We start from the raw sequence: 72089 nt of genomic DNA, 5'->3' as shown, positions 1-72089 counted from the left end.
AAAAAGGATTACCATTGGCAGTAACAGCACAGAGATGACCATGAATCTTCTCTCTCTCCACAAATACAGCTGACATGAGGGAGTACTATGACAAAGAAAGCAAAAGAGTCGCATTAAAGATGTGTATTAGCTACTTCATGCTTTTTTGATTTGTGTGACAGCCATGCTTGCAGTGTTATTTGATGATTTGTCTAATTTTACTTTTTTTTTAGAAGCATCTATTGATGGCTGCAGCATTTATAGAAACAGGAGAAGCATCCTTATTGTTTGAGCACTACATGTTTTGTCTTTATCCGTCTTTATTCTATTTGTTCTGACATGAAAACATGTTTTGCAACCGCCACCATAAGTTTTTCATCAGATCTAGAAGACTCATAAATCTTGTTTTTCTCATTGTAAGATTGTGTCATGTTTTTTTTCTGAGAAAAAAGGTCTGATATTAAGAAATTATATCAAGGAACATTGTGGAAAAGGATAATAAAACAGCATGTCTGGGGGTGCACACTGGAACAATGTTCCTCCACTTTTTTTCTCCAAGTAATGAAATAAAATATCCAAAGTTCACATAATCCTGTTGAAATTCATTTACATTTTTAAACATTTGAAGATCTGATCATTACTAAAGCGTATGTCATTCAAGAGAGCCAATAAAAACAAACTGAGTGGTTAGAGTTGTCTGAAATTGTTGTCTAATGTCACCTCATGCATTGAGTTACACGCAAGAAAACATTCCACCTTAAAAGTTGCCGGTAGTCTTTGAGCTGCACAGTGAATTAAATCATTAAACAAGATGAAAAGGCAGAAAATCATCCTTTCATTCATCATTCACTCTTTTCTTTCGTTGTGATGCATTTGCGAAGAAACATGACAAAGTTAGCCTGTTCAACTTGGGCAGCTAGGGCTGCTTCCACAGTGCTGCTGGAAATGAAAGATAGCTTAGCTGCATTTTCATAGCCTAGCCTATTAGCTTCACTTCACCTCTGTGGTCACTGCAGCTTTTCCTGTGAACGGATGTTTTGCTCAGTACAAGTAGGTCAATGAAATCATTCAAAACACAGAATACTTGTGTTCATTTGCCTCTGTTGCTTAATGCCACACTAATAAAACCTACTACATCCATGGTATCCTCTAACATTACTTAGCAAGATATTTGAGTGATTGCTGCATAATATTCTCAACATGATGAAACTGTTCATAAAGTCAGTCTTTATGCATATATAACATTTGACCATGTGATCATAGTTGTTTCATGCATGTAAACTTGTAGACACAGAGGTTACATAACCTTCAAAATGAGCCACAACTTAACCATCATGTGAACACACACACACATGTCCTTGGTGCACTACTTAAACAAATAGCTGAACCTCTGGTCGTCACAAAGTCATGATGATGTAGATGCATGATTTAATGCCCTTACATTTTCAGACGATTCATGATAAAGTCAGATGAATTGAATTCAGTGCAGCTCACCTCTAATACAAAGTGAGAAAGGATTGGAGACCACCGACCTGGAGTGTACTTGATGCTTTAAGTAGAAACACCTGATGTTATTTGCTCAGATAAAAACAACTTGCATTTTAAAGCTTTACAGGCTGTAGCCGTACCGATTGGGGTGATGTGCTGAAAGAGGAAGAGGAGGAAGAGCTGTAAACAAACAGACACAATGAAAGTCTTAGGTCACCACATGGTTGTTCAGTGAGACCAAATGATACAATGTGGTCACACTTACTAACACATTCATCTTTGATTGTAAATACACCATGACACAAACATCCATTGTTACCTATTTAAAGACCTTAATACAATGTCAGTGCCTTTCACTTACTCTAATGTGATTATTTGTACTACTGTACATCTATATCCTTAACATTTAATTAACAGATACAGAGATATTAAGGCCTGTGTGATTTATGACCTCCAAAGAAGGTTTGACATAAATCGATGTGGTGTCCGTCGTGTTGAGAGGAGAGTTGCTTTAATTAGAACCAAAAGGCTTGAAAGCTGCCAGTGTTATAAAGCTCTGCCTCGCCAAAGCTTGGCGCCTGTGAGCTCAGCACAGCCTGCAATTTGTGTTTCATCTGCACCATCAGAGCAAAATGAGAAACATCGGTCCGGGCATGTCGCATGAATAAAATATATTTTAAAAAAAAACCTTGACTTGAAAAGACATCCAAAAGATGGGATGATGATTCAATCGAGTTACACAGCAGATACCCTGGATACAGTATGATCTTTTTAATGGAGACATAATGGACAAGAAGTATGCCTATTTTCCCAGCTATATTATTACTTTAATGGTGATTTAAACTTGAGATTATGGGGGTCATAATCACAACACAATGCACATGTCATGTGACTTTTATGAGAATTCCTGGGTGGGATTCAACACACAGCTTCTAATAATACAAATGGTAGGGTCCTGTTCTTTCTCTCTGATCGTACTAGTTTTTCACAGGTGCAAGTGTGGAACGTTCCTCCCACCTACAACCTGAAATAAACCCCCCACTGTGTCATCCAGAGATGTTTCTCCTAGAATTGTATACAGGAGCCTCATGTTCAGCTTTTATATACCAAAAATGCATCCTAAAATAATTTCTAGTCACTGATCTGTAAGGATACATATTTATGCATGGAAGAGTTTGGATGTATTTGCAGTATATTCATATAATAGTGACGTTATAGGATTTGGGATAATGATGTTATTAAATCAAAGAAACTGTCACATCTCCTTTATACTGTATGAGTCACTGGCTACGACACACCAAAACGTGGCCATGTACAGCACGCTGAATCTTAGACCTGGACACAACACAAAACAGAAAGAACACAAGCATTAGCATGTCTGTTTGTACTGGCACATGAGCACGTTTCCATGGGGGCTTCTTTGTTGGATGGATTGTGAAACTTACAGGTCACTTAAGGACTATGACGTGAAACAAGAGATGATGCTGGTTTAAATTTAAGCTGCATTTACTGCTCCTAACCATGCAAGAGGCTGCGCATGTTTTCATCGCAAGCATCAAAAAATAGCTTTGTCTGCAAGCATTCATTCTACATGAAGTAGAATTATAACCACTTGTCAATTTGATCAATCAGTAGCAGTATTACTGCTATAATAAATGCAAGGGATTTCCCTTTTGAGCTATTGACCCTTGTCTGATTAACAAAACATATTCTGGAGGTACTGACCTTTCGGCCTGCGCACAGCTTCCAGCTCAATAAAGGGCAACCCCACACATGTCCGAGTCAGTTTTACTACTTATGACAGGAAGCCCCTCAGGTGATGCTCTGTAGGTGACCCGATGAAGGCAGTGGAATTTTACTGTGCTGATATACTCCCTCATGTCTCTGCTGACTCACTGCTGACTATTGACATGGTTAATCCTGCCATTCAATTATTAATAAAAAAGAAAACGTTTGTAAAACCTTTTCCAGACAGTGATGGACATGTTGAGTAGGCTACTGCAATTTGAGGCAAACAATTTGAATCATGATTACTTGCTGAAACACATGTAAGAGGGTGGAGGCTTATTACAACTGTTCTTGGACTTTCTTGAAGAAAAAAAATGCAGCTTGTAGAGAAATTTTAACTTATCCCTGTCTTTATCAGTCAGCGACACAAATCGTCTTACATGTAAGTGGATCTGAAGTAGAAATGTCTTTGGATAATCATTTGATTTCATATCAAATTAAAAAAGGTTTGTTTCAATACAACTTCCCAGCTAGCAACAGACGTCAATGCAATGCCAGAAAGACGTTACATTCTAGATGGAAATGAAAATTGTTGAAACGTTGGTTTATTGACATTGTGATGTTTAGCAGACGTTGGGTTTTGGTCACTATACCTCAAAACTATGTTGGTATTTATGTTTGCACAAATGGCGTTCCATCTGTATTCTATGTCAAGATGGCGTAGACATGAGACACTGGAACTTAAAGCCAACAAAATAGCAACATCAGCTGTCGTCAAAAATGAATGTTGACAGCTTTGAATTTTGGTCACCTGACATCACAGCCTACACTGAACCAAATATCAACATCCACCCATGAGTCAGCTGTGTGCCTGTCGGGTTTGGTCTTGTTTTTGTAATTTTGGCCATTTTTTCTATTAGTTTAATTTTAATGTCTATTAATTGATATTGTATTCAAGTTTTTGCCGCAATCTGGGAATACTGGAATATTATTACAAGAGTTCAACATTGTAAGAAAATAATGGTCAGATGATCAGTTATTTTGATAAAACCTAATACGAGTGCATTTGAAAACTTGATAATAATCCCTCATTTCACAAACTGTTTAAATGTAGTAAAGGTCACTATTTGGCTTTTAACAGGCTTTGAATAAACTTGGGGGTTGTTTGAAACATTTATTATGGTATGATGGTCTGGAAAATTTTTTTTCTGGAAATTACTTTTGAAAAAGTAGGTTGTGTTATATTGGCGGTTACAAGATGATTATGAGATAATGTATGTTGTGATTAAGCGCTACACAAATAAAATCGAATTGAACTGAATTGAATTCTGCATTCACAATGCAATTTATTATTTTGGAATAGTGAGATTACCAGTGTAACTCCATCTCATACAGAAAGTTTTGCATTATGCTTGTTTCTTGCCTTAATGTTGTTAGCCTTAGTTTCTTCAAGTCTGTTTATAGTGTGTCTTTAAGACAGCTCTAAAAGTGTTTATGTAAAGGAGTGTCCAACAGCTAGTGTAATGTGTTTTGCTGCCACAGTCTATAGTCAGCTCAGTTCAGTGTAGTCTATATTTTCCACTGTGGTGTCATACAACAGACAGCACTATGTGTCTTGTGTAGGCAGTCAGATGAGGTGGCAGCTGACGTAGCTTGTTTCTGGTGCCTCCACTGCCACTGTGCTTGGATAGCAAACAGAGTATAGTAAAAAGTGACAGCTCATGTGAGTGTTATTATTATTAACAAGGGGAGCGATAGCCAAGACTACAAAATAAAACCCATGTTTGTATGAAACTGGACATTTATAATGAGTTGAATCAGCTGACAAAAAGTGTTTGCAAACACAGTTTTAATACAGTAGCCTATAAGTCGCTGTGTGTGGAGCCTACCATACAGTGAAAAATATAAAGTCTTTAAAAGCTTGGATTCCAAACACATGTACTCTCATATTCAACAGTAACACGTGACTACTGAAGCAGGAAGGAGCTCAAACCCAACTGACTAGTATGGATGCCAGTTTTTATCCCAAACACAGCCACCACCCTGCATGCCATTTCCTGAATTACCTTGGTAACCGAGTCATGTGTGTAAAATCTGTTGCCAAACTCTGGCACTAATTGATCACTTACAGCCAGGAAGGAGTGAAAGCCAACAAGTCGACTGTGAGGCCCTACACACTTGGAAACCTGCACTCGCATTACTCCACAGCAACATGTAGGCCAGTTCATGACACTGTTTCAAATTCCTTGAACAGCCATTGTGTGGTAAATGAATACACTTCATGCCTGTTTGGCCACAGTTGATCCACTGACAGATATAACTTAAGCAATGGAAAATACACATGCCTGCAGTGGTGCGCCCTGACCCACATCCTTTTCCTCCTGCACGTCCTGTGAGAAAAAAAGCGTGAGGAGCCATACTCAGCTGGAGGGAAGTGAACACTCTCACAGGTGTTGACAGAGCTTTATGTGGGGATTACATGAGACAGAAAAAACACAGGACTCCTCACTTTACTTCAAAACCTCACCATCACTAAATTACCTGCTTATATGCTCATGAAATGGAGATTAAACACCATGTGAGCCCTCAAACCTACATTAAAACAAGGCTCACATGATCCAGTTTTTGATGTGAGATATTTGAGATGAGGTAGAATAAGAAGAGGAAGAGAGAAGAAGAAGGACGAAGAATCCCTGCCATATGTTTCTGTCAGGAAATACCTGTAGGAGTCCATCAAATGAAACTCAGTGAACTCCTCATTAGTCGAACTGAACTCCAAGTCTTGGTTATAAAAGGAAAGACTCACCGCTGATAGTTTTAGTACCAAAGTAAAGTGGACTAAATAATTAAGTCTTGCATCGTTTGGATCAAAATGGGAACCAGAGACGTGTTTGTCAGATGTTTTCTAATAAAAAAAAAAAAATCTGGAAACTGTAGAAAAATAGAAGTTTAATGACAAAATCAAGACTGATGAGCACACAAATATCTATTATACTAATCCTTAGTAATCCCTATAGAAATCCCTGTGGTTGATGCAGCTGTGATGACAGGGACATTTCTGTGAGCTGTTTTCCTGTTGAACATCAGTGAGAGATGAGTTCATGTTCTTTAAGATTTTTCAAGATCAGTGCCAGTATAAGATGAGGTTCATCTGTGGAACTGCTGGAGAGCATGGAGCATATGAGGACTCATGCAAGAACCACTTGTATGAACAGGTTCATTCTTAAGTTGAATATAGGAGAATTTGTGGCACTCACAAGTTTTCCCGTATTCAGAACTTTCTCTCAGCAACGAACAAATTTAAGAATTACAATGCAATCTAAATGAACTTGGAGTCAAAATATGATTAAATGATTAAAATATGAAATTAATTAAACTAGAATGTACAGTAGAGGTTAAACAGACAAAAAAAATTAATATTCTGTTCCCCATTTGATGGCTTTCTAATTTATTTTAAATGTTATGTTTTTATTGGCATAATTTGAAAGCAACTTATACGTTACAGTAGTTGTAAGGAAAATTCTCTCAGTCTGCACACTGCATGTATCTGTTCCACATGACAATGTAACATGACTTACTGTAGGCTAGAATATCACCACGTCTAATACCACAATGACTGTTATATCCCCTTGACTGCCTCCATATTAGTCATGGAGTACTTTAGAAGGATGTCATTTAGCCTCTAACCTCATGTTAATCCATTCCCTCTTTGTCATTGGCAGATGTACTATTCATATTTTTGAAGTGTTTCACCACTACTGATATTGTTAACATTTCCAGAAGTAGGACTGAAGGACTTCTCGGTGTCATTTAATAACATTTTTGTGAATGAAACTTTCCCACAAACAGAGTGAAGTAAGTAACATGGAAATTTTAGGGGTATGCTAATGATCAAATCTCCCTTAAGTGCACAGGTGGCACTGATCAGGCTGAAATGAGTGATTTGCAAGTTTGTGCATTTTTGAGTTTGGCGACTCTCATACAAGCAAACCTCAGAGAAAAACCATGAAGGCAATTTTAGGATACGAATAGGAAGACACTCCTGCATGAGGCCCACTGCCTTGGAAACATGTGTTTGCATCCGTGCTGTTTGCTGATGATGTCGTTGTTTTGGCCACATCTGTAATCTCTGCTGCGCACTTGAGGTTCAGTGCAGAGTGCGATGACGTCAGGATTACAATCATCAAATCAGCTGTTCTCTGTGATTATTGTTGAGGGGCGGGGAAAGCAAAAGCAGCAGCAGTGATCCTGTCCAATCAGTTTGCTTTGGTGAAACGCGAATTAATCATCTTTGCTATCAGATGTGTGTTTCCCTGCGGGGCATCTTATTTAATAACACGTTTTGTTTATATTTTACGTAATGTAAAAATCACAGTTTTGTTACTCATCACTTAAGCCACACTAACAGCACATGACTGGTGACTGAACTTGGACTATAAAGTGAAGGGTGACTGCTTAAACTAGAGTTCATATGGTGTGCTACTGACCTTGTTAGGGATGCAGTTAAACTATAACTTTTATAACTGGGTTAGCCAGCATCACTGAAATGAAGAAATCTGCACAAACATTTCAAGATGGATTTGATGGCCACTTAATCTGAACATTTTTGTGTATTTATTGTTGAATCATTGTTTGTGCATTAATCACTAATTTACCTTTATTACAGGCGTACTTCAGTTATTATAATGTTTATGTGTACTGTACTTTGCCAATCAGAAACCTGTTAGACTGATGAGTACTTAAGGAGCTGGAACCTGTAAATCTTCATCATCTAAAATGTAAGAGCTTTGTGTTAGGAGACATGTTTTCATTTGTGTAAGGGAAAAGTAAACCACACGTCTGATGCCAACCTTTTAAAGTCACCACTTGCGTAGAGTTTTATTATCTTTCCCCCTTTCAGCCCAGAGTGCAGGGCATTGAGAAAATTATGCTGTAATCTAACATGTTATGGTCTTATCGGCCCATTAAACAAGTGAGCCAGGTCCCCATAAAGTCAGAAGAGGGGTGAAGAAAAGTGTTTTAGTACGCTATTCTGGAAGAAAAGAAATAGTACAATAGTAATTTGTGGACTCAGCAAAGCACCATGTAAGGACATTTCAGTCTGAGGGAAACTGATTGAAAGCACCTGGTAGTAAGTGCAAGAGACAGACAGGTTGTCAGACTGTTCTGAGTGACCTCTTTAAATGTAGGCAAGCCTTGTATTTTATTCAGCTATAAATGCTACATTGTCAGAGTTGGACAGAAAAACTACTTGTGTCTCATCTCTAATGTCTCTCGTTAATGACTCTCATCTGTCTTTTCAGAAACATGCCATTATTTCATGTAAAGATTCACTGATCCACTGATTTTATCTTGATATAGTATATTATTATTTTTCCCAAAGCAAGGCAAACACATTAAAGCCAGTATGTAATGAGCAAGTAAGATCTAACTTTTAAAATTGCAGTTTAGTATATAAAGCACCAAATGACTGAAAATGGGAACATTCATGTTTACATGTTTTGCATTATAGCCAGAGCATGATTCTTGCTGCTTTCATTGAAACAGACATTTATTTGTTACTGTGAAAAATTACCTACAATGGCAATGTTAACCATGTTAAGCATCTTAGTTTAGTATGTTTGCAATATGAAAATTAACTGAGGCTGAAGAGCTTGTAAGGGTATCAACAAAAGTTTGAACAATTCATCCTGTGAGGAACATGAATGACGGTAATAGAAATCCATCCAGCAACTGTTAAAACGTACCACTGAAAGCCGCAACTGTCAACCTCATGGTGGCACTAGAGAAAAAGTCAGAAGGTCACTCATTAAGTCATTAAGATTCATTGTTTGGGGGCCATGGATGTCAACAGCAACCCAGTTCTGTAGATGTAGATATATTTCACAAGATAAGTAAAAATTTGACCCTCTGCTGGCACTAGAGGAAAACCCAGAGGATCACCAAAGTCAGTAACATCCGTGATCCTTCCTCTGTGGACCATGAATATCTGTATCAAATTTGGTATCATTGCCATACCTAGAGCCACACAGCCAATGTGACAACAACAAAAAAAAAAAAAAGGGGGGGGGGGGGGGGGGGTAGGATATCGGATTCTATGTTGTCCCACCATGTTGTAAAACTGCAGCTGTAGCTTTTAAATTTTTAGTTTTCGTCATTCTTAAAGGACACACTGTGTGCTTGTGCATGTGTGTGTGTTTACATGCAGCAGATTCCTGGAAGACAGCACAGACAGGATGACCAAATTGCCCCCCTGCAGTTCAAAGCACTGGGTGTCTCAATATTAAGTGTTTTGTCTATGAACGAAGGGAGGACTCATAAAACCACAGCACCCTGCAGTGTGTTAGTCAAGCTGCTTTGCTGGCAGCGTTGTCTGGCTGCAAACGCTTATTCAGTGTGGCACAACAATTCTGGAAGCATCTTATAAGGTATAGCTTTGTTTCCAATGTTTTATCTACACCCATTGTGAAAGTGTGAGTGTAATCGTTCAAGCAAATATATTATATATCCCCTGTCAAACAAGGAACGATTGCTAGTAGTTTATCATAAAGGTGATTTCTGACGTCTGTGTCTTCACTCAGAAGGATCAAATCAAGGAGACACACCAGTCCTTTAGTGGACTGTGTACCATGTAGCAATACTACAATCAGAGTGTATGAGGTACTGTAAACTAAAAGGTACTGTATTATATAACTATTATCAACCATGTTCAAGGGGACAGCTGCTCATTAGGCCACATAAAATGCCCCCTACTTGTTCAGGTAGTTCACCATGCATGTTTGAGCTGCATGACCTGCTAGTGGGATATAAATACCTAAAGCATTACTTTTAATTCACTTACATGGAGAAGCTAGTGATTACGGTCTCCATGTTGTGGTATAATTAGTATTACAGCAAACCTTCACAAGGCTACATGAACAGTTTCCTCGTGACATAAAAATCGTTAATCCTGATTCACTTAACACCATCATTTAGCCACTAAAGACCATTACGTAAAAAAAGAAAAAAAAGTGCTGACGTGTAGAATCCAAAAAACCCAATGATGACATCCATGTTCCATATTGCTGTTCACTTGTTCCAGTATCCATAGACTGTGATCTCCTCAAGGTTTCCACTGCTATCTCTCAGGGAACAGTAGAAGCGAGCTAATCTCTTGAATCATACGTTGTGTTTCTCAGCCATCAGCATGTTGTTGTTAGAGATTGATGGAGCCTAGCGCGTCAACCCCCGGGTTCCTGGAGGTTGACTCACAGCCACGTTGTAATGGAGTCAGCATCACATAACAGCAACCCCACCACTGCAGCACATTTCCATGGCTTGGCAGAAAAACAGCCATCAAAGCAGGAAAACCACATTTGCTCTCTTGAGTCTTCCAGTATCTCTGAAAAAACCCAACTGGAGGTTCCCATCCAAAGAACACCCTTCAAAAGCAAGGGAAAGACCGTCCAGAAAAAAAGAAAAGGATTAGACTTTAGTGGGGATAGAAAATACAGAAAATAACAGAGGTTAAACATTATTGCTGAGCACCCTTGAGAAATGATCAGTATGTGTTATTTCCCATATGATAATGTAATTACTTTTTTCAGCAACAAGTAGTATAAGGTAACCTTGCAAGGCAGCTGGATTTCTCACTAGCAAGAAACCACCTTGCCAGATTTCAAGCTATTCACTTGTGGCAGAACAACAGTGGTTCAGACCAATCAGCATTCAATGATTGAGGAACTACTGCCAGCTACAGAGAAGCAACTGTTTTCATCCCCTTTCATGTGCAAATTTTCCTTACAAATACAGCAGGAACTGTCTACAAACATGCTAACTAGCATGGCTTCTTGATTATCACAGCTCTTAAAATTCATATCTATAAGAGGTTGGAGGAACTTTTAAAAGTTTTATTTAGACAATGTCTCTTATATATTTATATATTTTGATAGTGGCCAACACTTACTGTAGTCTCTCAGCATAGTGGATTAATTTCTTCTTAATCATTCCAAATCGTGTGAATCTAGTTTCTTATTAAGTGATTACAACTTTAAGGCCTAGTTTGGTAAGTGTATAATTTAAGTTGCGTTTACAACTCATGAAACACTCACAGCTAGGGACTAAGTCAAATCTGGTTTATTTCAGTGATGATTTTTTTTTTTTTCTGATAAGTTTTTCAAACGCAGCCACTGTAACTGTTCTTACGTCAGCATTCACTTACACTCCTTTGAAAAAGCAAAATGATTTATTTGCATGTCCTCACTTCAAAGAACACATTTCCACGTATGCAAAGTTATGTTTTCCAGATTTTTGGTGAGAAAAACATTGAAACACCTCATGGTTACTTGGAAGTAATGAGTGCACTCTGTTGTAGAGCATGTTCAATTTAAATTTAGAGGCACCAAAGATCCTTTTATTGGTCCCAACTGCACTCTTCAGTCACTCGGAGGACAACTTTGTTCATTGGCATTATTCTGACAAAGAGTTTGAAGTTTCACATGATCTTTGTAACCTCTACACTATAATCACAAACAGACACTTCGCCTGAGGCCCTTTACTGAGTACAGACGTAATTCTACATGGCACACTGAGCTATTTAGAGCAGTAATCAGTTTCTTCAAAAACAAAATGACCTACACTCCTTTGGATATATACATATACTGTTGCTGTGACTCACTGCACAAAGCACTTAAAGAAAATGAACAGATAGCATAGTAAGTCAGCTGAGCTTGAGTGTTGCCAAGTTAAAAAAAAGTTAAATGTAAAAGTAAAATGACATGTGATTTCCATAAACATTGTGAGGTGTAGCTGAGGTATTTTAACCTCATTAAATTATGCATTCAGAGCCTTTTATGGATGCAGGTGAGAAAAAATCGCAACATGCGTTCATAGAGAAGACAAAGTTATGCTTATAATCTTGAAAAAATCAAAAAAATTCTATAGAAATTTATTCCAACAGCTCCTCAAAATGAAAACTTTCACTTTTTATCTAAATTGTCGCTGTGAAGCAACTTTTGATATCTTGTGCGACGTTTTATATGAAAATAAAACCTGTTTTTCTTCAGGAACAAACATCAACAAACACAATGCTATGGTTCCAATGGGATGTTTTTTAATTGTGTTCAAGTTCAAGTTCAAGTTTTCTTTTAGTTAATTAATTAATACAGTAGTTGCTGTTAAGTTAATATGAATAATTCTGAGCAAGTCAAACCAGTACATGAGGAGCTATGTTCCTCATGATATATTCTGAGGAAATTTTGATTCATTTTTGCACACTAAAAGACTCCCAGCGTTCCAGAGAAATGAGAACAAATAAAAAAAGCCAACCTCTTTTAGGATCAGCAGACATTCAGTCATCAAGGGAATTTGCTGTCTTGCCAAATACAGACTTGGACTAGAATGAAATCCATTGACCTCTGTCAAGTAAAAGGGAATAGCGTCTTTTGACCCTGATCAAAAAAATAAAAAGTAAAGCTCCAGAATTGGCATGAAATCTGTGACAAAGTGAAAAATTACGCAAGACAAAGGTGGTTCCTCTAAAAGAAAGTTACAAGATACATTAGCATCAGCACACTCTGTCTGTGCAGATTTTTTTCCTTCCACACCAGCCAGGGAGCTCTGCTCTTTCCACAGCTAATATCTGTCTGAAACCACTCTTCTTAACCCTGGTATCGCCTCCCACAAATCCCTTTCAGTCTAAAACCACAGCTTTTCCAATTTTTTTGTCAACATTTACCATACCAAAACAAAGACTTCACCAGGACTACAACATATTGGTCTAACTGCCCAACATTTTGTACCCTGTCCTCATGTGCAAATTGAGAAAAAATTATGCTACACTACCCATAACGCCTTACAGTTAATTATCTGTGACAATAAACTGAGTGCAGTCCGGAGCTGATTATTATAGGTTATAGGTCTCCAAATCCTTCATTAGGATTTGGAGACCTGTAACAGTGGTTGAGAATTCCAGCAACATTCCTCGTCTCCACTTTGCTTCCATTTCTGGGTATTTTTCATATTGTTGGGAATAGTGATCTGAGTAAATCTAAGTATGTCAAATTATCCCTGACATGTGTGGCTTTGCACCAAAATATCCAAGCTTCAAAGCTTCAAAGCAAAATTGCAAACAACATACGGTAATATTAGTAGCTGAGGGTCAGGATTATCACAGGGACTGATCTGCTCGAGGATAAATTTTCACTTCGACCTATGTCAGGACCTGATCCTCCTTCAGTTGGCAGGTCTGCTCTAGACTGATCAAATGCCTTTACATCTCTCACTGAGAGGGCAGAGTGCTTTGTCACCATTAGAAAAAGCCTGGAAAGAGACAAGATCCCTTCAGAGTTCCCACCATTTCAACTTGACTCTCATGACCAATCTGCAGGTTTATGTCTCCCAGCCCCGGCTCTGTGACTAAAGAAACAAGATCATATATCTTCATAACCACAAACTTTCAGCTGACTGTTAAATAATTTTAAGATCTTAATAAGCACATGCACAGATTTATACCACAGAGCTCCAGACAAGAGTTGAGGAGAAAGGACATTCGTGAGTTGTGAGTTAACTCACTTAATAAACTCACATTCAGGTGATTCAAATGTTCAGCTGTCTTATAGAAGGACTAAACATGTTCGCTTAACTTGTGTCAGTAGCAACAGTCTTCCCTTTCTTACAGCTGTATGTCATTATATTCATGTGCTGTAACTCTTCATGGCATTGATATTATTGCTTTGATGATTAAATTACTGATTTCCAGTCAAAATATCATTCAATTTAACATAGTCTGAAGGACTACCTTTGCTTAAACACATGGATATTCAAAAATGAATTTAAACTATTCAGCCCAAATCCACTGTAGGAGCCACCATGATGAGTATTTAGAACAGCAAAGGCTTTTTGTATTTAAAAATTACCCAAATGTATTATTTAAATCAAAGAATTATGATATATATGAAATTCTAAAATCCTGAAGACTTTCATCCTATCAAAACCAATTTTTGATAATGTTTATGACTGGCATATATTCTGCTATAACCATTTAAATACGTTTATATTTACACCTTGAGTTACCTCTTTTTGGCAGTGGTGGAGTCAGCACTGGATTCAAATGGCATGCAGGTGTACAAGGGATTCACAGGAATCATCGCATACACTTTCTGGACAAAATTAGGAAGACATGAACCAACAAAGAGCAGTTGCATGATTCATCTTTACTAGAAAAGTAGCCATACTGAGGGTATTTTCTGCATCCAGTGAACAATAAATGTCTAATTTCAAACTCAACTCTGGCACTTGTATTTTGAAGATTTCCATCAGTAACCACAGGTGAACAATAACTTGTTAAACTGTAATTTGAATGTTCCTGCTGTGCAAGACATGGAACTTCAGTAAGTCTGAACAGAGCTAACAATCTTCTAAAATGGAAGCAGTGATTCAAACTGAATTCTCTGTAGATCATAAAGACAAAATATTGAAATTGACTTGAAACCACTGCTTCTGAGATTTGTGATTTTTGAAATTTGACCAAAGCAGAGAAGCCTTGGGCCTCCCTTGTCTTTCATTAAATGTACAAACACACAAATACACACATACACCTTCAAATCAACACAACACCTGGCACTGGAACATAGAGTACAAGGAGAAAACCAGGGAGAACTCATGTCCTCGCTGTAATCGTCAATAAATGTGTATGTGTGTGTGTGTGTGTGTGGGTGTGTGTGTGTGTATGAAGTCTGAGTGCAAAACCTCCCATCTGCATGAGAATGAAGGGTAACGTGCGTTTCCACCTGTCCACATGTGCGTCTTGACCCTGCTCGTCAGTGAAACATGCCCCTAGCATTGTTTTATGACTGGAGCTCCACCAGCTCTGAGCCTCCCAACACCTGTACAATAAATCAGCAGCCCACTTCTATAGGTGTTACATAACCCAGCATGGGTTTACAGACGCCCAACACAAAACTGCCTGCAGTGGAGGCCTGAGAGGGGGGCGGCAGGGGTCAACTCATCTTCTAAGTGGTAAGGTAAATGGTAAATGGACTTGCACTTATATAGCGCTTTTGTAGTCTTACTGACCGCTCAAAGCACTTTACAATACTTGCCACATTCACCCATTCACTCACACATTCATACATCACATTGCTCTATCTCCTGAGCCACAGTTGTCCACAGGTGGTCCTGTGAGACACAGGTGACATTACAGGTGCTTAACAGAGAAGAAAAACAGCCATAAAACATGTTGTTTGGGACCACAAAAGTTGTCCAAAGTAGGAGATTAATGTTCTTGGGGTTTCTCTCCACATGTGCAAAGGTAAACACATAATAAGAGAAACTCCATGAGAGCTGGAACAGTTGTTAACCTGCCAGTGCGGGACCCTTTGAAAGGTAGCCAACAAGTCACTAATAGGCCTGCAGAACATATGAATTATTGTAAACACATTTATACTCACAATGAGCATGAACAATTATTGTAATAATCAATTTTTGACTGACTGATTAAGTTACACCATTGGTCGGTTGACCAAGTGTTGGAATTCCCCAGTTGGCCGTTTCGCTTTCAAAATTAATTGGCACAAACTGTTTCTAGTTCATCATCAGGGAGCGTTTACAGTCAGTGTTGCTAGCTCAGCATCTTTGTCACTAGATTTACCAACATTTCAGACGACTTCAATTACTTGTTTTCAAAAAAAGCACCTTGCAACAACTCTAGCGACTTTTGGACAAACCTTTGCAACTTTCCATAAAAGACAGAATATGTAAGAGCTTAAAAAATTCATGAGTGGGGTATATGCTGCCATATTTTATGATGCAGAATAAAACAGGAAAATATCTTGAGCTTGTTTAAACCACAGACCTTACTTTAGGCATCCAAACAAAAACCCATTCAAAAAACCATTAACTTCGGGACGATGGAACCGGAACTTATTTCCAGGTTTTAGGAGTCATTCTTGCAGAACTGTATGTGCTGCAACTGAAATAACTGTGACGTCTACTCTAAGTTGGTCTATGCAAATATGATGCAATGATGTAATCAATATGCTAATTAGCATACAGATTGATTGATTGATGATTGATGCATACAGATTGATTAATTGATGACACGTAATCAATATGCTAATTGCTCATTTTCAGCAACCCATCAGATGGGGCAGGACACATCACCCTGGTAACCAAAAAAATGGAGGAGAAGCTTGTTCTGTCTATCCTGAGTTGTATGATATGTCGTACAGAAACTATCACCACAGACATAAAATAACATTTGTGGGAGTACATCAACCTTTTTTACAACATATACATTGTAAGCTTGTGAGTAGTCAAACAAATAGTAATAAAAAAGTGGCTGATGCTAGTCTATCATACAATGATGGTGGTGATATATTTATTAATGAAGTGCTGAGATGAAGCGCTCCCCAATGCCCTATTAGCACTTTTCTGCCAGAGAAAAACACAGTATGGAAACAGTCTTGGGCATAAAATATGTAAAGAACATTGACCACTGTTGCAGTTATCATGAGAATAGTTTCTGGTGTTGGGCCATTATATGGATTTCATATGTTGGATTTTCAAAAACGTATATGGAAATCTTCTGGTTCAAACTGTGATTATAGTTCCACAGCTGGGATGTGAACAAGCTGCAGTTTCCATATGAACAAAATAAATATGTGACACGTGGAAGGGAAAAAATGATGTGAACACAAACTTAAATAGTCCAAATGTGAGGGTGTACAATGGTGATATGTGTTCATGAAATCCATTTTCAGCAATAACAGTCCAATCACAGTGAGATGCCAAAGTGTCAGAGGCACTTAAAGAATGAGGAGCAGCTAACGTCCGTTCGATAATACGAGGGGGTACACTGCTCCACACTGCGTTCGTCTCCCTGAGTGTTTGTGCCTTGTTTGTGCAGGTCTCACCGCTTTCTGCTGAGGCTGTTCTGACTTGTGGTAGAGAGCGAACTTCCAAGAACAAGAAAATGCTTCAGAAAGTCCCTCTCTGTGCAGCCAAGTGTTAATGCAAACCCTTTGCCTCTACAGGAGGGAGAGTGGAGAAAGTGAAACCAACTCTGGCTCAAGAGCAGCACAGAGGAGTGATACTTCTCTCTTCATCATCCCTGCATGAGATGCCTGTGATCATGATGTTAATCAAAAATATAATTGAATCATCTTCTCTCTGGAGGTCCAGCTAAGTTGGGTATTTCATTTCTGTGAATTTGGCTCTCAATTTGCATAAAGTCTCCACATATTGCTTTGTAATAACTGCAGATGGATGAGAACATTATTGGGGACCATTTGGCTCAGTTCTGAAATAATTTTATACTCAATTAGTAAACATTGTAAATCATCTAAAACATTTTATTAATTTTAAGTAGGTGATTCCATTCACTAGATGATCTCAGATTCATGTGAATGTCCATTTTAGTAATTCTGCAGGTTTTATTTTGGTAAATACACAGTGCCTGATAAAATATTGTTTCTCTTACATATCACATAAGACACATTACACCAGCTTTAAAAATATAAAACCGGAAAAAGTTTTTTTTTCTGTACATATTGGGTAAGAAAGACAGTTTGGTTGACTTTACCGTTCCCTCTCCACCCAGAGTCTTTCAGCCAAATCTTCTTGCAGCTGGCATGCAGCCCACAAAGAGCTCTCCTAGTTTGTGTTACGTCAGTTTCAATCAAATGAACGATGGTAGAATTAATCCCTGACAGACAATGAGGTGACTGCAGTCCTGTGTCAGCACTGGATTCAGTGTGGTCATTCTGTGTTTTGTCAGCTGTCATATGTTTTTTCATGTTTAGTGTGCTACAGCAGCAGTTCCTCCTAACCCTCTTTTTTCCCTCCACACCACATCCCTACATTTGAATCTCGAAAGAGAGCGTGCATCCATCTGAAGTCAAGGTTTATGTGTGACAGTATCTTTAAAAAGTGTATTTCACTTTGGTTTTGAATCCATGATATTGTCACTTATTTAACAGAACTTTTCTTAATAGCTACACAGAACACAGATAGTTTCCAAGAATCTCAAACACATCTCCAACCTGGTGTGAAGTCATTCAGCTTTAACAAGATTGTTTAGTCATTCACAGAGTGTTAATAGTGTTGTAAATCTCATTTTGTGTATCAACAAAACAGACATGTGTTTACCAGTGGTACTTCTGATAAAACCCGATTCCAGGCTGGTTGCTGGTATTTCATAACTTTTGCCTCACACCTCAGGAGAGCAGTCACAGTCTAAATCCAATTACAGCCATTTCCCAGAAGTCCCAAAGGCCCCATAAAGTCATTTCACCCCTCATTTCACCCAGGTCACTTCACACACAGAAGTGTGAGGAGCTGACTCCTGGAGTCATACAGAGGTTGATGAAATTAAGAAAAAAAAAAAAAGAAAGAAAAAAAAGAGTCATTTTTGCAAATGTTGTAGATGGGTGAGTGTGTGAAGATGTTCTGTCTCAGTCTGTCTTCTGTCATCCAACAGGTCGTGTGCTCTTCATGATTTTTGCTCCTCTACTGACCAGGATGGATGACCACAGTGCCTCTAAAAAAACATTCATTGGACAACCCTTTTCATCCACACAAAAAATGGAAAGCACCATTACCCTGCACTCATTGTTCTAGACATGGGCGCTGAGCTGTGTGTGAGGATATGAAAGTTGTGCATTTAGATATATTTGGAGTATATGGAAGGGAAGTTTAGAGAGAGCTATACTGAGTGTTTTCAGAGGTTTCTAAAGATGCTTATTATTACTATCTTGCTGTGATAACTTAACACTTATTGAATCCACTGTAAATTACTTTAATTTCACCACATCCATGTGTGCACCTTCAAATAGGGCAGTGGATGCAGGGATTCAAAGAACAAACTTTCATAGTCACCTTTTGAATTTACAGCGGGTGTTTAATATGCAAATGATGACACATTGCATCGGCTCACTCATGATAACCATAAACCAGAATTTATAATGTCGTTATAACCTCCTTTTACCCATCAGCTGATATGAAGTTATACTGTATGACATGAATAACAAGAGTTTATGGGTCAATATTACCTCATTTCTGCTGTGCAGTTCTGATGCTGATTTCCCTTATTCAAATGTCGTCTGGGGAATCTTCACTCTGAGGCGTCAACTCCATCAGAGACAAAGTCTTGAGGTCATACCTGGGGAGAAATACAGTCACAAACGATAGTTTTATTCAGAGGGTGTTTCAGGGTGTTTCTGTACTGAACATGTGTCGTCTGTTGACTGATGACATTACATGCAACTCTTAGCTGCCACTGCCACTGGGCCACAATTAAATTGCAGCAAGCCACCTTTTTATTTTGGTATAAGAACTAACGTACAGAAGTTTGTCTTTGTACCGCCACGTCTGCTCAGTAAGTACAGTGTAATGGCACAACACTGTTAAGAGAGGAAACTGGACTGTATCAGGACCATATATCAGAACCATGCCTGTCTCCAGCAGACTACCGACTGAATTGGCTGTGGGTCATGACAGTGTGATGCACCCAGATGCCTTTCAAAGCAGATTTGGGGCAGAAATGTAAAAGCTCTGGAAGCGCAACGCTTGCAGAGAGTATGTCTTTTAAAACTTTGAGAACCACAATGGTATTTCATCATCAAGCCAAACTGTACATATCTTAACCTCTGCCAGCACTGTGGAGCATTTACTCATTACTTATCCTGCACCACATGTTGCTAATATCAAGTCTCTAAACTGGCTCAGTGGAAAGCTGCATTCTTCCATGACGTTACCGTGACAGGACTGATTTACACACATACTGTAGCACTGTTCACATACCTCTGTCTGCTCTCTGCCCATGTAGAGGTCAGGATAACTAATGACGGCTTGGTGTAATTCCTGGACAGAAGTCAAATATGACTACCTTCCCAGAGTCTGATACAGTATCTACTGTGTCCACACTCCTCACTCATACATCCTCATACACTGCAGGAAAAAATGACCCAGTGTGCCCTCTAACAACTTCTCAACTTTGCATCACCGATATGGTAAGTGTATCTTGCCTACAGTGAGCAAGTCTAGTAGATTATATAGCACATTTCAACACATACATCCATTAAGAATTAGCAGCAATGCTACCTTCTGTCCTTATACTGAATCTGCTCTACTCAGTTTTTGTATTAAAACAGTCACGCAGATCGGTGTTCTTATGCTGCATGGAGTTGTTTAAAATCATTATGTTTTATGCTGTGGATCATCCAGTAGAGCCCTGTAGAGTTTGTAGTAGAGATCAAACCAGGAGTCCTGTGGCAGCCATGTCGTACCTGTTTAAACAGAGAAGAAGAGTGTGAGCCTTTGCCCAGGGCTTACAAAGGCTAGTTATTAAAATGACAGGTGGTGTCACTTTTTACACTTCCTTTGAGGTAAGGCCTGTAACTACTGTCATGTAAAGAAAGTGTAGTGAGAGGGAGGAAAGAGCTTTACAAGCATGTTGCATAATGTTGAATTTCAAGGGGCACCCTTCTCCCCTATCGTCCGTTCGCAGGTGAAAAAGAGAATTCACACTGACGTGCTTTGTTTCATCACCTTGAGACAGTTGCTGTCTAGAGGGCAAAACTATCTCCGCATACAGAATGTTTGTATAACTATAGCTATATTTATTCACCTCTGAAACATACGCATAATGTGTGTTGGCAGATGAGACACAATAGAAGAGTAGCATTAGCACAAATATGTCAGTCCACAAAAAGAGCAGGTTTGACTTAATATGGCTCATTAAAGTTCTGCACTGAATTATTGAGATTACAAAAACAGCATATTGTTTGCACTCAGACTCAGAGTTAAGATCTTTAGTTTTTGAGCTTGGAAAAATGCAATGCATTCCTTCACAAATCATAAAGAGTAAAGAGCCCTTAAGAGGAGCTATAAAACTGTTCCGCAAAAACAAAAACAGAGAGAAAGTCCCCTCTTCAGCACGTTCACACGCCTGCAAACTGTAAAATCACATCTGTAAGAAACTACACAGACATAAGAAACAAAATTGCCAATTGTTATTTTGTGTAACTATTTTGACAGTGAGTCAGTATTACTCACTATGAAAACATAAAACTGAGTTTTTCTTTGAAGAAATGGATTCATGTCCCCTGTCTTTGGCCCAGGACAGGTTTAAGTTTATTATAGGACTGTTGATCTTCTTATGTGTTCCTTTTGTGAGATACTGTAGAGTTTAGCTTCTTCAGGACTATCTATCAATCCGAGAAGGAAATATCAATCTTTGGTTGAGCTGCTTCCGGTTCATCGACATACAGTATGTAACCTGTGACAGGGTTACATATGGTAACAAGGTAAAAAAGTTGGGAACAAGTAGTTTAGTTTTTCCACAAAGGCACCTGAAGTCAGTCTCTGGCACAAGCCTGTTGTGTAAGTTGGACGGTGGGAGTGCATCATGTTGGTGACAGAGCTCAGCAGCCTGCCCAATGACAGCCACTAATTACACAGTACAGAGTGAGCAGTAAAGATACAGATAGTAATCTCCAAACATTTTTACCAAACTTGCAGGGGCTTGCACTATTTTGAGATCTTCAACATGGTAATTTGTGGTAAAGACAAAATACATGCCACCCTTGAAACACATACCCAACAGAGCACCTTGACCTCAGTGGGAGACGCCTGTCAAAACGTCTCAGTCTGTTTTGATCGGAGTTGTAACAGTAGGGAGTGGCAGAAAGTAAAGTTTGTTTCCACTGAGCAGCCTGTGGCTGCACACATTCATCCTGCTGAAGTGTCACTGGGCAAGACACTGACTCCTCAGCAGCTCCAGGGCAACTCTGCACTTGCTGACCTGAGAGCGAAAAGAAAAAGAAGAGAAGTATTCCCTCAGGGGATGAAGCTAAAAGCATTTGGTCTTTGGACATTCTTTGGGTCAGTCTTTACCTCCCAGGTCTCAAAAACTAGTGGTATACTAACAGTAATCAATACAGTATTATATAGAGTTGGACAAAATAATGGAAACAACACATGACAAAGGACTTTAACTACACTACACCACATCAGATCATCGTCATTAGAATGACCTTCGCATTTTGATATGCACGTTTTCATAGCAGAAAAACACAGAAAAGACAAAAGGCATCTCTGTCCAAACTGCAGCCTCAACTCAAAGTTTCATTATTTATGTGTCAAATATTGTAAAGACATATGGTGAACATAGGAAGTACTATCAAGTACTCATTCTAAAGAATATCTGTTTTCATATTCTGCATTGTGACAGTGCTCACACATTGTGCAAGAGGTTAATTTAAACTCAACAATGCATCAGGTTTTATGAGCTCACTGTGAGTTCTGTTATCACAAGAACTGGTAATATACACTCACAATGGAATTAAAAGGATTTTCTTACCAACACAGGCCTGTAACCTGCTGTGCTGATTAAAAAAAAAAAAATGTAATTTTTAAAAAAAAAGCTAATCAGACTTATTAATTTTTCTGTGGTGCAAGTTCACCTTTTACCAGTTGTAGGCTGGTAGACTACTTCAGGCCTCGATTTGACTACATTTCAGCTGGATCTCATGTTCTCTGTTAGCAAACATTTCTGTTTATTCAAACTTACTGTATGTGCAGGAAACTAAGGCAACATATTATGTCAGTATTGTCTGTAAACATAAACCTCTGTTGTTAGTTATCAAGAGCATTAAAAAAAATTGGGAGGCTGTAAATTCTTTTCAATCAACTGCGAAACAGGCTTGAAAATGTTGCATTGACCCAGCAGAGACTCCTGATGAACCTTCAGGGAACTTGCCGAGAAGTCAAGAGTCATTATAGGTAGACAGTTACCAGAACTGAGAGTGACTGATGGTTTGACTCAGACAGTTGTCCCAAGGTGGGGTCATGAGATGGTCAGCATCACCCTTTTTACTATTCCCAGCGCCGAGGTATCATGTGTCTCCCTCTGCTTATTACAGTTGAATTTTTGAATCTCATTACACACAAATCCACTCACAGCACAGTTGTCTACCTCTCTGTCTGCCCTCACGCTACCTCCTGTCTTTGACGTTAACTAATGGCCAAACAGTCGGCTGAAATAGGGCAGGGGTGGAGTAGAGGAGGGGAGGATTGCAATTGGATAAAGTCATATCGTGATCAAAATATGTTGTTGTCTTCCAGAAAACTTGGTCATCTGATTTTTTTTCCAGTCTAAGTAGATGGAAGTAGGGCACTGAGGCGGGGTGTCAGAGTTCCTTAAAGGCCTCAGTGCACATCTGCACTGTGCAGCAGAGGACACACCACTAACAGGAACCAGATTCACTTGATCTAAAGGTCAGATGCTAGAATCAGCAGTTAGGCACGCTTACACTACGTTTACGCTTACGCCAGTAGATGTTGGTGCGTTTCTGTCACACGTCATATTCTGACGTTGTTGTTGGATGTTATTGTAGATGACAACATTTGTGAACTGCAAAGATTCAACTATCCTGTTTTTAATCACAATGTGTGGTAATAACGGCAAGATTGGAAAAAGTAGAGGTATACCTCAAAATTCAGATGTAGCACAGACACACTTGTTATCCTCAACTGGTGATACTACTCTGCTCTGAGTAATCGCTACATCTGGAAGTATGTGCACAAATGTGCATGAGAATGTACATTCATCTTTTAAAGATGGAATTCCCCCATAAAACTTATGCTCTTCATGATAGTGCAGCTGTTGTTCTGCTTTACTTGGACTGTCAGTGTTGTGGTTTAAAGGTGGGACTCACTGCGGTCAGTGAGCAAAGTGTGAACTCTGGCTGGCACCCCAAATACTGCGCACATATACAGGACTGTTGTTTGGCACCATGAGGAGTCATCAGGTGTATAATTCATCATCCTCATCATGTTAGTGGTACATGTTTCTGTGCATCATCATCAAGAGCAGCATCTTGTCTCATTTCTCTACTCAGGTGGTATGGGACAGTATGAGCCTCATCCAGAAGACATGTTTTCAGACAGGACCTGTGCTCCAATGGCTTTTGCTAATTACTTTACCAAATCTTAAAACAGTAGCAATAAACATCATCCCCAGTGCCCTGAATACAAACAAACGATACTGTGAATAAATAGGCATCATCAACATCTGTCTGGATCAGGGGTCAAGTACACACCCAGCGACACTTCAGACTAGTGACTCATTAATGACGAACATCTGTAAAACAATGTCAAATCAAAAAACAAATTATAACAGCTACATGGCACTGGTTGCAGTCATTACACTACTTTCATTGGTATTTCTGTGCTGTTTTTTTTCTGCACTATGTTTAAAAGCATGGCAAGTAAATTGCACAATGAAGAATAAAAATCCCCGTAATACACAGAGAAGTAACAAGCTGTGACAGACTTGTGGAGTGTGGATGTCTGTAAATATGTTGGACCAAAGATGTTGAAAATTGAGGGGAAATAGTCAAATAAAGATAAAACAAGAGCAGCAGCGTGTAGACACAGCGGTGCCGTGATCTAACATCAGTATGCTAACACACCCACCATGAAATTGCTAACATGCTGATGCTAAGCTGATATAATGTCTACCATAGTCACGATCATATTCTGCAGCAAACATTCTAATGCTACCTAATTATTTCGAATTAGCGCTAAACACAAAGCGCAGCTCATAAGTCCTGCAGGTACTTGATGGTGGTAGATGAAAGGTTAAGGGATCAACAATGTTATTACAATTAATCCAAAGGGGGACATAAGTGTGTGCACCAGATTTCATGGAAATCCGTGTAATAGTTATTGAGAGATTTCAGTCAAAACTACAAATGTCAACCTCATGGTGAGGCTACAAGAAAATGATCATGGTATTAACCAGTACCTGAACAGCTAAAAAAGATGTAATCTAAATAACTAGTAAGTGTCTTAGAATGCAGGGATTTAAAGTTTATGTTACATTACGTGAGCATCTCTGCTATGGATACAGTAAATAGGAGAAAAGGCCTGAAGGTTAACACGGACAAACTGGAAACATCTAACTGTTCATCACAGGCTGACTTCGCAACAGAAAGTTTATTCGTGCTGTCTAAAAATAATCTGTAATTTATTTGTGGACACGAAAATTCTAAACATTTGTACTGTAGCAGTAAACAGGCTTTTAGTTATTTGTTTGAAAAACTCCCAAATGTGATTTTGTTTGAGATCTAGCGTTGGCTCCTGTGTGATTTGAGTGCACTTATTGTTGCTTTGGACAAAAGCATCTGCCAAGATGTAACATAAGATCTCTAGTGTGTGTTGAAATGCTAGTTTTTTAAACAAACCAGCGACTAGTCTAAGAAGAGAGTCTTGTTTTGTAATTGCAGTGTCTTTATATACACAAAGCATACTTCATTCTCCACATTCAAGTACTATGATGAAGAGAAACTATTTCAAGTAGTTTCATTGCTCAGTGAAATTAATCAAATCCATTATATATTTATATTACATACATTTATAAACACAGTTGAAATGGGTGGACAAATGAGTTGGTGAATTTGAGATTGTAGCATTCCATGTGTCAGTCAGAGAGTAGTTGTGAAATTTCACAGATGTTTGTCCCATAAAGAGATTTGTGGTGAAATTACAGCTGCTTTAACTTTGAGACGTATGGGGCCACCATCAATGCAGCTTGAGTGTTTTTGTCTCCTCTGGCTGCCAGTGAAGTCCCAAAGCATGAGACAGGAGGTGGGAGCCCGCCAGTATCAGCCCATGATATCATGAGAAAGGAAGCGAGCTGTGATAAATGTTCCTAAGATCCAGTTTATAAAGTCTTTCTGAACTACACTCGGAAACAAAGGGAACGGATTTACCCGCTGACGTCTTACACGAGTTCCTGTGTTGCATCGTCAGGTATTCCTGCTATTGTGTCCACCTCCTACACAACGTCACAATTTAGATGCTCTGTCATCTTAAAGCATCACAAAGATATTGTATTATTATCATGATTTTAATGAATTGTACACAGATTACATTCAATTGTATGTTGTGTCCTCTTGTATTTCTATTGCATAAAGCATGTATTGAATCCTGCTGTCAAGAACTAAATCACAACTGTAAAATCAATAAACTGAAAGAAAAATGTTCTGCATTTAACCACGAAATTTATGAATTCTCTTTAATTAGAGGTAAGTGATAAGTAGATGACACTTTTGGTTCTACAGCGTGTTATTTGTGGTGGTCAGCAGTGCAGAGAAAAAGCCTCTGAGGTTTAAAGGTTCCAAACTGTAAAACATGAGATGTCCATGTCTTTTTTGGATTATAAAGCAGGTCTAGGTGCTGTATTAATACTGTGAAAGTATCAAAGTGCTCAGTCTCACAGAGAAATGCACACAGCCTATATTCAGAAACTGTGTCTTAAAACAAGCCATCTGGACTTCTTTGTGATGTCACAACAAAAAAGTCAGTACCCTCAGCCATGCCCCCAGCACTGCCCCTGGATCCAGTATTCAACCTTGCAGGATTTGATTTCTCCAAGTGTTTACCTGAAATCTGCTATATTTGTATTCAATCACTCAGAAAACAGTCAGCCAATCAGAAGGGAGGTTCAGAGCCTCTCTTCTGATGGGTTGAATGACCTGTGGTTGCCAGAGCTTTAGAGAGGAGCCTGAGAGAGAAGATATAAAATTGCATTGAGATGGTTTTCGGCTCTTAAAACCACAAATACATCTTCTTATGGATATCAACATTTAGCACCAGAAAAGTGTAAAATATGGGCCCTTTAATTATGTCAGAATATTTTGAGCCCATTTGTATAAAGGGACTGATTCTGTCAGAAGCATCAGTTTTCTATTAGTATCTACTGGGAGCCTTGAAGTAATCAAATCTTCCCGTTAAGAGGTCTACATGTTGTGGTACAGCCCATGTATAGTATAGTAGTATATGCGATGCCTACAGCAGAAGACAGAGCACAGGGGAAATATTAGTGCACTTCAGTCTCACTAAAGGGTAAATCCCAATTTTTCACACTAGAAAGATCAGTGTTTGCACTGTGCTGATCTCTGGCACATCATCACATCCCTGGACAGGACACACAGTGAGACACTGCAGTGTTTAGTGCAATCCAGAGGGATTTGTGTCTGCAGAGTTTAAAAGGTAATTTCTACTTGTCTCTGATAACCGCTCAAGTCTGACATAGTTTTACATGAGATGCACTGCTTCACAACCATAATATCAAACCTGACTATACAGTATACAGACTATGAATAAATACCAGCAGTATGTTGACTATAATCTCTGATGATAACACTTAAGTTTTTGCTGTTGCTTTTATGTGACAAAAATACATTGATTTGAATTTGATGAATTTGAGAAAAACGTTTAACAGTTTCACAAGAAAAATATGCTTCATATTTTGTGGGCAAAAATGTTATGTTGTCATGTGGAAACACTTTATAGATGCTGGTGATTTTGTTCCTCATTTTTCTTAATTTGCTATTTAGGTCAAATATAAAAGGAACATTTTCACTGTGGTTTCATCAGTCATGCAGTAAGGTGTTAATCTTTCAGGCTATTACAGCCTCATCAAAGAAATCGTCTGTGAAGCAGTGAACGTTTTTCAAAGGCTGGTCAGGATCAAAAGATCATGGGAAGACTACAACACTGTCTGCACTAACTCTTGTGAAATCACTTTTATCAATGAAATATCCGTCTGGGATCTTGGGTGAATCATTGAAAGTACATCTGCCAAATCTCTTACTATCATGGTCCGACTTACTTATTCATTCAAATATAGCTCCCATAGACTATCATGTGAAAGCAAGGTTTTTACTGTCATGTTGTGGCGATGGTTCGTTGTTTTTGGAAACATCACTGCCGGTGTCAGTACATGCTCTTATTATGACAATCCAGTTTTCAAGTTTTACTTTAAAGCTACACTACACACAATGTTACCATGAAACATAAAACACCGCCTCAACATTGGTTGCTCAACATTGGTTGCTCAACATAAATTAATGTATTATTATGTCTATTCAAAATCCATATATTGTAACTTATTACCCTGATTGTCTTGTCCTCAGAGCTGTCATCATACAAAGTTTCCTTCATGTCAATCAAACTTTAAACCATATGTTAAAAGTTGCAGTACAACCAACACCCTGAGGCTGGTTTCTCAGAGAAGGTATAAACTGAACCAGACGGTGTACAGACACGAATGCTGGCCTAAAGCTGCTCATAAAAGCTGGACCTGGTTGGAAATACTCATAATTTGATGGAAATGGAGATAAAACACATCCAGGGAGGAGCTAAATGTAAGATCTTACGACCATTGTACGTATGGGTCTTGAAGAAATTCAGGACACCAGTCTTTGAATCAGCACATCAGTCTAAAGTCTCAGTCCCTACAGACCTTCATCAGAGGTGAAACAAACAGGATCGAAACCATTTATAACTTCAATCCCCCCTTCACACAGCTGATTTACTGGACTGGATTGAGAAGTGTGAGATACCAATCAGGAGATGAAAAGAAACAAAGCACAGGATAAAATCCTCACACACACGCACACACACACACAAATACATACATATGTATGTAATTATATATTGCTTCAGCTTTTGCTTTAACACCTGTAACTCACTGAATTTTTGAACTAGAAATCTCCAACTTTTATACAAAGTATCCACATTTGTTTACTCCAAATGGCACCAATTCAAACATCTGCAAGAATATCAAAGACCTGGTGGGTGAGTTCATGTCAAATACATGGTGTTCCTTTGTTACAACCTACCCCAGTAGCACATGCTGGGGTAAACTGTAACAATTAGACAGAAGAAGCAAAAACAGAGGCCACAACATGGCATATGCTTCAAAAAGAGGTTTACTGAAACAAAAGAACAATCCAGAACAATGTCTCTGTAAATCAGTCAGGCCCTGCCATCTGCTTCTTGTTCCATATCAAGTTGAGTTCCCTTGTGGTTTTGTGGTAAAATATTACAAAACAAAGGAAGAAGAAGGAGAAGAAGTACGCTCCACAAGCTCAACATACTATATTGTTATTTTCCAATGTTAGTTTAATATCAGCTCTCAATTATGTCTTTATATTGCATATATTCTGACTATGCGGGTGATGTTCTACGATTGACGTCATGGTGACGTTGCATGTCGAATGTGCGAAATATGATTTCACATAATGACAATCAAGTCTGAAATGCTCAATATGTGTGGAGCATCCAGGCTTCAGCAGGGATGGCAACCTTAATAAAATATAATGTCAGTAACATAATGACTGGCTACAGGTGAACTACAGCTGAATTATTTTATTTCCTGGCCATGTTCAGAATCCATGCAAGATTTCTGATTAATATTCAAATGTATGAGTCAGACTTGGTGTTGAACATACTCCATCTTCACAGGTATCATCGGGTATCATGATTAGAATGTGAAGAGGGTATAGATTATAATTAGGCTGGCACTCATGTGACATTTTCTAATCAGCACACTTGAATCTCAAGCTCCCACTCATCACTGGCCATTCAGACAGTGAGTGCAGAGTTACAGCATGTGACTATTCAGACACCAGTCAAACGCAGCTCACCGTGATGCTGAATTGAGGGGAGTGGAGGTCATCAAAGGCTAATCAGCACGTGTGCGCCCTGCAATCACATCCCCATTCACTAAACTTATTCTCCAGCAGGTTTGCACATTTCAAGTAAGGCCTTATTGCCGCCTGTCAGAGGGGCTGATACCTGACATGTAGTAAATGATCTCAGGCAAATCACATGACATACAGTAATTAACATAACAAGAGTGTTTTACTTGGAAATTTATGGCAAATTCTCATCATTCTCTGTCTGATGATCTACACGTCATTTCATCTTTTCTTCTTCCCTGCCTTTTGCTGGTGCAGTGCTACTCATTTCTTTGCATGTTACCACATAGAAAGTTGGACAAGGTGGAGTGCAGCTACCTGATGTTTAATTTTTGCATTGCTGTGTTTCAAAAAAATAAACTATGGTCATCTTTATGCCTTATTTCCCAAATGTGTGATGCTAGGAGATGCTGTCAGATCTCCTAATGTGCTAGTGGAAGGAATTTGAGAATTTAGGAACTATTTAGTTTAGTATTTAGTAAAATAATATGCCTCTGCATACCCATTCATGGTTATTTATTTCTGTTTGTATTTTCAGATACTTTACATCCATATACTCTGTACATCTCTTGCATGTTAAAGGATGGTTGTAGCACTTTTCAAAGATTTGTCACAACCATGTGAATTTACCTGCAATAGCATAAGTACTAAACAAAATATAGTCTTGGGCAAAATTTTTTATTTCTTACTTCAAAATCAGTTTTTTCTCAATAGAATCTGAATGAGCCTGTTTCCAGCTTTGACAACCACCATGTGGAATTGGGGAGGAAGTGGGTAAACACTGAAATAATCATATGACAATATGACATATGGTGGTGTTACAACTCTCCCCATGTACAACCATACCCAACCTCCCCTACTTCAAACACACTTCTGAATACACACATATATACAGTATATATATATATATATATATATCCGCGCGCGCGTGTGTGTGTGTGTGTGTGTGTGTGTGTGTATATATACATCGAAATACTTCAACATGATAATCTACAAAGTTTAAAATATATATATTTAAGATAGAAAATCATAAACATATATTCTAATGTTACATATATTTCAACCAGGCTCTATGGAAAGCCTGCGCAACATTTGAACAAAGATCTGAATCAGTGAATTGATAACTGCATCAATAAAAACAATAAGTAAGCAATAGTTACAGAGCACATGCCTGTTGCATGTAGGTACTGGTTTCCTAATTGCCTATTTATTAATATTTGATCTGGTTTGACCTCATTAGATAACAGCTCATTAGAACAACAGCTGATATTTGATCGTGTTATTGGCTATTTGCTGATGCTCACATCATAACTGTGAGCCCATTCTTCATTTTCCTCCTGATCTGTCTCCTCCGGATGTTTCAGAAATCTACACGTCATCTCATCTTTATTACAGTAAGTCACAGGGTAAGGCACATAATCAACACATGACACGTGACTAACAGGCAGCCTTTTACTGCTGACCAATTGGGTAATGATTTTCTATGCCATCGTCCCATAGGTTCCACTTACTACTGACCATTATGAATTCATCACAACATTGATTTATGTGCAGTGCATTGCATATCATCTAGCAATTGCCTCCAACTGTGAAGCACCAGAGTGTCAATCACGTGCTGATCTCATGTGAGGATTGTCCCTCTCTGTGTCTTTAGCCAGGCTCTGCAGCAGAGACCTCTGGAAGGCCTCGTCACACGACTCAGGGACCAGAAACTCCAGCAGCAGGTCACAGATGCAGTAGATCAGATGCCTGCACATAATCATACAAACAGGGTCAATGACAGACTGACATCAACTGTTATTAAAATAGGTGCTTAAATATGAAAAGTATTTCATACAGCAGATGTATTCATTTCCATCTTGAACATTAACATTTTATCTTTATTGTAGTGTATTATAGTATAGTTACAGTTAGAACCACAGTAAGTAGTGACACACTGCTCTCAGCTCTTGGTTTCACTGTTTGTTGCTATCTTAAAATAGCAGCATGAGACATATATTTACTCGACACTTTGGTTGTTGACTCACTTGTTTATCTGATGGTCCTGCAAAGACTCCAGCATGGTCTCCAAGCTCAGCCTGTACTTCTCACTGCCCAGCATGTCAGTGATGAGCTCTGTTCAAGTACACATAATGAAACAAACCAAGAAGTTCAAGATCATTTCAGGAGCATTGCGAATCAAAACAGCATTTTTTTTTTCATGCAATCAATCAGCTACAGTCTGAATCTAACAGATGTTACATACCGGGAAGCAGCTGCATTAGACAGTCCAGGCATTGCTCCTTAGTTTCCTCTCTTTCTGCAGCACTCCGCTCAGGTCTTGGTTGAACAGGTAGCGTGCCTCCTGGCCACACAGCTTCCTGCAGCACTTGTAGGTAAATCACCCAGCATGGGGCACTGGTAAGGTGGGCAACTCCTACGTCCAACCATCTGAGACAAAAGTCAGTAGTTTAGTGCAACAATGTCTGCTTATAAAAGCCCCTGCATATAAGAAACAAATGAAAATAACTGCATATTCATGCAAACATGCTAATTGATTAGGACAGAGTGAAAGATGTGCACACAAGGGGATGAAACATAAACATGAACATTATTTACTGACATGCTTCGTGAACCATAAAACTCCCAGAGGCATATGTCAAGTCCAAAAATGGAGGCCAGTATAATCAGTTAATGACCGCAGAACACTAGAGATTAGACAAGCACAGTTCCCACAGACTGTGTGGCGAAGCAAAGCCAGTGGTAATTCTAGAGAAGTTTTTGTTTAAAGTTGTGTTCATAGTAAAACATAAACATTTGAGGAAAAGAAAAATCATTTTTTGAAAGGCAATCTGAGAGAATCTCATGCAGCCATCATTTGCTGCAAACCATTTAGTACCTCATGAAGCTGCCCCTAATACTAGAAGGACCCAGCGTCTGGATGTTCAGCTGTATGAAGGAAAAATAATTGAGTGCCACAATATCACCTGCCAGTAAAACTCAAGTCTGAAGTCACACTACTTCTATACTTCTATACTTCTACTTCTACTATACTTTCATATATAAGTAGTATCAGTTGCAATTTATGTGTAACTGTGTCTCTATTATAACGGATTAATGTTTTTAGTTAACCTGAACACTGAGGCACATTTGTGTTTTAAAGGAATAGTTTGGGAAATACATTTATGCACACTTAAACATATATAAATAAATGTATTAGCCCCATGTACTAACTCTTATCATCACACAGTCATTTACATGTTACAGCTGCAGTAAGAAAATACTTGCTACACAGAAGACGGAAGAAACAGCGACCTCTCAATGAAGGTGCCAAAGAGCAGTCTGATGGTCTTCTGAATATTCTCAGTGCACAGCCAACTCCACTGGTCCTTCATCAGCAGACACAAGATGTTCAAAGCAACATCTGCAACAGCTGTGTCTGCAGTACACATAAAAAAAAAACATCAACAATAAATGAATAACACAATAATGGGAACAGAGGGATGCCTCAAAAAACACATGAAATACAGGTCCATCAATGCTGGAGAGTGACTACTAGGACTCCTCAGCTTGTGCTTTAACAAACAGTGGAGTTATGCTGCACCCAAGTGGTGATGCTATGTAACTGTATGTTCCGTCTCTAGAGCCGCAAGGAATGCAACACAGGATAAAACTAACTGAGACATGAGTGTTGTGTAAATCTTAACCTGTCCCGTGAGTTTTCCCTGAAGCCTTCTTGTCTTTGTCACGCTGCTCACAGCTCCGCTTGGCCGTCTCTTTCCCATTCTGCGCACATAAGAGGCTCTCTTGCTCTTTGACGAAGCTCTCCAGGCCAGACAGAGACATACCATTGAGGACCTAAACAGTCACAATGAGCAAAGTGAAAATGTCAACTGTGCCCATTTCAAAAACAATCAATCAATCAGAGAAGATAAACACTGTAACTGGTGTAACCCAGTAACTTACAGAGCTGCCTTCACTGAAGCAGTATGTCACCTTAGGATGTAGGTCAGGTATATTGAGAGATGGGGAAATTTTGCTTGGGAACATAAGCCTCCTGATGCATGAAACACAAAACCAGAAGTCTCCACGTACAATCAAAAAACAAACCAGAGCACCAGAACAACCTGCACTGATTCACACTGTACTGAACTGACTGTTTAATCATAAGAGACACAGAAGTATGATCAGGGGCCTGTGTGTTGGGAGCCCCCAAGTGATCTCAAACCAAATCTAAGGGGTCATGAGATCATTAAAGGAATAAAACAAAAGGACAAACATTCCTGCTGCACAAAATTTTATTTATTTTTGGCAAATGTCTTTCTATTTATTAATTTTCTTTTTAAATCTTGGATCATTTTCCCTCCTTTTAGTTGTACTTGATGAATCAGTCTAAGAAGGGAAAATTGCTCTTTGGTTGAAATGTACACTGCTCATATACAAATGCAAACTGTGATGAGTTGGTCACATGTGGACACTGCTTCGTTATTGAGGGGCCACAGGACAAACATTTTGGTCACCTCTGCATTGGGCTGATATAGAGCCCTCACCTGTACTTCCTGTTGTCCATCGTTCTTCCATCAACATCTCCCTCAAGGTCCTCTGTTGGACTGAGGGGCTCAGGATGAGGGAAAGCTGTCTTCAATGTGTCTAATGCATTTTCCATCATCTTTGTTGACAAGAATTGGAGAAGACAAAAGATAATTAAATCGTCCTTATTGAAAAAAATACCAAACACCCAATATTTTCCACAGTGTTAATCAGTGAGCTTTATGCTAAGATAAGCTAAATGGCTGCTTGCTTCAGCTCCATATTTAGTGTATAGACAAGATAGCGGTACCAGTTTTCTAATCTAACACTCAGCAAGAAAGCAAATAAGTGTACTTCCCAAGATTTGATTAGTTTTATCTGGATTATGTAAATTTTTCTCTCATGTTATCAAAGAAGTGCTTAAAAATTACATTAAAACTTTCTCACAATCATACTACATGGTCTTCATAAGAGCTACATTATGCAGATGTTTTCTCACCTTATCAATTCTTGACTTGACAAAAGGCTTTCTTCCAAAATATGTGCAAACCTCTGTGTTGACAGACAGGAACTCCTGCAAGTCCTCACTGTTGGCCGTCTCAGGAATGCTGCTTAATTGCTAGAAAAATCAATAAAATTACAGGAGCACACTAAACATAAGCGATCGTACAGAGTGAAGCTACGATCCTAAAACCTACTTTAAGAAACGTATCCAGTTGGCTTTTACGAGCTTCAACTCGCTCGCTGTCTGCGTTGCCAAATGGAAGATCAGGAAACATTTTCTTCGGGCCTTTGACATCTGAAATGTAGAACGTTGAATTTTTCAATAACGTGTCTGTCTTGATAAGTTCAATTGTCTTTTAAAAGAAAGGATCATTTCTTACTCTTGATTAATTTCTTAACTTCAGGCTTCTCCTCTAAACGTGTCTGCAGGTTGAGGAACTCGCTGTATCTCCGGTTGACGGCGTGACAGGCCGCAGATTGCAGAGAGGCAGTGTTTTCTGCTTCAGCCACTGTCTCAAACTGTAAAACAGAAAGTGGAGGGCAACGTGTGATGATCGATAAAACAGATTCAAACATAAAAGGCAGTAGGAGGTGGCGTTACCTTTACAGTGTAGAGAGTATAGGGGTGTGTGCCAGTGCCACGCTGCTCCTTTGCAGTGACAGTACCAGAAATTTGCACATTCTGGATATGCACAGGTGAAGATTGGTTGCTGGAAGTATCAAAGTTGTAGGATGTTAGACAAAGTCTTCTCTGAGAACAAGATGGGGATTTCTCTTGTGCTATACCTGCAGGCCACTGGGAGTCCTCAGGCACAACAACTTTCGGCCCAAGATTTTTCAGAGGACCAAAGCAGCCGAAGACCTCATCGTCCTTTAAAGTGCTCCTGTTACAGAAGTTTGTTGGAGGACCACAGTCACAAAAGCCTCCTGTCAGGTCATCCTCCGAGTCTGATTGAATCAGGGAGTCCAATGAAATCCTTTTGGACTCTGACGACTGGGAGTAATGGCCAGATGTGAGTGAACAGCAGTTCACTTTGCATGGTGTGAGCAAACCTGGGTGGCAACTTTCTAACTTCTCCACAGACGTCAGGCTAACCATGCTGCTCTGTGAGGAGTCCCTGTCACTGGTCGGACTCTTGCTCTGCAGATCGTCGAAGTCAGAGGTGCTTTGGCTGGAGAGGCCTGCTTGTTCAGAGGACGACAGGGACCTGCAGGTGGTCCAGGACTCCTGCTGGATCTGACATCTGTACAGTGCAGCTGCCTGGTGCTCATTCACATTGATTTCTTGTGGTTCTCTGGACCTGGTGAATATGTCTACAATGGTCTGGTTCAGCCAGTCAGGATCAGACACCCTGCTTATGAGCGGCAACAGCACATTGCAGGTGATTAGTTCTGTAACCATGTAACCTCCAGTCCTGGTTTCCATCTGAGGGTATGGTACAAGCACATGTAAGACCAGGTTAACTAGAGCTCTTGAGCAGCTGAGCTCAGTGGCTGCACTACTCACAGCTCGGTGAGGGGCATCTACTTCACTGTACAGCTGCCACAGACTAATGCCCTCTCTCTGTGTTGACTGTATCTGTCTTGCTGTCATGTAGCTCTGCAGGTGACGGCCGTACAGCTCCAGCAGCCGTTGAACCAGTGCTTTTCTGTCCACCCGCCGCGCACGCTCCTTCAGCTCCATCACTGACTCCAACATTGAATTACGCACTGCACGTTCAAACTCCCCCTCCACCTCTGGAAGCAGAGTACGATACCATGAGGACACAAAGTCACGCACTGCTTTGTGGACGGCACTGTCGATCTCATGGTTCAACCTCCACTCATGTTCAGGTGAAAACAGAGGGGGATTAATTGGGCCAAGAGGCAAGAAATGTTCCAAGTGGAGAAGGCTGTTTGCATCCAGTACGGCACGGGACCCGAGCCAACCCCCGAGGACCACCAAAAGACTGGTGAAGATGCAGAGAAGCCAAACGTTCACAAGGAGATGGAAAAGGACAAGCCATGCCAGCAGAGCTCCGAGCCCTAAGAGTCGCCGCTGCCCAAATAACTCTGATAAAGTCCAGTGATTAGAGCTCTTTGAGGAAGGCATCACAGTCAGCAGGTGAAATGTGTCCTGTTCAAAAAATACATTGATACATAATGTTACATAACAAGCAATAGGAATAAGACATTGTTGCTTTGGATTGCTTTCATTAATTGCTTTATAAACCTAATATAAATAAATAATTCCCAAACAACAGTGCTTAAATCATCATATGACAAAGCCAATTGAAATTCTTGGGTGCAAAAACTTAGTTGCACAATGTTTCAGTATATTGATGAGATTTTCACTATTGTTCAGGGCTGTAAGTTAGAACTATTTTCACTATTAATAAATCTGGCTATTTTCTTGATTTACTGTTTAGTCATTTGGTTGGTAAAATGTTAGAAAAAGCAAAAAGACCAACTGTCTAAAGCTTTAAGATATTCAGTTTACAACAAAATAAACAAGCAAAAACAGCAATACTCACAATGGAAAAGGTGGAACCACAGAGTTTGCAGCTCTATTGTGGTTAAATACTTGCAGAGCTGATATTGCGTGTCTCTTCTATATATCACTTTGTATGTTTGAACTGAGACAATTAACCCATTTATTCCCCATTCCTCACTGTACAATACAAACAGTGATATGAAACTGAGACAGGTTTATTGGATGTGGGCAATGAGCTAACAACCACTCCAAAATTAATCAGTCTGTAATATTGCCAAGTACACAATAACTACTGAGGGCTTCTGAAAGAAGTAGTAAATCCACAGTTACAAATATTTCATATTTAAATTTTATTAAAGTCGAGGTATTAAATACACTCATTATGCAGAACAGCCCATTTCAGAATAAAGTACATTGTATTATTGGAATGTAATTATTGATGCATTCATATGTACATTAGTTTAATGTTGCAGCTAGTAAATCAAGTCAAGCTCAAGTCTTAATAACATAATAATAATACATCTTAACATGTATGTTGATTATATTTTTGTATCATTAATAACCAAAGTAACTAGTAGCTAAAGTTATCAGATAAATGCAGTGAAGTAAGACGTGGGCTGGGCTACGATAATTGCATCTGAAATATAGTGAAGTACATGAAGTAGCAGAAAATGAAAAAACACAAGTACAAGTACTTAAAATGATCAACCTGCTTCATTGTTTTTTTGCCACTTCGACTAAAGTTCAAGTGAAATGCCACTTGAAAAAGTGTTTACAAATCTAATGTACACCTACAGCCCTAAGATGAGGTCACAGATTGTGCTAATGTACACCTAGCATAGGTCCTCTGTAGCCTATGTTGTTCTGACATGGGACTGCATATATTAGGAATATTTATCCCCATTGTAAAGCCAGCAAGGAGACAGTAAAGCATACATTACCCAAAAGGTTGTTATTGGAGCTTTATAGCATGAAAACAAGCCATATGGGACGTCCTCCTCCTCTGGGACACTGCTTTAATCCTCCAGCAAAGATTATCTGGATCAGTCTGCCAGTCAAGCTAGATACACACAGCCCGTATGTAGAGTTAACTAGCTGTTAGGTGTGCACAAAGACAGACATCCCAACACTAAAACGTTAACACATGGAGTTTGTGGGGGAGAAAAAAAAGACCTAATCTTAAATCAATGAATAAATGCATACATACAAAACAAAACAAAAAAATACCGATATGATAGAATGATGATAGGCTACATGAATACTTGAATCTAAAAAAAGGTTCCCAAGGTGTAGCAGGTAATGATTGTCCAGATTTGATGTCATCATCATTGTCTTGTTTTCTGATTTTTTTGTCCATGTAGTGCTTGTACCTTCAGTTGAGGTACAGCAGAAGGTAGTAAGCTACTAATATCTTTGAAAATTGGTTGCATTACTTCTGCTTGGTTTGTCCAGCTGACCAGTCCTGCTTTAGAGTTAGCTCAAACTCTAACTCCTACATCATTAGAATAAACCCATCCCTATACAAACAGAAATATTAAATGAAGAAATTTGGTGATGAATAAAACTATGAATGTAGAAATACAGTAATAAACAAATCTAAATGTACAAATATGAAGAGAAATAAATAAAATAAATTATTATTATCATTAATTGTTGATGATTAATAATATTATAAGAAAGGAGGAAGAAAAAGAAGAATCTATTATGACAGCCTACTGCTCAGTTGTTACCAGACCCTGGTATAAGTGCCTGTTCTGTAGGGAAAGATTACATTTGTGCCACATTTCTTACACAACGCAACGGAAAAGTAAACAATTTTTTTCATCTGTTAGCCCGCCCCCTCTCTCTCTCGATCTCTCTATCTATCTATGTATCTCTATATTTCTCTCTTTTTCTCTTTCTCAAATTTTAATCAAAGTCTGTGCAGTGCATGTTTTATTGATCCCAAGTGTATTACCAAAGCATTAGCTACGATTTAATAATAAGATTATTATTATTATTACTCTCCTCTCTCTCTCTCTCTCTCTCTCTCTCTCTCTCTCTCTCTCTCCCTCTCTCTCTCCCTCTCTCTCCCTCCCTCCCTCCCTCCCGCTCTCTCTTTCTTTCTTCGGTCCATACTGTATTACATAACCGGGTTATATAACAGCGCTGCTGCGCGCAGCTCTAGTGGCGGTTTCATGCGCACTGGTGAGCGTTGACAGCCTGTGTTTTGTGGTACGCTTTTTACCAGCGATTACGGGCAAAGCTTGAAAGACTTGATTTCAAAATAAAAGCGACCTTCCCATTATCGTTTTCACATTCACTTAGTCAAATTAAAAACACAACGTAATATTGAATAAATATGAAATAACAATGATGATATTGAATTTCTAAATCAAAGCCCTCTAAAATGTCACAAAACAGGTAGTTTCCTTTTAGTATCAATCTGAAATCATAGGGAAAACTCCTCATTTGTAACATTTAAGAGGGCTTTAATTCAGAAATTCAACAATAGAATGTCCTGACATTTTGTGAGTGTCATCCTGAGGTTGTGTACTATCACTCTGAAGTGAAATGAGTCTGTGGAAACAGCTAGTTTCCTTTTAATTTGAAATCATAGGGAAAACTCCTCATTTATGACTTTTTGGAGAGCTTTAATTCAGAAATGCAATATCACCATTATTTAATATAATATTATTTCATTATTATGGTGTGTTTTTAATTTGGAAACGATAATGGGAAGGTCGCTTTTATTTTGAAATCAAGTCTTTCAAGCTCTTACCGTAATCGCTGGTAAAAAAGCGTACCACAAAACACAGATGCGGCTGGCTTGACCGTGTTTTACGAAGTGGAGGCTGGCCCTGCAGGAGCTGGACGCAGATGTAGATAGCAGGAGTTGTATCCATCCACGTTAGCCGCTGCCATGTCTCCTGTGAAGATCGAGAGTTCAGGTAAGCCCCCTCCTCCATTCTGAGGGTGTTTTACTGTACAGAGGAAACAGTTTGTCATTCACCTGCTCATGTCTAAAGCACTTACTGCGGGCAGCGAAGGGCACACTGTCAGAGCCATGTGCGCTTTAAAAGCACAATATACTGTAGCCTAAGCGCTGGAACTAGATTGTTCATGCATGTTTACTGTGTGGGTTGACTGCTGGTTGCGGTGGAGTTGACAGTGCGATGATGGGCGATGAAGCCTGATGTGTGATGGCAGTACAAACTGTTCTTTCAGCTCAACTCCTGCTGTGTGGTTTCAGGCTACATCTGTTTTGCACAGTGTCGCGGGAATTTCAGGAAACAGAGGACTGACAACAGGAGAGTGGTTTTTCCAGTTTATTCTGACACTTGCAAGTGGACGCCTCAGCCAACAACAAGAGTGTTACTGACCAATAGCGCGATGCATGTTTACTACAGACTGCTTTTATACACTCAATTGTCACGACACCTGTACATAAGTCATCACTCTTGACATGACTACCTTGTATGGAACTAAGCCAAGTTAAAAGTAGACATGAACAGAAAAATACGAATGCACATACAGCAGTGTAGGCGCCACAAGTTCTGTAGGGAGTTTTATGAGTAGAGTTTTATGACCCCCAAAGATAGTATGAGGAATGTGATGTATTTTTCTAATACACATAGGGACAAGACTGCAGTGATTATTTTGTTATTCAGCAACTATAATAAAGGGTTGCATTTGCAGGATTAAATACTGTTGAACTACAGTCACAACGCCATGAGTATCAGGCACAGCTTCCGGTACCGGAAGAGGTTGCTCCACGGATGGTTAATTACTTATACCTGAGTGTAAGTAACTGTGATATACAAGGCGTGGACACTGCATTATTCTTAAACAAAAATTATATCTTAGTTGACATGATGTAATTGGCTTTGTGTTGTGTTAAGAACTTAAACTTCCCTATCAGGCATGTTATAAGACATAAAGAAATACTATAAGTATTTTATATTATATGATATTTTATATGATATACAATATTTACAAAAAAAATAAAATAAAAATAAAAAAAGGTTAGGCTACCTTAAAAATTCTTATGTACTGCTTCCTCCTCATTGAAAACTCATTATTATGCTGATAATTAGTTGAAATTGGATTATCATATCAAACTAAACATTTCTGAGATAAAATATGTTCTTCTTGAGTAGATAAAGGCGTAACTAAAATGGATTGTAACTGTAATAACCATCTGTATATTTGTCCCTTTCCCTGAGAAATACTGTGTATTCGTTTAACACTCAGTATTTTTAAGAAAAACAACCACTCCCTGTCAGTAGTGCTGGGGTAAATGAGGTTAAGGGCGTCAGTCATTGGTAACAGTGGAGCTGACTGTTGACAATAATTTAAGTCAGATGCCTTTATACACACTGGACTCGTTTGGGAGCAGCCATCATTCATTCCAGTTCTATGTTTCAAATTATGGAGAGGGTTTAGTTGGTAAAACACTGCAGTGACATCAAACAGCACAGTTACTGTGACCCAGCTGCCAGTGTGCAGGATTTTTTTTTTTTTCAACTGAGGAACTGAACTTTAGCACAGTCAAACTTTTCCCCAAATGTAGGCTAGTGCTGCAACACGCTGCTTCAGAGCCAAGTGAAATAGTTGGAGATTTCAATTTTGATTGTGTTTGTTGGAGTCATCCACTTTTAGTCTAATCTTACTAATATACAAAGTATATTAATGCAAATTATTGTGTCCTCAATTGTTATCAGGTTCTGTTCCCAAATGTTTTTTGAATTAAAATTCATGTTGGTATCCATTCCCTCTAAACCATGATAGGATTGTTTTTTAAAATGTATCAGTTTGGCCCATTAGCAGCAAGTAAAGCTTAGAGAGGATTTTTTTGTTACCAGCAAATTTTTAAATAAATGTATGAACAAAGACCAGGTTGAAAGTTGCATTTGCTCACCATCTTGTACTTTTGAATGTATTAGACATGCAACTGTGTAGAAGTAATCTTTAAAAAATCTAATCATATCCAGCCTTTTTTATGTTAACACTCCCTGAGTAGAGGTTTATGATGATGCTGCTCTCAGCTCAAACCTTCCAAGAGATAAAAAAGTCTTTCCTCTTTTTGCTACAAGCCGCAGGGCCTCATCCAATTACCTCAGAAAAGCTGCTCAGCTCTAAGAAATATTCTTCAAATGTAAAACATAACACTGGGTGCAATGTTCAGAGTGCGGTTAAACAGAGGTATGGTAAAAACCTTTGATTGGAATTTTTAGGTTGCTGCCTGTTTTCTTATCAGACAAGAAAAAATTACCCTTTTCCAGAGCTGACCCTGGCTCAGCAGCCAAAAAATGAGCTACATCACCATAGACAGCCATCTCTCTAATGTCTGTCAAGGTAAAAGCAATTTGTGTATCATATACTGTGTATGTACATATTCCCCACAGATGATAACAAGCCTGTTGACAATGGCAAGGTCAAGGAATGCATCAACACACTACTGAAGGGGCTGGAGACAATTGCTCCTTTGGTGTGCTCTGTAGAAGAGACCCCTGAGCCAATCTCTACCGAAGTACAAGGTACCATTCCCTCCTGGATCAATGGCAACCTCCTCCGCAACGGCCCGGGGAAGTTTGAGTTTGGAAACACCCAGTGAGTTTGGAGACACCTCTATGTACTGCTGCACAGCACAAACAAAAACGTTTCCAAAGAGATGGGATTAAGCCTTAACGTGTGTTCTTCACCACTACAGCTACAACCACTGGTTCGATGGGATGGCTATGCTACACCGGTTCAAGATGGACAAAGGCCAGGTGACATACATGAGTCGGTTCCTGCACAGCGATGCCTACAAGAAGAACAGTGAAAGGAACCGCATTATGATGTCAGAATTCGGTACCCTCGCCATGCCCGACCCCTGCAAAAACTTCTTTCAACGCTTCCTTTCTCGCTTTGAGATGATGGGTGAGTAGGAAGAGGTGGAAGAAGTATAAATGGATAATGTCTGACAAAGATGAGGTCTCATGGCGATCATCAGTAGTTGGCTTGTCAACTCACTCTACATGAATGTTGTTTTGTTCTATGTCTGTCTTGATCTGAAGTATAAATAAAACAACAACAAGCAGACTTTGTGATGCAGTTTGACCAGATTGGTCATTTGAGAAGGAGCAGAAGAGCCAGGTCCAACTGGAGGGAGAAAAGAACACAGTGTTCAAACTTTGTTTTGTTAAATTAAGTCACAAGGCCAGGGGTGGAACTCAATATACACCAAGATTACATAACAACATGAGCTACAGGGGGGAACCAGAGAGGGAAGCCAGCATTTCCAACAACTTACTGTAACTACAAGCTTTAAATGATGAAGCAGAATGGTTTACACGATTTTCTCTAAAGGAAAAATGCTTTCAGTCATTTAAAGGGCCTCAGTAATCCTGTGTTTTTCTTTGTCACAGAGCCCACGGACAATGCAAGTGTGAGCTTTGTGAAATACAAAGGTGACTATTATGTCAGCACAGAGACAAACTTCATGCACAGAGTGAACCCAGAGAGTCTAGAAACATTGGAAAAGGTACAAACATGATCGTCATGGAGTAACAGATGTTAATATTAAAATCAGTTTCATTAATTACACGTTTATTCTTTCTTCTGTTAGTCCAGTTATATCAGTCATTCTCATCATATTTGTACTCTGACAGCGGCGTCAACACAAACTGATTCTTCTCATTCTCTGCTGTGTTTTGTAGGTGGACTGGAGCAAGTTCATTGCTGTAAATGGAGCCACTGCACACCCACACTACGACCCTGACGGTACCACCTACAATATGGGCAACTCCTATGGAAGCAAAGGTTTTGTCTCGTCACCCACAGGACCCTCATTATAGTTCCCTGCTGAATTATTCGTTTCTCACGCTCCGTTATGATAACAACTAAATTGTGATCATTGCATAGTCTGCCATCGCTTTGCTTGCATGTCATCTCAGAGCAAATGTGTATAAAAGGTGTTAAAAGATGCATTGTAATCTCGGCTATTTCAGGAGCCCTGTACAACATCATCAGAGTGCCTCCTGAGAGGACAGATGCCAAAGAAACCCTACAGGGGGCCAAAATACTCTGCTCAATTGTGCCTGCAAACAAGTCCCATCCCTCCTACTACCACAGCTTTGGTAAGCCAGCTCTCCTGGAAATCATTCACCATTAGAGGGGTCTGTTTCCTCAATCTGTTGCCCTCAACTACAAAGTCCAGTGATACTTTTCTCTTGCTTCCAGCCATGTCTGAGAACTACGTGGTGTTCATTGAGCAGCCGATTAAGATGGACCTGTTGAAGATAGTGACATGTAAGCTAAGGGGGAAGGCTTTGAGTGAGGGCATCTACTGGGATCCTAAGCAGGAAACTGTCTTCCATCTTGTCGACAAGCACACAGGCGAGGTGGGTGACTGTGGCGTTTAGGGGTGAGGATTTACTTCCATCTACACTAGAAAACGTCATGGAAATTATGAGTAGATCTTGGGTGGTCTAATCATGCACTCTGTTCCACAGGTCAGCTCAGTGAAGTACCACACCAAAGCCATCTCCACCTTCCACCAGATCAACGCCTTCGAGGAGGATGGATTCTTGATGCTTGACATGTGCTGCTCAGATGACGGCCAAGCCATCAACAACTATCTCATCCAGAACTTACGCGAGTCAGGAGACGCATTAGATGAGGTCAGAAATGAATTACTCACACACACACAAATTAACACTCTCTGTGTAGTTATTAAAGGACACATCCACCCTCAGATACTATTACACAGTTACATAGATTTGATCATTTAACGTTCCCCACTCGGATTCAGCTTTCTAATGCATCTCTTTTTACTCAGTTTGTCTTGGGTAATAAATAGCTGCTATAAAATGTGTTGCCTTGTGCATAGATTTGTTTATCTAATAATTAATCATATTTTCAAGGGTACTGTTGCTTTTTGCATATCATGTTTTCAGTGTATTTGCACCCAGAGACAAAAAAGACATGCTGTGTGAGATTAATTTATTAAATACACTCATACTGTATTGTTCCTGTACCTCCCAGGTGTACAACACCATGTGCAGGGTTTTCCCCAGGCGCTTTGTTTTGCCCCTTAATGTGACCAGTGAAACACCAATAGACCAGGCCCTAAACACACGGCCCTCCAGCGAAGCGAAGTGTGTCAAAATCAGCAAAGATAAGGTGAGTTGGAAAATGAATTGTACATGATAACCTCTTAAGATTCATTTTCTACAGGAGATCAGAAGAGACTGTGTAAATAACATCAATCTATATTAATTTTAAATGTGGTGGAAGTACTCTTTTCCTTCACTTGAATAGAAGTAACAAAACCATAATGTAAAAAAATGACCCCAGTTGCTGTTGTATAATTGTATAATTATTTTTGAATTGATATTACAGATACACTGATGTGTAAGCAGCATTTCATTGTTGTAGCTGGTCAATCTCCACCTAATGGCTCATGGGGGACAATAATATGTCAAAATGTGGTGCTGACGCATTAAGAGCATAAAAAACATGTAAAGGCACTTTAAAATCAATTCTAAAAGAAACTGGGAATCAGTGCAGAGAAGCTAAGACTGGAGTAACTGTATGTCCTCTGTACTGTGTTTTAGTTAGGGGCATGGAAGTTGAATTCTGGATCAACAATTTTTTTAAGGAGACCCATGAAAAAAGCATTAAAATAGTCAAGTCGGCTATAGAGATAAAGGCATGAATTAGTTTCTCAAAGTAGGCCGTACCCTTGTGATATTCCTAAGACTAAAAGAGAAGTTTTGGTCACCTTGTCTATATGATGTTTAAAATTCAAATCAGGGTCTAACATGACTCCAAGGCTTGTTACCTCTGATTTGACCAGAGCCGTCAGATTACAGAGTTTCTCAAATAGCACATTTCTTTTTTCTTCAGTCTTAAATAACTCACTATTTTGGCATGAACAGTTTCTGTGCTGTTGTTGGCTCAGAAGCCAGACAGAAATTTGTCCAGGACATTATTAACCTGATTATAAAGTACTTTTTAAAGGATTTTTCTGATGAAGAGTAAATTGAATATGGGTCTGTAGTATTTAAGACTTTGGATTCTAGGTTTGATCTCTTCGATAGTGGCTTTACAACAGCTGTTTTGAAGGCATCAGGACTAACTCCAGTCTCCAGAGATGTATGAATAATATGCAAAAGGGAGTTAGTGGTGCATTTCAAAAAAGGCTGTAGGGATGGGAATAATTTTCTGCCAGTTAAAATAGAGAAGTCTGGGAATGTCAGCATGTTTACTTGTCCTCTGCAGGGTTGTATAAAAAGGCCACTTGTGTCCTTCAAAAAGTTACTGTTAAAAATCTGGCAAAAATTATTCCATTTTACAGCATAGGCTTAAGACAGGTTTTAGCAATTCATCTATCATAGGAAACATTTTAGAGTTGCTGCCAGCCTCTGTGATAAAATTCTTCCTTTTCACTTGAGCATCCCAAACTAAAACTGATGCCCAGTGAACGGATGAGCTGGATGACAAAAACTGTTGACAATAAGTAACAATAGACTTCTGATCCTCCCTTTGTCAACAGGTGTTCTGCCAGCATGAGGATCTCCATGGAGATGACCTCCATGAGTACGGCGGCCTGGAGTTCCCTCAGATCAACTACGGCAGATGTAACACACGACCGTATCGTTATTTCTACGGCTGTGGCTTCAGACACCTGGTGGGAGACTCTCTGCTCAAGATGGATCTTAAGGACAAGACCCTCAAGGTGTGTGTGGTTTACGTGTGAGATGTCAATAAAAACAGCTCCTACCACTGTTATTTTGATTTCGAGGATAATAATCCTGAAACAGTATATATATATATTATATATATATATATATATAATTTTTTTTTTTTTTTTTTTGTCAGAATTAGTCAACATCCTCTTGGTCTGCCTTAATGTAACTTCTCTATTTCTGCATTACAATACAACTTGACTTTGACCACATTTAACCAGTATATAAAGGTGTAGTTCAACATTTTAGGAAATAGGCTAAGGCTGCAGTCAACAGCTGGTTGGCTTAGCTTAGCATTAAGAATGCTAGTTAAACAGCTAGTGTTGCTTTGTCCAAAGGTAACAAAATCCACCTAGCAGTGCCTCTAAAGCTCACTAATTAACATTTTATGTGCCAGACTATTTCTTTGTGGGGACAGAGACAAGCTACCCGTTCCCCCATTTCCAGTCTTTATGCTAAGCTAACCAGCTGCTGGCATTAGTTTACCTAAAGACATGAGAGAGGTATTGATCTCAAGTAACTCTTGGCAAGAAAACAGAAATAGCACATTTACCAAAATGTGTGCACAGTGTTACTTAGTTAGAAATAGTAGGTACAAAATACAATTTCCATTTTAAGATCCTTTGTAATGAAGAGACATGACTTGAAGAACTGCACTGATTACTTTTAAAATAAATCAGTAGTAAATGTAAAATGCTGAAGCACTAAGCTGCTATTTGTGAATATGATATCTGGCAGGTCTGGTACCAGAAGGGTTTCTACCCATCAGAGCCTGTGTTCGTGCCGTCACCTGATGCCGTGGAGGAAGATGATGGTGTCATCCTCTCTGTGGTTCTCACCCCCTCACAGGTAAAACTGTTAATTAAAGACTGAAGGATATGCAGGAGGTGTAGGACAGCCCACATGATGTGAAAAGAAAACAATATTTTTTCAAAGGTTTGGCAGTAAAAGTGTTGTTCAGTAATCAATCATTTTGGAGAAATTTTGGAGAAACCAGCCTCTGTGTCTTCTGTTGTGTCTCAGTTAATCTACTTTTGCCTCTGAAATAATCATTTATAATCTGCATATCACTGTGTAACTACTGCAGGTTGTTGTATTGTTGTCTTTGGTGGAGGCTCTCTTGAGTTTTAGTTACCACCATGCAGCTGGCCTGTAAGTTGACCTGAGCTCAGTTCATTGTCTCTTCCAAGTCTTTTATCAACTGGGAACATAATCCATCATAAATATGCATAAGGTGAGATGAGCAGAGTTATAAATATTCATCGATGAATTTACACGAAGTGAAAGTTTCAAATTACACACAGGAAAATAAAACCTTTCTCAAGTGTAGAAGCCTAATGGCAATAAATGTTATTCTGGCCATGTCAGTGGTGCCAGTAACTTGAACAATATCTGGTATAAAGTATACCGAAAGAGGATTACAATACATACTACGTATAGAATTACAGAATTATAGTTTACAAAGATTTGTGTCCATGGGATTTTCATTGGAAATACGAGCAAAAACAAATGCTACTTTGGGTTTATGATTTATGTAAAAACTTTAATAATTTATAACTACAATGTCTGATATTTTACCTCTAATTGAAATCGGAGTTAAATCCTGTTATTTCTACTTTAAGATGCACAGGAGAGAAGAGTTTGAACTGTCTTGAGCTGTTGTTGTGCTCCTTCCTGACACCATTTCTGGCATCTTGAGTCTAAATTGTGCTACGCTATATTATTAATTTCTTTCTTTCTCTTAACTGTGCTGTTGCTGTGAAGCAAATGAGATGCTGAAGGACAATTAAAGCTAAAATTAAACTGTGTCGTGACCAGCAGCAGTTTGATATATTCTGTCAATCAACTGTGGAAGAATTTCAGAGAGTGCAATGTAAATGGAAAGTCTAATCTAACATGGCAAATTAAATTTCCTAAATGGATTTAATTATATATTTATTTATCACTCTCTTTATTTGTCTCACCACTTGTGTCAAACTGTCAACGAAGATACGTTTGGTACTCTGTGGCCTTGTGTGCACATGCATTTCACTTCAACTTCACTTGAAAGCATGATTTCATTGTTGTCAGAGCTGCTCTTCTAAACAAATACACCATGTATCTCTGAAGCACACAGGAGCTGGTTTAGAAGTTGTTCACGTTGGCTTTTAATAATAATTTCACCACATTTGTCTCTCCAGGATAAAGGAACATTCCTCCTGGTTTTGGATGCCAAGACATTTGAAGAGCTGGGAAGAGCCAACGTTCCTGTTAACATACCTTATGGCTTCCATGGTACCTTTAATGCCTCTGCATAAATCTAATTCTGTTTCTGATATATAACATACAAAGAATGCTAAATGCAGTGTTAATCGTACATGCGTTATTGTACTCTCGGCATTCAACCTGTTATATTTAGGTTGAAGGATGTTCCAACTCTCAGACCACCCAAGTGCCAAATGAACATTTTTACCTGTTGTGACAGCGTGACTGGTACTGTTTTCACCTTGTGAGCCTGTGTGCGTGTGTGTATGTGTGTCATCATAGCAAAATGTGGTCCAGACACTTACTGTAGAGGGAACTACCACTGAGCCAGTTTTGGATACTTTGGCAGGTGTTTATGTCTGTCTGTCTGTGGACAGATTGTGTCACCACCATAACTGCAACTGTGAAACATACAGTTGGTACGAGTCGAGTACGAAGATGGGTGTAGTCTGACTACTGAGTACTCATGGGTCAGAACGTCAACATGTTGACGGGCATTGAAGCTGATGTAATCCCATCACAAGATGGTCTCTAGTCTTTTGTACTCTTTTTTTTCTTTAACAGTATTTTTTAAAAGCCGGATGTGTTTTATACAATCTGTTTGCCATTAAACTTTTACTTCTGTGAACTGCCAAGTATTTACATGGTCCATGCATCCTTAATACACATCTCAGGTCATGTTCAAAAATATGCTCAGATATTAAAACAGCTGTTTCATATGCTGATATGATTTTATATATAAAGTTTATAATTAAAATATATCAATGGATAGCAATATGTTATGTTTTGAAGTTCAGGATAGCTTTGGATGGTTTTCCATGCTATTTCTAACACTAATTTATATCAAGTTTTATATTTATATTTTACACTTTTACAAGTGTAAAGCTAAAGTGATCAGCCTCACCATAAATCTTAGCAATTTTCTCAATTATCTAACTCCAGTCTTCCAATCAACACAGAAAAAAAGGTCATAAAATCCAATTTCACCCTATTAGATTTGTCTCACAAAAATGGTCTGTAAATTGTCAGTGCTCAGAGCAGAGCAAATAATTGTGTTTTCATTATGAAGGGTGTCACAGGTTAAGTGTTAAAACACATGCAAGGAATTGTTCTGTTTTACAACATGGGTTTTCCCGCTGTAAGCCTAGAAATGGGCTCTGGAGCAGATCATAAATCAATGTAAATATTATTAACTTTTAATGCTCTCAATGGTCACAGAGAAAAAAACTGCCTGCCAATATAATGTAATGCACACATGGAAACTTCATAGGAACTTAATTTGTCTCATATAAGAGTTTATTATTAAAATCTCCACTAAGTAATTGTATTCTGAGGTTTTGATTTTAAATTTGAGTCCAGTGCTGCACTTGTTTTATTTGACCCCAAGCCAACAAAAACATGCTAAAGCACATGCTAAGTGGCTGTGACTCAGGTTTTTTGTCTGCTGTAAGAAATCCAGACATTTTCCACCAGAGGGCAGCACATGATGCCATTTACTGTGAGCACCTTCAGTCTATAATGAATATGCAGAGTCAGGACCTGAAGTCACTACCTGACCAGAAATTGTTGATAAAAAAATTCCCTGAATGAAATAAATGAATGAATAAAGGACAGAAAGAAAGTCTCTTGCATGTTGTCTTGTATTTGTGTGTGACTGGACAACAGTCAGACGTTTGGGCTTGTGAGCAGCAACAATACATCGTGACCGTGTTGCACTCTGTATTGTAACCCTTGTGAGCAGAAGCTCTCTGCTTTCAGTTGTGTGCTTGTGAATCTTAACGGATTCACTTTCTGGCTCATACAACTGTTTCAACAAAGGAGTGAGGCAGCAGTAACGTCTCTGAAGGAGGCGGGCTCAAAACAACCACATTGGCTATAAGAAGGATCAAACCTGTGACCCTCTGACAATGGGACAGTCTCTAACCGCCAGCCAACCCTGCCTCATCAAAAACATACTGCAAACACTAGAGAAGCCTGACTTTGAATCTCAGACGGGTTATTTCCAAGTCTGTGACCTTAACAACAGCATTTATAGGGCACTTGAAACCGAGTGCCTCCACTGGAAAAAAAACTGAGAAAATACAAGATGCAAGAAAAAAAAAGGAAAAGGAAAAGGAACACCTTGATTCAACAATGAAACAAAAAAATATAAATCAAAACAGTGGATTCAAGCAGAAGACTAACTGCAGCTTGCCATTTCACTTTTTAGGCTGCGTGTGTGGCCACAGAACAGATGTGCATTTCCATAGAGGAGTGAACAAAGGGGAAAAGAAAAAAAACTCTCTGTGTGTTCCTTACAGCCGGTTAAAGCAACAGGAACCAAACTCTTAAAAGGAAACCTCTAAATCTAACAGTTTTTTTCTAGCCAATTTAAGTTTTTAAACTTTTAGGGATACTTTTGGAGTATAGAACATGAATTGGTAATGGTTACAACTCGGACTGCAGATGGTACATTTTGTTAGAACAATGGTGATTTCTAAAAAAAAAAAAAAAATCAAAAAGGATTTCAAGAACAATACAAACATACACTTGTTTTCTCTGTCTGAAACTTTCAAGTACGCATCACCGGCCTTTGAGCGTGCTTTATTCTCTACAGGGAAGCTGCACAATCATTAGTATACTGATATACTCCAACTGAAGGAATGCGGCAGGACAAGACAAAGCAAACCTATCAAAATAATAATATTTCTGATCAGTCAGTCATTTGTTATGATTTTGCATTGAACCACTTCAGTTAGAACATTGAAGATGAATGCACCAGCTGATTCTTTTGTTATTTATTTATTCTGACAGATAAAAGTATCTTCCCTGTAGCAAATTTGGAAGCAAACACATCCCTGTTATTATCAATTCAGAATATGCAGTTTTTTTTATGCCAAATATACCGAGAGATTTGTATTTGTTGTTTAAATTATTTGCTTAATTAATTTTAGCCACCTACAATATAAACATGTACCAGGCAGCAAGTGATGTATGAACAACCATTTTCACATGTACTACTCATCACTGCTTTAATTTTCATATTTAGCACAGGCTCTGTGGAAGCAGTTGTGTTATATCTATTGAAGCAGTCAGCTGTGTCTCGGGTCAGGAATTGGGAATTTTTGGCAGGATGATAGTTTGTGATCAGATGTGGCATAAGAAGCACCACATTTATTTTTAGTTTGTTTCTTGTTAGCGGTATGAATAGTTCTGAAAGCTGCTGTCTGTTTTTGTAAATTCAGGAAAGGTTTGAAGTCAGAAACCATGGAGAACTTCTGTACTGCCACAGGCACCAGTTCCCTGCTAAGACATATTATATTATGGTGAAATTGAATTATACTTTTGATACTGGTACATTTGTTTATACTAGATATAGGCTAACAACAGACAGCAGACCTCCACTCTAAAATGTTCTGCTTTTCAGTTCAGCTTCAATGAAGAGTGGCAGAACAATTTTCTAGCAAAGATAAATAGGGCACTGCAGTTAGTTATTGAGCCTGCACTACTTACTTACTTGTATTCACTTTAACCTAACAGCTGAGCTCCTAGCCTGCGATTATGAACTGTCAGCCACTTGGGGGCACAACACTGACCTATTATCACAATTTTAAAGCTGATAGAGAAAAGTTTTTACACATACTCCAAGCAGACATGGAGCAGCATTAGCATTCATCTAGATTTTGTGTCCACCTGATTAGTCGAAATAAGTCACTCTGGTTTGCTTTCCACAACTTTACCTTTCTGTTGTTCGGTGCTGAGCAGGTAGTGCAAGGTGGGCCTTTGGAGCTTTTCACCAAAAACAGGAAACCACAAACCAAAACGATGAGCTGAAAGACTAAAAATGTAAAAAGAAGTGTATGGGCTCAAATTAAGGTCATAGAGATTTTGAGCCTTTAAAGTGATGTTCACAAATCTGTTTGTAGATGTAACTTATCTTTTATAAACCTGTAAAATAATCCAGAAATTCAAATTTGTATGTACACTTTGAACATGTGTAGAAAAGATTTGCAAAAAAAAAAAAAAAATACAGTGAACAAATAATAATACAAATCTTTTCTTCATGTGCATTTCTCATGCAGCTGTATTTAACTGGTTTACAAAAGTTAATTTACAACTACAAGCTTTGGAATTACTCGGAACATCACTTTAAGTTATTGTGGGTTTGTCACTACCAGACACATCTTTCACATTGCACATAGTCAATAGATCCATTGTTAATGAAAATATTGATTAGAGCAGCTTTAACTATTAGACACAAAGGTGCTATCCAGTGCAGTAGGTCACCATTATCATTAGCACAGAGTCAGCTCAGTCTATATTAAATCAGAAAATGAGACATTAAAGAAAACATAAATTTAACATACCTTACAGGAAATATTAATTCTCTACCAGGGGTCATAAACCAGCAGTGCCACCATGTGCCAAATCTGGCATTCCACCAAAATTATTTACCCTCCTAATCTAATTTGATATTTTCCCTCATTGAGCTGATATACATGAAACCTTAATTGTCCCTGCACACCCACACAGGTGTTTTCAATTATACTGGCTTGATTGGACATCTGCTCAGGTTGACAGAAGGTGGAGCTAAGACAAGAATAATGTGAGCCCCTCTCCCCAAAGCTAATTACTAAAACAAAAATGAAGTATTAAATAAAATTCAAAATGAAAATACAAATGCATTAGAGTGACAAGAGCTGTGACATGCACAGAATTGCACAAAAGTTAATTCACTTTTCAAGTAAAGGCGCAGACTCCTCACAGTTGCAAGGAAACAAACAGGGGAGTGAGGGACGTATCAGTGAAGTAGTCTGCACACACCCACACAGTCCTGATGAGAGGTCTAATGAGTGAAAGTGAAAACACCTGTGTGGCTGACTGTAACATGGCGGTGTGGAAAATCTACTGTGCGGACAGTAATCGAAACATAAAGCACATTTAAACGGGGAAATAATCAACTTAATTTATAGCATGCAAAAGCATACTGTGCCTCAGTCTGCACCAGGCTAGTTAATAGCAGAGACGACAGTAAGTCCACACAATAATTTAAGCAGGAGTGATTGTGTTTCACAGACAGAAATTAAGACACAATTATATTGCAGCAGTTTCCTTGTACAAATGATGTACTGCCCTGGCATTGGTCAGTAGGGTAAGATAAACACACAATTGTAATTCATTGAAATTGTCCTTTTTAGACAGACCCAACTTGCTCATTTGGGTGCCCCAGAAGCTTAATATATGCCATGATTTGTTTTAGTCTTGAACCTCTGGAATAAAGTCTGCACATCAAATGTTAAGATAAAACAAAAAAACTTCTACATCTACTGACTACTATCGGCATATGATAGCATTTACTGTTGCCTGCTTAACCTGAGGCCTAATGATTTAAATAGAAGACATTTAGGCATGTCAGAGTAGAAACAGCACAGGTCTAAATAATAAAAATGAATGATGGCTGAATTCCAATTAGCTGCTCTGGTTTCAGGGTCCTGGTATTGTGCATGTTGGTTCACTGTGACACTATCAGAGGTCAGGTACATTACAGCAGCTAAGGTCTATGGTGGAATATACAGCAATACAGTGAATCTATGTCAAAAGAATAGCACTAAAAAAAAATGTTTGCCGATTGCCCAAACTGATTGTATACCTCTCATATTAAAGAAATAGTTTGATATTTGGGAAAATACACTTATTTGCTCCTTTTCCACGTTAGATGTTGTTTTTGCATTTCTTTTTGTTCTTTATGCTAAGCTAGGCTAATCAACTCCTAGCTATAGGTCAGTAGGTAGCAGACAAATATGAGACTGGTATCGATCTTCTCATTTAAGCCCCAACAAAACAGTGAATAAAGGTATTTCCTTATTTTTGTAAACCAAACTGAGGTGAATCGTGACTGTACTGTTGACCAGCTTGCAGATACTAGCTAGCTACACTGAAGGTATTTTTCACATCTGACAGGTGAGATGTTTACCCCTGTTTTTCCAGTCTTTGAACTAAGCAAGGCCAAACTAGTCCTGGACTTCATCTCTTCAGTGAACAAGACGTGATGGAACTGATGTCAATCTTCTCTGACAGCAGGTAAAATGGAAAACAACAAACAGCAAATCTTTAAAGATACAGAGAAGTTTGACTCACTGTGGCAAAGCTGTCGGACACGAAGTATATCAAAAATCTCTGACAGATTTGTTGTAAGATCCGCAGCATGTTAACAACTACAGTGTGTACAGCATGTTTTAAATATAATGCAGCACACGAGTCCTCTTTGAAGTAACATCAGACTACTAAAGCTGAGTCAAGTTTTTAGCTTCTGTTTCTCTTTTGTGCGCTGCATTCTCGTGATAATCATGTACATGTGAGGAATCCTATTTCCTATTTCCACTCTACACTAGTCTGTTTTGAGTTAGTTCACTACTACAGTGCGAGAGCTGCTTATGTGTGTATGTAAGCCTTCTTCAGAATCGAGAGCATCGTTTGACCTCAAAGTACTGTGTGTGATATGTCCCCTGGCATGCATACTGTATAGACTTACATACACATACAGTATCCACACTCTAACTCCCTGCTGCAGTCTTTTCGATTCATCTAGCCCGATTCACGTTAACCCATAAAACATGTCTGACATATTAATCAGGTCTGCATGTGGGGGTAGCTCTACTATTGCGCTGCTGTTAGGGGGAGGGCTCTCATTGGGCCATCTTACGCATCCTAGTGGCCAATAAGAGAAGGCTGAATCTCTCCTCTCCTAGCAACAAGACTCCTTTTCTCTGAGCGGTGCAATCAGCAAACTGACACCCATAATTTTAGGATATGAATAATTGCAACTTAACAGCTTTTCAGCAGAAGCAGGGAAACACAAGTTTATTCTTCTGCACATCACTAGAAGATCTGTTTTCTGTCCGCCTGTTCTCTCCCTCTCCCTCCTCCTCTCCATCTTGGCTGCAGCTCTGTCTCTGAGTGCATTCAGGCAGCTCCTGTCTTACCATCTTAAAGGAACAGCCCTGCATATTTAAGTTTTCCTTTTTTTTCCTGTTCAGGGGCATTGTGGGTAATGGTCTGTACTTGTTGACCTCACAGTGCTGAATGGCGGGGCCTCTCTCAGGAGGGAGAAGGAATACCTTGGCACAGAGCTATCATTTCCCCGAGACACTACCAACCTCTCAGCTATGAGCCTCTCTCTCTCCCTGTGCAGATGTTCCACTCGCAGCTCAGCTTGTTTAATATCTAACAGTTTAAAACAAAACTATAATAAAAAAGTAGGCTATTATAAGATGCAGTACTCTTTTAAAAGAGACATTACAAAAACAACGGGCGAAAGGCAGTAGTATGGGAATGTCCTGTTAGATAAAATAGAGGAAAATGTAGCTTGATTGAAGATTTGCTGCGATCTTAGATGACTTTGCTCTGGCCTTTGCACAGCACCTGTTGCCAGGCTACACCAGTGCACGTGCACATGGCTGTCCGACCCCTGACCCTGAATGCATTCCTGTCCTTGCCCCTCTGGGACTTGGGGAGAGCGGAGCACATGTTACTTGTCTGCACAGCAGCCTCAGACAACCAGAAATATGCCGAATTTTTCGGCTATCATATTCCTCACAGTGAGCTCAGGTACGGCCGCAGTTTGCTGTGCTAAAGCAAAGCAAAGCCATGTTTTATGTCTTTGTGAGCTTCTAAGCAATCTATCTAACTGTCTCACTCTGCATATTAGTGTACTCAATTTAGAGTAGGATGTTGCAGGGTTGGATATCTGAAGAGAAATGCCTGCACTCAAGTACAAAGTCTCTGTCTCATGGCTGTGTGAAATTTGACATGTGGCAATTGTAGGAACAGTCTGACCTTACACTTGCTAGACTTCTCAAATTTAGCAGAACAATATCTCATGGTCATTATAGGTCAATCGGGGTGGCATGTAGAAAGCGTCTGGCAGGTTGAGAAGCAGATAATTAACTGCCCATATGACCTCCTGTCCTTTTCGGCATCTTCCGTCCAGTCTCTGAATTGTCTAACAGCAGGAACAAAAGCCCCCACAAAGCTCATTTAGCCCAGTTTCAATGAGGATAGACAAGGAAAAAGCGCACTCTCTTTGAAGTGTGTTCCCTCCGTTCTGCTCCGGCCCCACCTCCTGTCCAGTGGATCAGACCGTTACAGTACGAGCGGCTCTAACACACAACCACTGTTCAACCTTAGGTGACCCTTGCTCTCATCAGACCCGCCCTCCTCTGGAGGAATGCTGCTGATGGGAGTTTTTAATATTCCCCGGCACTGTGTGCCCTCAAATTTGGCGGTGCGGCGTTAACACAAGCTGACACCACAGATTAGCCACAGACATCAGGAATGCCGCGGCCTTTTTGTGCCACGTGGACTTTGGCCAAAAAAGCCTTTGGTTACACTGGCCACAGAGACCTGCGAAAAACAGGTCCATGACAGAAAGATCGACACTCCTCAGTGCGGTCGTCTTAATGTTAGCTAGCCAGCTAGTCAAGTGGACAGTGACAGAAGGAATGGTTGTCTTGTACCTGATTCACCTGTTTCATGAGGGCAAGTTTATCGTATTAATTGTTTGACAGTGAGATTTAATAAATTGGAGAATAAAAGTTCTTCAATGTTAACTGTCCTTCAGTATCTTTGAAATGTCTTTCAATAATGTTTATATAAGTTTAAGTGCAAAGTAAAGAACTAAAAGATGAAAACGTATCAAATGCAAACTGCTGGTCAAGGTTTTCATGACTTCTTTTCAGTAAAATGTGTGGAGTGTAGGTGTGAAGCTGTTTGTACTTTTCATTTCCTTGCTTGAAACAAATGTCTTAATTAGCTTTTATAAACTTGTCAGCTTTAAAAAAAAATATTGATAAAACAAAAAAAAAAACAAAAAAGACAAACGCACTGCACTGGGGTTATTTTCACAGACTTATTTTACATTTCAGGTTGAGGTCAGGAGACCACACATGAGCATGACCTTGCAGGAAGAGGATTAAGGGAGGATCGGTTTGAATATCTTTTTCCTATGCTGCCATCCCACTCAGTTGTTAATGTATTTGTGCAGCTACAAGCTGTGTGTGTAAATCTTTGCACAGAGATCTAAATGGGTTGTTACATAAAATTGACTTACAGGACATATGATTTATTACACTGGGTATTAAAAGGAAAATGACAAAAAGCTAATCAAATTGTATAATGCCATTTAAGAACAAACACATAAAAATATCATCCAGGAAAGCATACAGTACACCATACCATTATTTAACAATGAATAAACTTCCATCAAAGAAAGATGCACTGAACACCTGAAGTGTGATCTAATCCTTAAAATACAGAGATTCAAGCTGAGCAGTCGCAACAGTTTAAGCCCCTTTGAAACTTAAGCAGCTTTAGGTCTTTATCAACACAGACACACAAAATATAGAACTTTTCTAAGCCTATGCTCATCTGATTGTGTAATAAGACTTAATAACAAACAGCATGACAGGCCAACCACTTGATCACTGACAAACATCCAAGTTTTGACTCTATTCAAGTGAACTGGCTACTTACTGTGCAAGTAGCATTTTCAAGGCTGAAGTTGCCTGTGTGTTTTTTTGTGTTCTACCACCTTCTCTTTTGTGACAGTCCCTCACAAAACTGTTTGTTTCAGACAAATAGTTTAGGTGAATAAAAAAGACGCGGTAAGGACTGGACATTTGTACTGTGAAACATTCATAGACTAAATTCTTCTATTTGTTTCATTTTGACATCATATTACATTCATCTAAATTCTCTGGTTTTCATCCACTGTGGCATATGAATAAAAAGCATGCAACAGAGTTTACAAAGAGGTGACGAATTATCAAAAGGATGAACCTCGATGTGGAAGATATTTCAGCCTTGGTTGAGGCTGAATAAGATGATAATATAAGGATATGTCATTCTGCTCAGTAAGGCTCACTAAGGCAGTAAAATGTTTATAGTGCAGATCTATATAGCACAGCAACTACAATTACAATCAGCTTTGTTAAAATCCAGACCCACAGACAAACTGTTGCGGCAAACCTCAGTGTTGCTCTGGCAGGGTTACAGCAAATGCATATTTTCAAACACAAATCAATTATGTGGCAAACCTGTGGTTGTTATCTGGCAAACATTTGCCCAAAACCTCATGAACCTTGTCTTACACGTTTGGATTTCTACTGGTTTTCTTCATGTCTACTTGCATTATGTTTCTTTTGCTTTCTGTAATTACAGAACAGTAAGGTCAGTCAGACCTACATTAGTTTTAGAAAAATTTTTTTTAAAAGTCACTTAATGGTTAAGTCACATATAACCACAATGTCCACAGTTCAGTTCTCAGCCGGGGGACATTTGTTGCATGTGATACCCCTCTCTCCCCCCACATTTCCTGTCTCTCTCCACTGGCTGTCACATAAGACAAAACTGCCAAAAAAATAAAAAATGAAAGAAAAGAAAATATTTTCAGAAAGAGTTTTTAGTCGATTGTTAAAGTGAAATTACATCAAAGTTTCTGTCTGTTTTTTTCCTGTTTGAAAACCAGATTGCAGCTCATTTCACTGATCACTGCTGTTTAGCCAACATCCAATTCCAGCAAGCAGGGGAGCAGAGTTTCACAAGACAGATCAGTACTGTCAGCCAATCAATGCTTTCAGTCATTCTATAAAATGAACAGCTAAATTAACGCTAATGTGCTCTGCAAACTTTACTGAGAGGATATGAAAAAATGATCTGTTGATGCAGGCTATACATACATACATATATATATATATATATATATAAAAAGAAAAAAATACATATATATATGTGTATATATATATATATATATATATATGTGTGTATTTTTTTTATTTTTTTTTCTTTAAAATAACTCATTAGTAAAAGAGGGGATTTATCAGAGAAATGGAAAACATTTAAGTTCTTCTTTTATTTCGGTTCTTTCAGGAGACAGTTTCCTTCAGTCCCACAGAGTTCATCAAGAAATGTCAGAAACAGACACCACCAGCCACCAGAGAAACTGACATTTACTCACTCAGAGTAAAATTATTCGTGGTTGTAAAGAGGGACACTTTAACTTGGAGCCAGAAAATAATCAAGGATACTTCTCATCACCTTGCTACAGTAGATGAATTAATTACTGCTTATCTGTTTGCATATGAATTACAATTTTTTTGCTTATTTCATACAAAACATAAAGGATACTGAGACTGCTACTGAGCAGTGAAATTGCAATGAATCCTAAAGCTACCACTGGAAAGACTACAGGGCAAAGTGAAGAGGCATCCTGTAAATGACTGGACTTAGTGGTTAACTAAAAAACAAACAAGATGAGACATGAATATAAAGAAAAGAAAGAAACATGGTTATCTTGACCTGGCAGCACTGAGGATGAACCCATCTTTTTCAAAATGTGACAGGAGAATCATATGGGCAACAGTTTCACAGCTGCTGTGGTGTGGACACAGTGAGACTTGTGGTCACACCACAGACCCAAATCAATGTGACATTTTATTCAGAAAAACTATAGAATCAAAACCTGGAACTGGGACGTTACTAATGAGAGAAACAAGTTGATAAATTAACAACTGACATTTGAACAATTTGGTATAATTCTAAACTCTTGTGTGGTGGTGGATCAGCAAACATCATCATCAAGATCTAACTGCACAACAGTGCATGCAGTTGAGAGGTACACATTTACTAGACTTTACCAGAAACATTTCCTATTTTCACCAGTTGTCTGGGTGAAATCTGTTATGGATTGATTAGGAGACATAATAATCTACAAGGTAAAGAGAATTAAATACTCAGTGGATGACATTACAGCATTAGTGTATAATGCATTGACCACAGTACTCCTACAGTCAGTGTTGAGCATGAACATTCAATGAACGCGTTCATAATTTTTGTGAACGCTGAACTGAATGAATCAGTTTACAAAGGATGAAGATGAACGTGAACGCTGCTCACATTTCACGACATTTATACGGCACGCCACATGATGTCTTCATAGACACGGCCCAGCATGACTGATGCTAGCGGTACAGATGGTACAGATGGTACAGATGGTACAGATGGTACAGACGATAGACGTATCTACTACTGCTGAAGCCAGTTTGTTTGAGAAGTTGAAGCAGTTTTATGAACAAACAAGTGAAGACTCGGGATTATATTTACGGATTTTAAATGTAACTGATTCTTCAGTGGTATACAATATTTCATTTAGTTTGGGAGTGGCAATGATTTGGGGGTAGAAGGACGTTCTATTGAAAAAGAAAAGCAGCCTATTTATTTAAAAAAAAAAACAAATAAATGAATATGAACTAGTTCCTTTTTGGAACTGTGAACATAGTTCAAAAATTTTAAAAAATGAACTACGAAGGTGAACTAGTTAATTTTCATCTGTATGAAGTGTCAACTGGCACAACACTGTCTATAGTACTGTACCTTAAATAAGGAGCATTGAAGCCTTGAGGAGACCTCAATGTACAGCAGAACAAGCAAATGGACCAAACTGGGGCTGCAACTGATAACATTCATAATAGATTGATCTGGCCACTATTTTTCAATCAATCAACTGTTTTGTCAATAAAGATCCATGGACCATGGTAATTGTTGTCCTGTATTAAACTATGTTGAAGACTCACAGATAAACTGGTAGGGTTGCACAGTGTCCCGCAAAATACAGAATCATCCCATTATTGGAAACTAAAACACAAGTTCCATATTGAACTGATAAGGGAAGTGCTTTGTATCCTATTTTTGAGACGCAGTTCAGTGCAAACCTATAGAAGACTGTATATTACTGGTAACACTCTTAAAACTTGATTTGTGTAAGACAAAATGAAACCCTCCTGTTCTCCCTCAGCCTGATCCACTACCCAAACAGAGAATGCACATTGTGGTCCTGACTCATGCACAATATATCTCGGCCAATAATTTTGTTGTTTTTTTGCTATTTTTCTACAGGCAGCGTAAGGGAACAAAAAATACAACTGAGGGGGCTGAGTCCACTTAAAAACCACCTGGTCGCTGGAGACCAGTTATGCAAAGCAGCTTTACAACAACCATAAAGATAGAAATACACTGAACATTGTTAGCTTGACATCATTAGCTCGATGTTACACGTTGTTAGCTCGGATAAATTCTCCATGATTCAGCTGTTCAGTTCATTTTACAGATACCACAAGTCTAAAATTGTATGTTATCAATTCAGATTTACTGCCATGTAAACCAGCATTACAGCTAAATGTTGATGATCCCTACCTTGGAAGTAGTCATGAAGTCTTTCTGTGGACTGTCTGTCTATTCCTTGGTTATTTATATTCCTTTAGTCCATAAGGTTCCACAGATCAAAACAAAATTTTTTTATAAGTTCTGATTAGTTTACTGCCTGGTTATGAACTTCTAACTTTTTCTCTGCCTAGGGACACCAACGACAAAAAAACAAACAAAAAAAAAAAACAAAAACAAAAAAAAAAAAACTATCTGATAACTGGATAACTCTGTTTTGATGGTCTTAGCTTCCTTTCTGAAGCTGCTATAGCTAGCAGCCAAAAAAAACGAAAAAAAAAAACTGATGAACAATTTGGTGTTGGAAAACTTAGTGAATATTTACTCTTAAAGAGAAATCCTAAACAACTGAACAGTGTTCAGGGGTTTTAAGTTGCATCAGACTTGTTCGCTTGTGAAAGAGGGGGCTGTAACATTTATTTTAGCAAATTGTTAGTCTTAAATATTAACATATCTCTATTATGCTTTTGTTGTAACAAATCAGAATGGATGTCAATGCTCTGATGGTGTGTATTGATTCCACTGTACCACAAACCAGCTGCTCTTTGTTACAGTTTGTTACAAAGCTATACGGGAAAAGAGTCAAAACCTCGTATTCGAGTAGCCAGAAAAAGCAAATGTTTGGTATTTTTGCTTGATAAACAATTATCAAATTTATTGGTGATTAATTTTCTGTCACTTACTTAAGCCAATAATCGACTTGTAGTTTCAACGCTTCTGTATTTGCATTTGCAGATATTTAACATTTCTGCAGTGTGTTCAAATCAACACTGGCTTATGGCTAAACGTTCATTACCGATATAGAACATACATATTCACAGGTGCACATACTGTGTATTTGAGAAATATGCACATGTACTAGTAGTTATAACTTTCACCAAGCCATTTCTTGACAACACAAACATGACATAAACACATCACCAACATCATCAACCTTCAGACACACAAGTGTGAAAATGATAGAGTGGATCAATACTTTGTTTAGCTTGAGAGCAGCTGTTAGCGGGGAACTGAGACGGCCATGCCAGCAGCTGCCCTGAGATGCTCAGTGCAGGGAGGAGACCTGAGTTGGGCGGATGCCGCGTGTGGTAATAAAGCTCCATCTGCTCCCTCAAATCTTGGATCGTTGTTAAGCATCAGACTAATTTTGAAAAGTTGTTTGTGATCTAATTGTGCATGGACTGACCACAAGTCACCTCAGAGCTTAGAATGGATTGGTTGTGGCATCAGTGATATGTGAATGAACAAACACTGCGTGGTGCAGGACTGAAATTATTCTCATACACTTTAGTTTTCTGTTTTATTCAATTTAAGGTAACTTAATCTCTTTGAGCTGTCATGATTCTTATATTAACACAACTAATCAGATGAGGTGGAAAGAGGTGTAGAAGAAAGAAGAAATGCTGATTAAGAAAAGATGTGAGGAGAGGAAAATATGGGAGCCAAGTGCATAGCTGCCTGGGATTGTGGGGGAGAAGAGTTTGCCACACAGTCCTGTGTCATTTACGCTTGGATAAAAAAAGAAAAAAAAAATCACATACAGGGCCCCTGTCTCATTTCTATGGCAACCTGAAGGCCATTATCGTACCTTGCCATTCATTATGAAAAGACTTCAGCTGAGGACTGTGCGGTGCATTTCCCCTGCTCACAGCTGGGAAACTGAGGAGAAATGAATGAGTAAAAGGAAAAACTCCACTATGCAGCATAGTGCAGCAAAGTTCAATGACTCTTACAGTATAACAGTTTATTAATGCAAGGGATTTAAATATGAGTCAAGAGATAATAAAATAGATCATTCAAGACAGTGAAATGTTGCTGAACAAGTATATTTGAATGACAATGCAAATTTCAGAACTGTTACGGGGTACTTTGAAAATTCGCTGCATCTTAACTCTGCAGGAAGTGTTGGCCACATGTGCATTCTTTTGTGTGGCTAGTGCTTTAATGTCATCTGTGCTCGACAATTTTCGTATTTTGGGAAGCAGCAAGGTTGTGCATGTTGAAAATTGTGTTATTTTTCCTGTTTCAGCAGGAAAGTCGATTGTCTGCCTCACTTTCTCTTTACTTTTGACCATAGCTCAGTTCTAACTTTGTAAAACCACACTCTCTTTCTTCCAATGGTATATTTTACAAAAATAATTGAGAGGAAGTTTAAAATGATCCTTGATTTTGCATGAATAATAATTAGCCATACTTAAATAAAATCCATGATTATGGTGGAACCATGCAAAAAAAATCCACCTCCACAAACTGTTTTTGTAATACAATCTTCTGCATGTTTTTATTTCACATTCATTTGTTTTAGAAAAACAACAGTACAGTATTACAGTAAGTGAAACACACACCGGACAAAATGGAGAAATCCTCAGTAACCTGGAACCAAGGTGTACAGATTCTGGGAGCAAATGTTGCTGCTTTTGTAAAGTGTTGAGCGCATACTGATGCTGGTTGATACTGGATATTGGCATATCCTGACCCACTGCTGATGAAAACTGTGTGATACAGTCCAAAGCTCCAGAACAAGCAAGTAAGTGGACCTTGACTTGGGATTGTTTAGTAAAAATTTTTGTACACATTCATTTCTTGTACTCAGCCCCAGGAGGATCATCTGGGAATTAAAGTCTGTTTATGTAAATAGCTGTGTTCACTTGCCCTATAGCTACAGATGTACAGTACAATACAGTAAATGCGCGTAGCTAATTCAGAAAGCAGACACAGACACATTCAGTTTGTGAAACAATATTACAAAGCTTGAACTCATTGTTTTACAGTTCATAGAGTTAAGAGTTTTTCCATTTTGTTGAATTACTACAATGTCTAAAAAATTGAAATATTAATGAAAAACATTCAGTATCCACAAACCATCAAAGTATTTCTGCTCAACACCTTTAAGATAATTTGGATTTTATTGTATGACTGATCACAGGGTGAGAGTTGAATGACCAACTCTGAAGGGCTTTCCAAAACACAGCCTCACCTTCAACCATTAGTGGATCTGTTAATGAGGAGCTAGAAACACAGAGTACCTGTGTAAAATAAGAGTTTTCTTCTTCACTATGAAACCCACTTTAAGATGCATTTTCCATTTTTGGATACACACAAAAAGCAGAAAGAGGAAATTGATCTGTTTTTGTTTTTGGTTTTTTTTTGTTGTTTTTTTTTTAACCATTTTCCAGCCTGAATGGAAGAATGAAGAGAACAGATGATACACAGACCAGTTTGGTTTGGTAAATTCATTTGCCAACTTCAACTCTGGTGACTCAATATTTTATGATTGTAAAAATGTTTTTATAATATACATGAATTAATTATGGAGGAACTGTCTTGTATGGTAACATGCCCACAAAAACATACAACATAAACATGGTGTTTAGATCAGGTGTAGAAAGCATGGTGAACTGCTTCCTCACCAGCAGCTGTCTGTAGTTAGAGTTTAGTTAGAGTAACTCTTAATGATCCACTAAGTTGTGAGTATAGTTAAATACATTATAGTGTTTCAGTGTTGGCAGTAGAGCTGCTGTTGCTAACTGTGTGAGAAAAGTGAGCAGGGTTAGTGTGACAGTGCATTAGCAGCCAGAGTCCATTCTCTGCGTCCCCAGAGAGACCAGAGCGGGCATATTAACATTCTCCTCAGAAGGGCCACAGGATCTGCCTTCAATGCCGTCTGACTCCAAACAAAAGATGGTGTGTGTATGTGTGTGCCTGTGTGAGACACAGAGACAGGCTGAGAGTGTGTGTGTGTGTGTGTGTGTGTGTGTAACTGTGTGTAAGATGAGGAGGAAAAAAAGCAGGGAGAAGGAACAAGGGAAAAGGGCTACAGTAGAAGGAGATGAGTTTCAGTATAAATGGGCTGTTGCCTGCTGTGTACAGATTTGCATTTCTCTTCAAGCAAATTGTAACCCCCGTGCCCTCCAAAATTCAAAAACATTTGAAGAATTCAGCAGTTGATTGATTTCCTATCACTGTTTTGTGGTGAAAACTTTATCCATCCAAAACATTTTCATGCAAATCAACCTTCTTTTCCTTGTTCCTCGGCTTGTGTAAAGAGTTTTAAAGAGCCAACCGACTGTGGAACCTTCCCCATGAAGAAACATACTCCATGAATATAAAAAAAACTGAATCTGAGCGATGTTATTTTGCCTGGCAGCAGTATTATGATGCTTCCTTTTCTTTCAGTTTTTAACCAATCACTGTGATCAACACCCTTGTCGACCACTCTCTGACTCTGTTAAGGTTTAGAAAGTATTGCTTTACAGTATGAGCAACAGGATAAGTTGCTATGCAGACTGTAACCAGGGAATTCATGAGCAACTCCTCTGACTTACTCACTCATATACCGTTTCTATTTTTATTTATACACTTCTGTATACATGATGTTCTTTGAGGACTGTTTTTCAAACTGAGCACATGTGCTGGTTATATACAAGCTGTAATATGTGAGGGGGGCCTTCTTAAATTTGATTATGCAGCAGATACCAGTGCTGGTGCCTGGCTGCATCACTGTCATACCCAGTAGCAACTGTAGACAATTGACTTCCTATGCATAACTCAAACATCTGGCCTTCATCACAGAGTGCCCAAAATCTTTCTACATTCCATGTGCAAACTGCACCATGTCATGCAATCTATGTCCACTCTGCTGCTGCTGTGAAAATAATTCACTACACTCTTATTCCTGACTACAGTATCACAGTAATGCAGCTCAATAACAGTTACAGTAAAAGTACAGGTAGCAACTATTAATCAATTTGATAATGGATAGCTTGTTGTACTTTGAACATGTCATTGACCATTCAAATAGCTGTGCAGTGTTATTATGGTTCATTCCTGCATGTTTTCCACATTTATAACAAAATTTCTCTTTTGATTGATTAAATTTATTATCACCAAGGGCAAACTAACATGCAGTATGAGCATAAAAAGAAACATACACAATAGAAAACAAATAAAAAACAATCCCAGTAGAGTCACAGTTACATCAGAGATGTAGTCTCTAGTCACCTGTATCAGTGGAATATCACATAAAAGCACTACACTACTTTTCAGATAAATGTGACAATATACATGAAAAAACAATACAACATTAAAAAAACAATATCTTCTTGCAGTGTTTTTACACGTGCCGTCAGCTCAATATGAACTCAACTGTTAACAGAAGTATGTTTGTGCAGTGAAACAGTTCAGTTTCCTAGCCACTACAGAAACTAGACTCTATAGTTATGCTAGGAGCTCTGTGAGGCTGTATGTAGGCACAGCAGGAGCTAAATGCTAACATGAGCATGCTAACAGGCTCGCACTGACATAGCTAAAATGCTGATGTTTAGCAAATATGTTTGCTGTCTTAGCATACTAACGATTGCTAATAAGCACATATCACAAAGTGATGGAAATGTCATTAGTTTTGTAGATGATTAACTACAAACCAAAGTACTGAACAATTAAAACTTTGACTCTGATGTTAGTGAATCGCTAAAGGATATGAATGTTTGCACCAAATTTCGGGGCATCCATTCAGTAGTTCTTGAGAAATTTACATGAAAACCACAAATATCAATCTCATGGTGGCACTAGAGGAAAGGTTAGATGAAAAGTCATAAGAATATATCGTCTAGGTACCATGAACATCTGTAGTAAGTCTGCCAGTTTGTCTGACATATTTGATATTTCACTGGATAGGTTTAAAACTAGTGTAGGGGTCATTTGTCATTATGATTCATCATCTGGGGACCATGAATGTCTCCACTAAAGTTCATGCCAATCAGTCCAATAATTGTTGAGATATTTAAGTCTGGAGCAAAGTGGTAAACTGACTAACCGACCAATAGACCAACATTTCAATCCCCATTAGGTCATATCCTGAACGTCATGGAGCGGACAAAACAGGGACACTTTACAATACAATATAATACAATCAAAATACATTTCTAAAGCTTGTGCTTGCTTTTTATTGACTGTACTGTCAATTAATTTATGAGGCTCTTAAATGCAGCATTTGTTGTTTTGCTGGCTTTATATTATAAGTACCTCATGTTATTTTGTATCTGTCTTACCATTATTTGTTTTATTGTTGTGTGTACTGCCTCAATAATTTGCCCTCTAAATGACCCTAACCCAACATTATTTCAGCTGTCGGTAAAATATAACTGTATATCATCTGTTAATAATTACAAGTACTTGTTAATAGCAGTACAGAATAAGGGTTTAATCAAAGAAAATTTTTCATAGGAAGCTATGATTAGTCAACATTTTATGTTTGTAGCTTGTGCATTTTAAGTAATTGAAGGATTGATTGCTTTTACAAAACTGGCTAGAATGGGTTAAATTCTGTCCATTTTTTTTGCTTCCTCTTGACCCACATCACATTCAGACTAAATATGCTTGTGATTAGCATAATTCTAGTAGCTGTGATTGGATAGCTCTGTCACTGACTAACAGCTGGTGCGACAGAGGGCCATCTCCACTGACCTGAAAAAGGGGAACATCAGATAAAAGCTGACAACATTTAACCCTGAAGCAAGGCAGCCATTGACCTTGCATATGCAGTATCACAGCAAAGGTACGGTGTACATACGTCCACAGACACAAGTAAAAGAAATAAAACTGGCAACCTCAGATATAAGGATATGTTCTCGAGGGACACTTTGTTTTTTCACATTCTTTATCATTTCATTAGAATAGTTTCTTCCTGGCAGAGTGTCTGAGAGAATCGAAGACCCTCTGAATTTACAGCTACATATCTTTGGCCTCCACCTACACACATCCATTTGCTTTTCACCAAAGCACCGTTCAATACAGCAGTAAAATTTCCATAAGTTGAAATATGCTTTCTGAATTCTTAGCCTTTGCTTTCACTCTCACTGCAAAAGTACTTCACTCATACCTTTATCTATTAAGAAAAATTACACCGTACAGTAATGTGTACGTCTCCTGTGAAAATAGTTGTTTGGAGTGAGTGTGAAGCAGTCATTTTATGATGTTTGAAGTCTGCTCTGAGGACATATGGTCAAACGGCACAGTTCCTGCCAAACAGAATTAGGAGGACTTTCTTACCACTGCTCAATTTCTCTCTCGTGCCCTCTCTCCTTCTCTCTCTCTCTCTCTCTCTCTCTGTCTACAACACATATCATACACACACACACGAAGATAGCAAATATATGCACTCATCTTGTCTATACATAAACGCCTGCAGAATCAAGGACAGACTGTGGCTCCTATTCACCACTGAAAAGCACAATATATCATCTCCAAAAGAAGAAGCCATGTTTTCATAACAGAATTTGTAAATTAGTAAAATAACTAAGAGTTTGCTTGTTTTAATTGTGTTGTACGGTATGGTATTGTATGGCATAGTATGAAATAATGTGGTCAATTATTATAGTTAAGATTAGTTATTTTGGTGACAGTAGCACTGAGGTTTTCGTCTTGGTTTTCCTAACCTGGTTGAGACCACACAGTCTGCATCCTTTTGGTACAAATATGGATAAATTTGCCATGAGATCTTGATCACAGTGTTTGCAACCTCTATGACATCCTTCTATGACATCCATTCAGGTATAATGCACTGCTCAAAGTTCCAGGTGTGTCTGCCTCTGTGCAGCGATAATATGTGTCCATTCGCTGGCTGCAGGGAAGTGTTGTGATAAAGCTATGCTAGGGCAAGATTGGCAAGGAACAAACCAAGAGTGGCAGGGGAGAGATGCTGGCAAACACTTGAGGCTGTGTTAAGATGATTTGGTTTGAGTGCAGCAGAGGCAGGCAGACCGGCAGCACAAGCAGTAACAAGATGGCGGCGGTCTGCAGCAGAGAGTGTAGTGAGCTCTGTCCAGGGAGAGACGAGTCAGAAAGCCATAAGCGTAACCCGCTCAGGGCACCTAGGTGCCAAGTATCACAGTGATTTGGAGCCTGTCCTTTCCAGGGGTTGGGTCGGGCAGAACGGCGCCAGCACCCACACGAGCACTGATAGGTGAGGGGGGGCGCGAGAACAATGGAATGGCTGCCTCCCAGACAGAGCTGCCGTACTGCAGTGATAAGGGAACAGGAAGGAGGGGGGCAGAGAGGGTGGCACAGGAGGTAGACACACCTGCTTCTGCCGCTGGAGCAACAGAGACCGCAACAGCCTGAGCTGGATTCAAGCACGAGTCCAGCCTCTCATCCAGCGATCAGAGGGCATCTCAGGACTCTGTGAGAGCATGAGTGAGATCACAGCACAGGGGAAGAGACAAAGACAAAACCACACTCACTGATATATGCTGTACACTCACAAAACACAGATGAGTTTATTCATGCATTTAGACATGAAAAATAATATAGAAAGAAGCTGCAACTTAAATGTGGAAAATGTAGAAAATCACTGATGGTTGCTTTGTGTTTTTTTAGAATAACCTCCTCATTTAGTGCAATGAAATGTATATTCAACTCCAGGACATGTCATCTGCTGTTACAGTGTCACGTTTTCTGATCAAATTTATAATATAAACAGATTTATAAAACCTATAATGAAACCTGTTTTTAATCAAATGACAATAATGGGCACAGGTGAGTCCACAACTGACTGACAGCAATAAACTACTGCACATACACTTAACTGTGAGGTTAATTGATCTAAATAAGTAAACAGGAAAAAATAATAAGAATGGTGTACTGCAGTCTATTTTTTCCTTCACCCCTAAAAATTGGATGTTTCTAATCTGCTTGGTTACTGCCATTCAAAAGCTTCTCGTATCCAAAGTAATTTCCACCGCTATAAGTCCAGCTGTGTACAATACACCCGAGTGTACAGTGTAACCCTGTACAAAAAACATCCGCACCAAGCACCAAGCAAGATGTCAGTGAGAGACCTGAAAGATCTATAGTTCTCTCAATGGTCGGCCATTTCACAGGTTGGAAAAAATCCAGCAGAGGCCGGGGGGGTAAGGCTGTGGTGGGAGGTCTTAATAATGTTGCGCACACACACACACACACACACATACACACACACACACACACACACACACACACACACACACACACACACACAAATAAAAGTACAGTGTGAATGCTTGAATCTAATTGCACATGTGGAAGTTAATGAGTCATTACTTTTCTTTTGTCAGTGCAGAGAATGACATTTCAAAACCAAAGAGAAATCATATCTGCGATCACTCTACTCAGAAATATTCAGTACGTTTCATGTTCCTTTCGTCTTCCTTTCTATCTGTCTGGATGTACTCTGTCTCTGCATGTTTACGCTGAACAAGACTAACACTGACACCATGACCTACTGCTTCAGACCTGCTGCTCTGGGTAGGAAACCCCACTGAACTGAGACAACATGACTACATTTATATTTTACCACCAAATACCTGAATGTAAACTAACAAGGGATTTTTTCCCTCTGTATGTAGATGCATGACAAATTAGAAAAGTTCAGATAATGTCATTTGACTGACAACACCTGCTTTCTATCACTGATTGCATTTAAGATGTGAATCTGATAGATGGAAAGATGGTATTAAAATAACAATAAGTATTTCTGACCATGGCAATGCAAAGATCAAGGCCAACACAAAATGTGGATTCCAGTTTTTCATTAAGCTCTGCTGCAGGATCAGGATGTTTAGAGACAATTTAAGATGTGATATGCTTCTTTACTCTCAGTTTGGCTAACCTGCATTATGTGCTGCT

The 72089-nt window shown here is 38.8% G+C and overlaps 2 protein-coding genes across 2 annotated transcripts; one reads left to right on the top strand and one right to left on the bottom strand.

Moving 5' to 3' along the window:
* Window positions 1-31254: 31254 nt before the first annotated feature.
* LOC111234550 (sorting nexin-19-like) lies at window positions 31255-38227 on the bottom strand. The gene is made up of 12 exons (XM_022762698.1): window positions 38154-38227; window positions 35341-36855; window positions 35120-35258; window positions 34934-35034; window positions 34735-34854; window positions 34256-34374; window positions 33672-33762; window positions 33413-33563; window positions 33021-33144; window positions 31972-32156; window positions 31754-31841; window positions 31255-31475 (listed from the first exon to the last, which is right to left on the bottom strand). Exons 2-12 carry the CDS (start codon window positions 36829-36831, stop codon window positions 31331-31333), a joined length of 2754 nt encoding a protein of 917 aa, XP_022618419.1. The 5' UTR covers window positions 36832-36855; window positions 38154-38227; the 3' UTR covers window positions 31255-31330.
* A 1784-nt stretch (window positions 38228-40011) lies between these two features.
* Window positions 40012-50776, top strand: LOC111234576 (beta,beta-carotene 9',10'-oxygenase-like). The gene is made up of 12 exons (XM_022762730.1): window positions 40012-40142; window positions 42600-42804; window positions 42905-43116; window positions 43605-43720; window positions 43896-43998; window positions 44187-44315; window positions 44419-44579; window positions 44691-44858; window positions 45223-45360; window positions 46736-46918; window positions 47667-47777; window positions 49109-50776. Exons 1-12 carry the CDS (start codon window positions 40115-40117, stop codon window positions 49223-49225), a joined length of 1671 nt encoding a protein of 556 aa, XP_022618451.1. The 5' UTR covers window positions 40012-40114; the 3' UTR covers window positions 49226-50776.
* Window positions 50777-72089: the final 21313 nt, after the last annotated feature.

Source organism: Seriola dumerili, unplaced genomic scaffold (assembly GCF_002260705.1).
Source record: "Seriola dumerili isolate Sdu_G_001 unplaced genomic scaffold, Sdu_1.0 BDQW01000449.1, whole genome shotgun sequence".
NCBI lineage: Eukaryota > Metazoa > Chordata > Actinopteri > Carangiformes > Carangidae > Seriola > Seriola dumerili.
The sequence above is the reverse complement of the archived record's forward strand: the minus strand, read 5'-3'. Positions and strand labels throughout refer to the sequence as shown.

Bases quoted from the DNA above. Each gene is read 5' to 3' on its own strand.
- LOC111234550 (XM_022762698.1), bottom strand. From the start codon at position 36,831: ATGCCTTCCTCAAAGAGCTCTAATCACTGGACTTTATCAGAGTTATTT. The intron at 34,375-34,734 runs GTGAGAAAACAT...TTGTCAACAAAG, and splicing joins TCAAGTCAAGAATTGATAAG to ATGATGGAAAATGCATTAGA. The intron at 32,157-33,020 runs GTCGCTGTTTCT...CTTTTGTCTCAG, and splicing joins TTTGGCACCTTCATTGAGAG to ATGGTTGGACGTAGGAGTTG.
- LOC111234576 (XM_022762730.1), top strand. From the start codon at position 40,115: ATGTCTCCTGTGAAGATCGAGAGTTCAG. The intron at 40,143-42,599 runs GTAAGCCCCCTC...TATTCCCCACAG, and splicing joins TGTGAAGATCGAGAGTTCAG to ATGATAACAAGCCTGTTGAC. The intron at 44,316-44,418 runs GTAAGCCAGCTC...TCTTGCTTCCAG, and splicing joins CTCCTACTACCACAGCTTTG to CCATGTCTGAGAACTACGTG.